General features: G+C 40.6%; 1 long non-coding RNA gene across 1 annotated transcript; it reads left to right on the top strand.

Moving 5' to 3' along the window:
• Nucleotides 1-40,690: 40,690 nt before the first annotated feature.
• On the top strand, nucleotides 40,691-55,462 carry LOC117520799. Its single transcript, XR_004563766.1, has 3 exons — nucleotides 40,691-40,701; nucleotides 46,584-46,586; nucleotides 55,376-55,462. It is a non-coding gene; the product is annotated as an uncharacterized LOC117520799 (long non-coding RNA).
• The last annotated feature ends 16,627 nt before the right edge of the window (nucleotides 55,463-72,089 follow it).

The following is a 72,089-nucleotide window of genomic DNA, read 5'->3' as shown; positions in this document are numbered from 1 at the left end:
AATAACAATGACATTTATACAAAACAGCTTACAAACCAGTACCAGGTGTGCCGATGCAGGATGGTGAACTGTACACCACAGCTAATTTGGGTTTCAGTTTATTGCTCAAGGATGTTTGGGTTTGAGCCACTGACCCTTTGGTTAATGGACAATCCAATCTATCAAACGAGCTGCAGTCCCTTTCAAAGTAAGCTAAATTGCAGTTGTCATACTTGTTGATTGAACTTCGTAAGTGTAGGGTGCTTGAGTATTCCATGTCAGTATGTCCGTGATTTAAAGGTTGTGGAGTCAACACAATGACCCGCCAACACCATATCTACCTAAAGCATCTATGACATGATTTACATCCTGCTAGTCAAATATGACCTGTGTGCAAACCAGACAACGTCACAACAACTGAATCAGTCTACAGAAATGTAGTTTATGAAAGTGACTAATTTACCCTGTGAAGCAATGGTAACAGTTTTGTTTTCACTGGTTTGTGTGTGTGTGTCTTCTATCCCTTGGACAAGATAAGTCAAAACTGGCTGGAAGGATTTCCTTCAAACTTGGGAATATTACTTGGACACATATCTAGAGGTGATATATTTTGGAGTAGTTTGGTCAAAGGTTGAAGGTAAAAGACAACATGGCACAAAGACTTTTTTTTTGTTGTTGTTGTATATCTCAACAACCAAGAATTGTCAATGGGTGTTCTAGACACACATTGATCAGCAACATATTTGTAATTGATTGGTATAAATGACTTCATAATGAAGTCATATATAGTTCTATGTATAGTTTTATACCAACCTGGTCTCACGACAAGTTGTGATTCAGCAGCACGAAATATACATTAATCTATTGGTTCGTGATATTGTGATGGCAGCACGAATTCATTCTAATTCATTCTAATTCATTCTGTGATGGTTGCACGAAATTAAAAGTGAAGCGGAGGAGGGGGTGGTTATGGTTAGGGTTGGGGGAAGGAGTAGGATTAGGTTATGGTTAAGGTTAGGGTTAGTGGTAGGAGTAGGGTTAGTAATAGTGAGTTTAAAAAAACCCTGTCACAAAAATTTGACTCATTATGTGACGGGAGCATGAAAAAAGTGAGACTGGGCTGTTTATACATACATACATACATACATACATACATAATATAGTAGAGCAGGGAGCTGAGTGTGTGCTTGTCCTTGATCATCCTGTGTGTGTGTGTGTGTGTGTGTGTGTGTGTGTGTGTGTGTGTGTGTGTGTGTGTGTGTGTGTGTGTGTGTGTATATCATGCACTTTGTTTCCATCCGTCCTCTATGTCTGGTATGTGTTCACTTACCGCCATATGTTGATCACCTGTGTTGATGTATTTGTCAGTCCCCCTGTCATCCACCTGCTTCCTGTGAGCACGGTTTATTATTTGTTCCACGTCCTTGTTCTGTTATATTCTGGATTTTGGTTTGGAGTTAAGTTTGGTTCTGATTGTCATCATATTTTTCACCGTGATTTGTCATTTTCAGTTTTTCCTATGGTTTGCGTTTTGTCACCTTTGTGGATGTCTTTTAGTTCCGTGTGTTTTTATTTCTCTTCCTCCGCAGTTTTGGTTGGTTATTGTATTTTATTTCTTCTCACCTTCTCTTGTTATTTTTATCATTATTCTAGCACCTGTTGTCTGTTCAGTTATCTATCTCTCTGCATTCTGTTTCGTTCACCTGAGTCTTTTAGTTCCGCCTCCATGTTTGTCACAAACCTGTTGTCAGTTCCACCTTTGTTCTTTCAGCACGTCGTTGTTTAACAGTTAGTTGCTGGTTCATTGTGAATGCTTACCTGTGTCTTACACCTCACCTTGGTTCCCTTGTCTCTCTGCGTGTAAGTACAAGTTCTTTGTGTTTACCTCATCGAAGTCATTTGTTACTTTAGCCCAGTTTGTTGACTATTCTTCTTGCAGACTCCATAGGCTTTTTGCTTCACTGTATTCATGTGATTTTTGGGATTGTTGTTCACCCCTATACTTTTGGAACTTACAATAAAAACACTTTGACTGATTTTAAATCTCCTGTGTCCACACTGCCTGCATATTAGGTTCTTATTTGACTCTGCTCAAAAACATTAACATCAAGTCTGTGATCTACTATGGGGGACTATACTGTGGGTATTTCTTAATGATGGATGTCATTATTAATCTTAAGGATTTCCTCTATGATTGTAAAAGTAGTGTCAGATCTGGGGGCATGCACTGGTGCCACACATTTCTGTATCCACCACACCACAAAACGATCCCAAGTCTTAGATATCAACCATTCACATTTCAAAAAGTAGCCTTATGGGTGTCCCCTTTGCCTTTTCCATTTGCTGGGGTCCTCAGCACTGAGTCACGTACGTTCTGGATCATGCACAGAGAAGTGCGCCACGTGACCAAATCTTTGTAGCTGATGTTGCATTATTATACATGTGATTACCCTCATCGGCGTCTCCCTAATTAGCCAGTCATTTGACACAAAGTCATTCCAACCCAAGGATTTTCTGAGGACACATAGCACTAAAGACAGCCAGTTGTTGCTCTGAATCACTGGTCAGTCTTACAGCAATACAACAGGTCAGGAAACACCAGGACCTTAAAGATTTTTGAATTTAGTTCTCCTGAATGGGTATCAACATCACCACATACCTGTGTCTGTGGATCTCATAACTCCTTAAGTTCTTTCCGGGCAACGCTTGACCTCAAAAGTCAAAGACCCAGAGACATGAACATCATTGCCAACCCAAGTAATGTCTCGATAAGTTCGACACTTTCACCACATACAAATAACACTTATGATGACTGAGTCCAGGAAGTAATTGAAAGACTGGATCTTAGCCTTGATCCAGGACAGTCACAAATCCAGACATTCTTGGTCCACACTCAGCTACCAAAATACTGCCATCAAGGGATCCATTGATTCCAGAAAGATGTAGCATCACCTGCAAAGTCAAGGTCACTAAACCTTTCCTCACTACGCTGCTGTTCTCCACAACCCTACCTAACTCACAGTCCATAAAAATATACAACAGTGTAGGAGCCAGAACATGTCCCTGATGAACACCAGAACATGTCAGACACTGCCCCTGCTCCACACATCACTCACAGTATCTGTGTATTGGCTAGCGATGATGTCCAGCAAGTTTTTGGAGATCCCACAAATTTTCAGTATGTCCAAGAGTAACATAAGCCGTACCAATTATAGTAAATATGTAAGCATATCATTCTGGAAAGTTTACATTTGGAGTGTTGCCTTGGAAGTTTTTTCTCAATTGCCAGTTTTTCTCAGATGTCACATGTAATGGTGTTGCAACTGTGTCATATTATCATGTCAGTGTGAACCAAAATCTCAGTGGAGTGTTCCAGCACTGTGTTGAATCCATAGCAAAAAGAATGAAGGACGTTAAGGCAGTTCTGAAGACAAAAGGGGGTCCCTACCAAGGTGCACCTAATGAACTGGCCTATGAAAGTACGTGTTCAGTATTACATTAGCTGAAGGTGGCAAGAAAGTGAGTTAATGCCACATTTACTCATTTTAAACGCACTGAAAAAGCTATGATTCTTCACACTCTTCTTATTTTTTACCACATATTACATTAGCACTCTTGGCACATAGTAAACATAATATACTGGCTCATTTTCCTGGCAACTTGTGAATTAAATTAAAAATTATGTGTTGGCATTGCATTAATATTTTTATCAAGTCTGCACTGCATTATTTTTATAATCTGAAAAATTGTCCTCTGTTACTTTACTGTTATGATGTGAAATTGAGAAAAGATGCACTTAGTGTGAAGTTTGATAGATTTCGAGCTTTCAGTGACAATGTCGACAGCTTTGTGATAAGATGATATGCAGATATGATGAATAAGCATTGTACTGTAGATGTTAGTGCATGTACAGCCCCTTCACTTACGGGGCATTTAAATGAGAAATTCAAATACAGTGTGATCCTAGTTCATTCACATGTTTTAATATATTTCAGCATCAGAAGGGGCAAATAAAGTCTGGCATTTTAAAACATTTGTGTCCAATCAGTTATTGACATATTGAGGCCCCATTTAGCATAGCTCATCATGTATTCCTTTTGATACGGACTCTGGAGCAATGTTCAAAACATGTTTTGGCCCATTCCAGAGTGGTGTTTCAACTTAGCCATCACTAAACTGTAGTAGCACTGAAAACGTTTGGCATCATCCCCAGTCAAATGTTGTATCCATTGATTAATTTGGGTTTTACTGTCCCATTCTGTTCTATATATACTATTGGGGCCGCTGTGTTCCACACAGCGAGCCCAGTGTTCAGTGTCTTGAAAAACTATTCAGCCCCTTGGGGTTTTACACATTTTAATTTGTTTATGCCATTTCAAATACAAAAAGTAATTCAGGGTTCTCTATATTAAAATTTCTAAAATTATCCTCCTTAAACTCATACTCAAAGCAAATCTCTACATCTTCATATACATTAAACAATCCAATCACAAATTTAATGGCGTGTTCCATGGCCTAATATCTATCTGTGGTGAAAATTTTGTCTAAATCTGTTCAGCAGTTTTCACGTAATCCTTAAAAGTCTATAAAGTGAAATCCTGAGCCAGAATCTGGATCTGGATCACCTCCAAAATTCAATTGAGACTTCCATGCCCTAATATGTATCAGTGGTGCAAATGTGGTGAGAATCCATGAAGTAGTTTTGACGTAATCCTTCAAAACCTATATAAAGTGAAATCTTGATCCAGAATCCAGATCTGGATCTCCTCCAAAATTTAATGGAGACTTCCATGGCCTAATATGTACGTCTTTGGCGGACATACTAAAAATATCAAAGCCAAGATGATGGGTTGCATAAGTAAAGGTCCCCGTTTGTATAACACACGCAAATAATCAGTTTTATTGCCTTTTTGCTTCAGACAAGTCAGGGGATGGATACATGAACATTTCCAAGTCAATGAATATGTCTTGGACTAAATTTGCATCAGTCTTTATGAAACAGTATGATACTGTATGGTAAATCTGTCTGAAGGAGGCAGTTCTCAAAAACTAAGTGACTGCACAAGAAGGAGAAGAGTGAGGAAAGCCACCAAGACATCCAGACAACCCAGAAGAAGTTATAGGCTTCTGTGGCTATATGTTTATGTGTTTTATGTGGCTAGGCACTTTGCAACACTGGTTTTTCATTAGCACCCCAGGGAGGCCACAAGTCTGCTGCAGGGCCAACACATATGGACAAATTCATTCTCACTTACAGTCACCAGTTCACCTAACCTACATGTCTGTTGAAATGGGAAGAAGTCAGAGCACCCAGAGGGTTCCCACGCAAACACAGGGAGAACATGGTAAACTCTACATAGAAAGGACCAGGTCAGAAGTGAACCTGTGACCTTCTCACTATGAAGCAACAGAGCTCACCACAAAGCCATCATACAACCCTAAGGCCAACTAAAAGTTGGAATATATTATTACGTCTCATGTAACTAATGGGGATTCCCCTTTGGCTGACCTGGTAGGGTGTGGATCTCATGAATGAGACTTCTAGTGTTCAAATCCCACCAGAATCCACAAAGATATATCACTCGGTTACAAATGGGTGTTGTTGGCAGGATGTGGCAAGTGACTGTGTAGTTACAGGTGGAGGTTCTTAATCCTTCAGTGCACCTGTGACTTCAGAAATAAATAAAAATGTGGTGGGGAAATATGTTGCAAGGTGAAATCTAGATTGAATTATGTTCCAATGAGTTTGGCTAGCAGGGACTTACCTTTGGCTGACCTGGTAGAGCATTGGTCACATAAGTAAAAAGTCTGGTGTTCAAATCCCACCAGAAGTCATCAAAGATCCCAATGTTTTAACTACAAAAAATAGATATAATAATAATTCTTCTTCAGTGTGCCATCAGATTCTGTGTGCTGTTTAGTCCAATTTTGGTGGTGTAGGTATTTCCATAACAGAAAAATGAGAGTGATTGAGGCACTTTTGATTGAGATATAGTGCAAAATTATCACCAAATGGGCTTTTCAAAATTAAATTCAAATGTTCACAAAATCCACAATCTGGATTAGATCCAGATCAAACTTTGTCAGGTGATAGTGCGTGCCAGTCAGCACTTCACTTTCAAATATGAGAGTGACTGGGGCATGTTTGTTTAAGATATAATGTAAAATATACATTAAATAGGGTTTTCAATGTCACATTTAAATGACCACAAAATCTGTAATCTGGATCAGATCCGGATCAAACTTTGTCAGTCGATAAAGGATGCTGTCCTACACAAAGCGCTCAAATATGAAAGAAATGTGATCTTTTTTGACAGAATTATGAATTTTTTAAAAATTAATTCAATGTTAAAGATAGGGATTTTTCAGTTTTCCAAGATTTTTGACCTATGCCCTTGAAAATTTGATTGGTTCTTGCCTATCAGGATATGAATCTTCAGTAAAAATTTCATAATGATATATCAAAAATTATGGGCTCCAGGTTGTTCACAAACAATCAAACAGGGGAGAAAACAAAACCTCCAACTTCATTGGCGGAGGTAACTATGGTACCAACCAAAGTTCAGTATTTTTCCATGAGTTTGTACTTTCATTTTCATTTTATTTTTATTTTCAGTTCTGTTTTATGACAGCATTTTGCAATAATGCACACCGCTGTGTGATCAAGGAGAGTGTATGTGTACTGCAAACCCGCCTATGTAAGGCGTAGCTGAGTATTGCACCATGCAAAAAACAGAAAAATCTGTCCTCAACTTCACAACACAATTTTGCTGGTGTGTGGGGCAATCAGTTTCTGCAGCTTCATGTTGGCAACGGACCAACACAGAGCCTGACCACACCCCCTATTAAAACTAACACCCAATTTTGCACCTGGTTGGTGCACAGATGAGTCCATGTACATTTGGTATTCAAACAACATGAGCATTTCCCTAAAACGTCTGTATAAAAGCTGAATCTTAATACATAAACCAAAGTGCAGTGGAGCTGCAGCTGCTGTGTGTACCTGTCTGTCCCAAGAGACGTTTTCATATTCCTCGGATTAGGCGGCATGTTCCGCACTTTGTCTGCGTGTGTGTTCTGTTTGTCTATCTGTCTGTTTTGCTGACTCACATATGTGCTCGTGCATGTATGTGAACGTGCATAGACGTACGTGCATGCCGGTGTGTGTTGCAGGACACGGGGTCACCGCCAGGTCCTCGTCTCCCCAGACCAGACCACATGATGAGGAGAGGAGCGGCTCAATGCAGCGCAGAGAGTGCCTCTGTGTTGTTGAGCAGTCTCCAATCTGGGACATGGCCTTGGGCTTCGACTAAATGAAAAATGAAACAGCGGCGGCGGGGCCTTAAATGTTTGTAAATTGAAGTCTGACTAAACCGTGCTAAACACAAAAACACACACGAGTAGATCCCTCGCAAAACGGCACCCCCTGACCTGGTTTCCTGGACTGGTTGTGGCAAGAATCCAGACCCAGTCAGGTACACACTGAAGGCAATTTCTGCACCAGTGACCTGCGTCTGGTTTATTTTCTTTACAACTGTTGCTTTGTTTTCCTGATTAATCAGAGTGAAGGGCTTTCAAGCAGGATTCATGACTGCAACTGAATGCATTTTTAACTTCAATAAACAAAATATTTAGCAAGTGTTGTTCTTCTTTGGCCCGGATTCTTGTGTAACACTAATATGTCTAACTAGGGACAGATGCTGTATCAGCCTGGAGACATACACAGGTCTGAGCTGAAGCCGTTTTAAGAATGTCCCTGCTTACACACACGTCTTAATCCAGCCAAGGCCATATGTTGGTTGAGCCTGAGGAACATATCTGACCTTTTCACTTTGCTTCGTCCTGACCTATTAAGTTTTTAACACGTTTCCTTCGTTCATTAGGGCTCTGCTCTCCACACACGGCTTATGGAGTGATTTGGGATAATACAGGCATGAGTTTAATTCAAAGCACAGGGGAGGCAGGAAGGAGGAGGTGTAAAGAGAAAAGGAACAGGAGATGGGAACACAGAGAGGGAGAGAAAATTAGGAATCTGCCATAAACAGACACAGTACGAGGTATACGCTGCGCTGGAGACCAATAGAATTTTAAGATGAAGTTACAAGTTGTTTCAAGAAGGGCTGTCAGGCCAAAATGCTTCCAAAGTCTGTCCACCAAGAAAGCAGGCAACGCCAAAACTCTGCACGGTTGGGAAAATCCATTTTGACTCATCTGCTGAGTCCATTCAAAATCTGCATGTACAGAAGCAGCAGGACCTTTACATTTACAGCGTACATGTGCAAGCCTCAAACTAAGATACACAACAGCTCATCTTCTTTCCTCATCTGTTCCAGTACTTTGCCAAACTAACAATAGCTACTGTATTTTCCGGAGCAAGTCGTGCTTTTTTTTTTAAACTAGTTTGAGAGGTCCTGCGACTTATAGACTGGTGCAACTTATATACAGAAAAAAAATCAAGCTTCATGACCATGAATTTTCATTACACTTGAAATGAGAAACATGTCATTAAACTGCTTTTTCATTTTAAAACGAGAGAGGTGGAAACTTCCTAACAGGGCTTGATTACTTTCAGCACACGTTTAAAAAAAGAGTAAGGTCACACTTAAAGCGTTCTTTAAATATAAGCGATCATCATGGCGTTACTATTTTCTCATCTGTTCCAGTTGTTCGCCAAACTAATTGTAGCTACCATATTTTCCGGAGTATAAGTTGTGTATTTTTTACCAGTTTGAGAGATCCTGCAACTTATAGTCCAGTGCGACCTATATACGGAAAATAAAATCAGGATTCATGACCATGAATTTTCTTTACACTTAAAATAAGAAACACACCATTCAATTCTGTTTTTGTTTTAAAAATGAGAGAGGTGGAAACTTCCTAACAGGGCTTGATTACTTTCAGCACACGTTTAAAACCGAGTCGGGTCACACTTAAAGCGTTCTTTAAATGAGCGATCGTCATGGTGTTACTATTATCGTATCTGTTCCAGTTGTTCGCCAAAATAATCGTAGCTAAAATATTTTCCAGAGTATATGTTGTGTATTTTTTGCTAGTTTGAGAGGTCCTGTGACTTATCGTCTGGTGAAACTTATATACGAAAAAAAAAAATCGGGATTCACAACCATGATTTTTCTTGACACTTAAAATGAGAAACACACCATTATACTGCTTTTTCATTTTAAAAAATGAGAGAGGTGGAAACTTCCTAACAGGGCTTGATTACTTTCAGCATGAGTGACCATCATGGCGTTACTATTATGAGTTTTTCCTCTTGTCGACTCCTGTTAAAATACAGTTTGTAGTCATGCTCACTTCAAGCAAATATATATGAATAAATGTCTTTATCAAATAGCAAAGAGTGTCTAAAGATACAAAGAATGGCGCCGTAAAAACTCACAGGAACAGACATTAGTGTGTGTGGGTGTATGTGTGTATGCGTGCATGTGTGCGCGTGTTGTTTTGGTGCAAATGAAAAGATGTTCATTTCCACAGCAAAGTGAACAAGAAACAGATAAATGCTGCTGTGAGCTGATTTAAAACTGAACTTATTGTAAAGTTGTGTTGGACCACTCTGTCCCTTTGGGAAATGTTCCACGTAGAAAGTAATCCACTAGAGGACAGTGCTGTGCTCAAAAAGTCTGTTTATTAATCTACAATTCAACGAGGGAGATGAAAAGTCCAAAACAGCTGACTGAGCTCTAAAGGGAGACTCAAACAAAACAATCTGTCATCTGATCAGAAATGTGGTCCTTGTGGGTCCGTAGCTGAGAGGATCCAAGAAAGGAGCCCATACAGAGGAAGATGCCATCTGCGAGGTGAGCCTGCCAGTCCGTGTCTTCAGCTGGCGGGAATGGGAGAAGGGGAGGTGATGGGGCAACTGCTTCCCCCCGTCACAGTGTGGGCTTATTAGCCCCACTTCTCACCCAAATATATGGTCAGGGCCGTTTCAAGGCATTTGGGGGCCCCAAGTAAAGCTCCCCTACGCCTCATCACCCTACCCTGTCTGCCCAAAGCCTACACATTTTTAAAAATTTATTTTCATTTATATAGCGCCAAATCAGAACAGAGTTGCCTCAAGGTACTTCACACAAGTAAGGTCTAACCTTACTAACCCCCAGAGCAGCAGTGGTAAGGAAAAACTCCCTCTGAGGAAGAAACCTCAAGCAGACCAGACTCAAAGGGGTGACCCTCTACTTGGGCCATGCTACAGACATAAATTACAGAACAATTCACAAAACGAATACACAGGAAATGCTGTTGGCGCACAGGAAGGACAGGAGGGTCTAAACAAAATTATGGGATGGTGGGGTTTTCCCATAATAACCAACATTTAAAGCGAGTGCAAATTGTGTAGTAAGTACAAAATCCAAAATACTTCAAAAATGCGCACAGTAACTAAATCAAACACTTTAACAATGTTATTAAAAATAAGTTATTAACAAAAGTAATATTTAAATGTGAACAGGTGTGAGTTGTTTGTATGTCTACATATGGGTTCTTGGGTGTTATGCTCATAAGAGTCCAGCAGAGGGTGATATGAGACCAAGGAAGTTGTCTGAACTTGGTTCAGTAGATTAATTTTGTGAAACTCACTTCACGATTGGACATTAATCATTTATGATGATGGGACACTGTTAATATAACGCAACCAGGCAGGTAGCTAACATAAACATTATATTTTGTTGACCCATAGGCTTAATTTGTCCAGTGTACATTATCACTTACCACTGTCCTGTTTTTTTTTCTTCCTCTTCTTTTCTCTTCTTTTGTTTCTGGCTTCCTGACAGATAACTCCAATTCATGATTGCTGAAGTTTTATATTTTGGCGGTGTCCCGAGTCCCATCGAAATGAACTAGTACCAGTCGAGATGAGCTCCACCACGCAACTGCGCTGCACATGCACATCTCTTTCTACCCTAGACTTTACACCTCACCCACCGAATTGAGGTACGTCATGTGGCTGGCTACTTTGGGAGAGGTCCCCTTTGAGGGGGATTCTGATAACAATGTTGCTGCACTTTTCTGCATTGACTGTCACAGAATTTAAAGTAGCCCTGACAGTTTGTCGTTGCATAAAATTCATAACCAGTCGTTGTTAAGGCAGTTAAGGTCTGCTTGCCTTAGTGCAACGAGCTTGGTGTGGCATAAATCTACCCAAGATGCTTTGCTTCAGGAAGGGGACCTCAGAGCCACGAGAATAAGATCATGAGTTTTTTACTGGAAGACCACACTTTTGAATGAAGATGGACTTGTTTTTTCTCTATTTGGCAGAAACTTAATTTGGAATTACAAGGACAGCTCTTTTAACAACAAGAAGAAGGAAATTAATGGTGAGTTGATTTTATAAATGTACTAAAAAAGAGTTTAAATTACATTTAAATTGCATTGTACGTTCACCTCACATATGATCGTCTTTTCAGTAGCTTAAGGAAGGAGTTTGTGCTTGTAACAAAAACATTAATTAGCTCTTTTTTTGCTGTAAATATATAAATGAGTAATCTGGTTTTCAAATGTTTCATTCCGTGGTACGTTCACCCCACATACTATAATCATCCGTTCAGTGGCTGAAAGAAGCAGTTTACTCACATTTTGTGCCTTTATAGTGACATTTTATAGCTCTTTAAACACCCACATCTTATGCTCAAATCCATGCATGGTGGTTGGGGATCAGTCGCATATGTGTTATTCCAACTGTTACAGTAACTTCCAGAGTTATGTCAGTTTTTCTGCATGTTCTGTGTCCACGCAGATCGATCTCTTGTGCAGAAAATACTTAATTTAGTACCACATGGTGCACCTGGTGTACTCCAATATAAAGGGAATGACAGTGACCCTGATATTTCAGACTACAACACGCCCATGACGAATAAACATGGCAAATCCAACCCCTTTGATGTGCCCATTTTATGCACCCTCTTGACAGCAAACAGAACATGAACATGCCCTCAAACATTTGCTCGACATTCTCCATCTGCCATCAACGTTGCCTTAAAGCACCGATTGATTGTCTTAAACAATTTAAATTTCATTTACACAAATGCTTTAAGCATTAAAAAATAAGTCAGCAAAATAAACAGTTAATTTATGTTAACCCCTTAACGCCTGAATTTATATAGCTGTATATAAAAAATGTTTTGTGTGTGTTTTTGCCTTTAAGTAGATGGTAAATAATGTTGAAATTATTAATTTCACTTTTGCACAAAAAATAAATAGTAGTTTTGGTATTTTGGTAATAATTTATGTTATAATGTTATAATAATAATACTGGTATGTTGCAAATATGCGACAACAGGCATACTGGTCAATTTGGTATGTTGCATATTTGAGTCAAATATTGTAGCATATATACGACAATAGGCGTTAAGGGGTTAAATTAATTGACATGACCTAATACTGTAAGTGCAAAGTATTTCACATTCATTCTCAACTCTTTCAACTCTTTGTCCCACTACAGTGGGGACTTCATGTGAACTTGATTATTTAAAAGGTTTTTTTTTGCTTTGTTTTTAGCTACTTGCCCTTGTTTCACAATCCTCCACACGTTTTATTAGGTTAGGAAGAAGAGCAATTTGTTGTTTGGGTTTTGCTCAAGGACAGTTTCACATGCTGGAACAGTGATGGCAGGGATCACTTAACAGACAGCGACGTAAGGGTGGAACAAATGTTACTTGTGGAACAGTTAAAGGGAGAAGAAGAAGAAGACTAAGTCCTACGCAGGCCCTGTGAGTGTATGACTTCCCCTGTACGAGACATCAGTTCCAGCAAAGATCAGTACCCATTTACAGCTGGATGCACTGGGGTAATGCAGACGATGTGTCTTGTGCAGGCACACATGCAAGTAGCTTGATGAGGAATGAAACTTAGGTCTACTTACTGACAGTCCAGACATATATATATATATATATATATATATATATATATATATATATATATATATATATATATATATATATATATATATATATATATATATATATATATATATATATATATATATATGTATATATATGTATATGTCAAGCTGTGATGGAGAATGAGGCCAAACCAAATTTACAACTTTGTATTCAATTCTGTAATAAATTATTTTCTTGTGGTATAATTATTTTCAACTACTGCTTGCCACAGCAACACACAAAATGGATATTATTCCATCCGCCAAGGACGTAATAAAATCATCAGCATTTATTTATTTGTCTGTCTGTCTTTTAGCAGGATTTCATCAAAGCTATTGCACAGATTTTGACGAAATTTGCACCACATATAGATATTAGGCCATGGAAGACTCCATTAAATTTTGGAGATGATCTGCATCCAGACTCTTCATCAAGACTTCACTTTATATAGGCTTTTAAGGATTACATCAAAACTACTTCACGGATTCTCACCAAATTTTCACCACAGATAGATATTAGAGCATAGAAGACTCCACTGAATTTTGGAGGTGATCCAGATCCGGATTCTGGATGAGGATTTCAATTTGTACGCTTCACTTACTCGGATTTTGAGGATTACGTCAAAACTACTTAACGGATTTCCAACACATTTTCACCGCACATTGGTGTTAGGCCTTGGAAGACTCCATGAAATTTTGGAGGTGATCTGTATCCGGATTCTGCATCAAGACTTCACTTTATATAGGCTTTTAAGGTGATCCAGATCCAGATTCTGGATGAGGTTTTCAATTTGTACGCTTCACTTTCTCGGATTTTGAGGATTACGTCAAAACTAATGAACTCATCCACCTGCTCAAAGTGATGTTAATCAGTGAAATCACCTGCTGGAGTCAGTGGCTGCAAAGAAAACCTGCACCCCCGTGGCCCTTTCTGGAATACTTTGGACACCACTGGTTTAATGAGTGTTGATAACCTCCCTCCTTTGTGGAATTTGTCCAAAAGTCTGAACTATCCGAAAAGTGTTTTCACACTGCAAACGCATGAAACCATGGTTCAGTTTGATCCGGACCAAAACCACCCTTTTTGCTTGAACCATATTTAAATTTTTTGGTCCAGACCATGGTACAAGGTGGCTTATATACCTGTTATTCTGCACAACGCTAGTTATTGTTATAGGGGGGTTGACAGCAACAAGGGGTGTGCTAACTAGTCAGGATGTACACGGGGGTGCATGACCTAAGGTATTTGGGAACCACTGCTCTACAATATTTATTTAAAGTGTCTTACAAATGAACCTTAAAGTTTGGACACAAAAATACCCAAAAGATGGTGAGGTGACAAATGTGCCATTTGTCAGTGAGATTAATACCAAAGAAACATTTGCAGAACACAAAGATGGCAAGCAAAATAATCATGCTTATTCAGGAGGACCCAAGAAACAGTAAACACATTCCTGAACAGTGTCACACACAACCAGCAGACTGCAGAAAACACACTGACGCCGATGTGTTTGGTTTTTAACCCCATCTGTCCAACGGAACTGCAGTCTGATCTCCTCGCGCCGCCTTTTGCTCTGCTCTCCTTTAGAAAGACTTTTGGCCTGTACAGTACAGGTAACATTTTCAGTCATGTGTCTTCCTGTCATCCATCCATCCTGCACTCCTCCCTCCTGTTCCCTCATTCTCATGTCCTCTACCTCTTTCATCTCAGGACAGACATGCCCAACTGTAGCCAATTAGCAATTTTCTTCCTTTTCTCTTTTTCTCTCCCCCCTTTGTTTTATACCCTCTCTTCTCTCCTCTCTCTGTTTGTTGTGTAAATTAGATTTGGGGGCTCGAGACAGATTATGTACTGTTTAAGCTCTCTCCTCCTCCTCCTCTTTCTCCCTCTTAACATGAATAAACCTGCTGGCAATTAAACATTTATGGAACTGGCATGCCCCCATTTATCCCATCTCACTCTGTCTCTCTCCCACCCACTCCCTATCCATTCACCTCTAACCTGTTTTTCTCCCACTACGTCACTCCCTCTTCTCACGTTTTCACTCTGGCGCTGCTGCTCCTTACCTTACAACACCTGCTCTAAAGGTCGCCCAACCTGTGTGCTTGTCCTTCTTCTTCTTTCATTTCTTCACATCTCTGTGTCTCTCTCCCTCGCTCTCTCTCTCTCTCTCTCTCTCTTTCTCGCTCTTCTGGACGGAATAGGGGAATGATTAGTGAGAACACATTCAGATTTTCCTTCCATGTGTCGTGCCAGTGAAACGCCTGTGTGCCTGCAGCATTCGGGACAGCTGTGCCAGGGAAGAAGTGGTGTTTTAATGTGTGTGCGCATGTGAATTATTGGGCATGCATGAATAAGAAAGACCGACATTGAAAAGCAACAGAGCGTGATCCGGGAAGCAACGCGTGTGAGAATCTGCCTAACCCCGAGACTGCTGTACTGTTGTTGTTGTTTGTTGTTGTTGGTGCATGCACTTGTCTGCGCACCCTTTTCAGTTTATCAAGGAAGGTGCACATACACGTGTGTATTGGCTGTGTGTTTTTGTCGTGGGAACTGTAATTCTGCTCTCAAAGGCCAGATGTGCTGTGTGGTGCTATGAAACCTGACCCCCCCCCCCCCCCCCCCCCCCACACACACACACACACATATACACTCCCACCTCACCAACTACAGCAGCCCCCTCCATCCTCCAAACCCGCCCAGAAATCTGCGTTAAGACACATGTGGAAACAATTCAGTCAGTGCCCTGAGCAGGGTAGCCCTCACACACACAAACAGACGTGCACACACACTTCATAGATGTATGCACACACAAGACGCTCATTTCACACTCACCCTCTCATACAATATGCGCAGACATACACACGCCCAGCGTACGCTCACATGTTCCTCTGCTCTGTCGTTTGTTGAGGCGCTCGTTCCACGGTGCCCGATACTATATTAACTGTACTGTGATCCTAAACTGCTATCAGCTTGTCCTCACCCAATCAGTAAGCCGTGTGTGTCCTCAGGATAGCTCGGAGTTTATGGAGGAGGTGAGCAGCACTGTGAGACACATTCAGGAAAATATGTGCAGAAGAAGGGAGAGTGTGGATTTTGAGGGATGTTGTAATGCTAGCTAGTAATTCCCCAAAGGAACGCAAGAATGGCTGCAGGGGTTCGCTAATTTTCCCTCACTCCTCCACAAGTAAAAAAAGGTTGATACCTTCAGCTTTACATGGTATTACATTCCTTCCCCATAAAAGCTGCAGCATGACAAGCAAGAGGCCTCTTGTGGACCTTTAGCTGCTATCGTGTTGTCCGTGTGGAGCTAAACAAGCTTAGCTAACACTGTATGAGTAGCACCCCAACTTTACCAAATGAACAAACGAAGCAATATGTTCTCAAATGAGCTCAACAGGCCAGCTAATTAGACAAGCTAACACCCCATATCCACCAAGCTTTCACGTCTGCTTCGAAGTCAGCATCAGATGCACCTGACACACTCGCACTGAATTATAATCTCGACGCACGCGTTTTCTATGCTGTGACACCATCCAGGTCACATGAAAGCCGAAGGTCCGCGCGCCTGTTCGTCAGTAGTATTGTAGTAGCAAACTAAGGAAGCATGTGCTAGCCAACACTGAGGTAAAGCTGTGTACCAAATTTTAAGGTGATGAGTCAAACAAATAGGACTGTGGAAAGCTGTGTTTTGCTAAATATTTTAAATTTGACCTCAACAAGTGTTATGGTTATGATTGAATGGTAACAAAAATTAAGCATGTACTTGCCAACACCAAGGTAAAGTTGTGGAACTAATTTCAAGGATATGAGTCTAAGAGAAACATAGATGGATTGGTTTCGCATCCAATATGGATAAAGTTGGTTTATGTTATCCCCCATTACGCTGAAGGCTCTACTTGAAACATTATCAAAGTAAAAATATACTGGCCAACACTGAGATGAAGCTATGTGTCACATTTCAAGGTGATTCGTGATACTAAAGTGAAATCTTGGAGGTCATCAATGTAATAAGGGAAAAAAGGTTCTTCAATAGTGTTGGATTTTCCTGCTGTTTTGCACCATCATTATCCCACATTTGCGTGGGGTTGAAATGGACAACTTGCCCCGGGACTGAAGAGTTACAGTTTCAGTGGCTCAGTGGACCACATTCAGAGACTATATCCAACAACCCCATCAGTTTCTGTCCTTATTCCCAACGTGGGGTCACCAAAAATGACAAAAGGTGCCTTTGTCTTTGTCTGCTCTGAGGCTGTTAAAATTATAAGTGGACATGTTAAATAAAAAAAGTCATAAAACACACTTACTTGACAATCAAAACTAATTAAAAAGATCCTTTTTTTTTGGATGAACCAAAGCAAAAAAGAGGAAAATGTCTTTGCGAGACTAGGAGGGAGGCTCCAAGGAAATATATGAGTATGTGGAGCACTCGCTCAACTCTTCTATGGTACAATATAGTCATCCATCTTGCCTTTTACAAAATCCATCTTTTTTGGGTTGGGGTAAAATCATGCAAACAACAGCCCAGTCTCACGTTTTTTTTTCGTGCTTCAGTGATGAAATGAGTCAAATTTTCGTGACGGGGTTTTTTTTTTTAAACTCACTATTCCTAACCCTACTCCTGCCCCTGACACTAACCTTAACCATAACCTAATCTTACGCTTCCCCCCCGCCCTAACCATAACCGCCCCCACCCCCCGCTTCAATTTTAATTTTGTGCAGCCATCACGGAATTAATTAGAATCAATTTGTGCTGCCGTGACGAAAATGAGGTGCTTTTCGTCACAATATCACAAAGCAATAGATTAATGTATATTTCGTGCTGCTGAATCACGACTTGCCATGAGACCAGGTTGCAATCAACCCACCAGCAAACAAACAAAATATACTCAACAAAAATATAAACGCAACACTTTTGGTTTTGCTCCCATTTTGTATGAGATGAACTCAAAGATCTAAAACCTTTTCCACATACACAATATCACCATTTCCCTCAAATATTGTTCACAAACCAGTTGAAATCTGTGATAGTGAGCACTTCTCCTTTGCTGAGATAATCCATCCCACCTCACAGGTGTGCCATACCAAGATGCTGATTAGACACCATGATTAGTGCACAGGTGTGCCTTAGACTGCCCACAATAAAAGGCCACTCTGAAAGGTGCAGTTTTGTTTTATTGGGGGGGGATACCAGTCAGTATCTGGTGTGACCACCATTTGCCTCATGCAGTGCAACACATCTCCTTCGCATCATCCGTGAAGAGAACACCTCTTCAGTGTGCCTAACGCCAGCGAATGTGAGCATTTGCCCACTCAAGTCGGTTATGACGACGAACTGGAGTAAGGTCGAGACCCCGATGAGGATGACGAGCATGCAGATGAGCTTCCCTGAGACGGTTTCTGACAGTTTGTGCAGATATTCTTTGGTTATGCAAACCGATTGTTTCAGCAGCTGTCCGAGTGGCTGGTCTCAGACGATCTTGGAGGTGAACATGCTGGATGTGGAGGTCCTGGGCTGGTGTGGTTACACGTGGTCTGCGGTTGTGAGGCTGGTTGGATGTACTGCCAAATTCTCTGAAACGACTTTGGAGACGGCTTATGGTAGAGACATGAACATTCAATACACGAGCAACAGCTCTGGTTGACATTCCTGCTGTCAGCATGCCAACTGCACGCTCCCTCAAATCTTGCGACATCTGTGGCATTGTGCTGTGTGATAAAACTGCACCTTTCAGAGTGGCCTTTTATTGTGGGCAGTCTAAGGCACACCTGTGCACTAATCATGGTGTCTAATCAGCATCTTGATATGGCACACCTGTGAGGTGGGATGGATTATCTCAGCAAAGGAGAAGTGCTCACTATCACAGATTTAGACTGGTTTGTGAACAATATTTGAGAGAAATGGTGATATTGTGTATGTGGAAAAAGTTTTAGATCTTTGAGTTCATCTCATACAAAATGGGAGCAAAACCAAAAGTGTTGCGTTTATATTTTTGTTGAGTGTAAAAACTCTGTCACTTGTCACACGGCTGCACCAAACATACCATGCACATGCCACGCACGTGCTGTCTGTATGACAAGCTGGAAAGCACCAGGTTGTTCAGAAACTCAAAATTTGTCTTAAAAAAATCAAACAATAAGCCTACAAAAACAAACAGAGACAAAGTTGATGAAACATTGGCCAGGAAGCATCTGATGATGTGCAAATTAGATGCTACTTTAAAGGCTACTGAATACTGTGCACACAGTGGTCACATGCTGCACACATGAATACAGTTGCCATAATGGGTGGTGAGAGTCGGCGCGTATAGCAAGTGGTTGCCAATAATATGCCACACACACACTTTCTGTGGGAGTGGGCTTAAGTAAACCTCATTTGCACACAAAAATAGGCCTCTTACAGTGTTACAGATTACAAGATGGTAATGTATTTGTACTATTCAGTATTATGTCATCAGTATTCAGTATTAGTTCAGTATTACTCATCTCCAACCGCTTATCCGCAATCAGGTTGTGGGGGCAACAGCTCCAATAGGAGACCCCAAACTTCCCTTTCCCGGACCACATTAGCCACCTCCGACTGGTGTATACCGAGGCATTCCCAGGGTCTCCTCCCAGATGGACGTGCCTGGAACACCAGCGCCCAGGGGGCATCCTTACCAGATGCCCAAACCACCTCAGCTGGCACCTCTCAACACGAAGGAGCAGCGGCTCTACTCGAAGCTCCTCATGGATGACTGAGCTTCTCACCCTTTCTCTAAGGGAGACACCAGCCACCCTCCTGAGGAAGCCCATTTCGTCCACTTGTACCCCCGATTGAATGAAGATTTACAAGTAGATCGAGAGCTTTGTCTTTTGACTCAGCTCCCTTTTCATTACAACAGTATGGCAGAGCGAATGCAATACTATCCCTGCTGCGCTGATTCTCCAGCCAATCTCACTCTCCATTGTCGCCTCACATGTGAATAAGACACTGAGGTACTTGAACTCCTTGACTTGGGGCAAGACCTCATTCCCTACACAGAGTAGGCAATCCACTGGTTTCCTGCTGAGAACTGTGGCCTCAGATTTAGAGGTACTGAGTCTCATCCCAGCCGATTCACACTCAGCTGCGAATTGACCCAGTGAGTGCTAGAGGTCACAGGCTGATGAAGCCAAAAGGACCACATCATCTGCATAAAGTGATGTGAAAAATCATGATCTGCAAAAGTGAACAAAAATCTGGTTTTTTGCTATTTCTGTATTATTTGAACTACTTGTGTTTTGTGAAGAATTTCTGAGCTAACAGATTAGTACTTTAATTATGTTTTAAAAATGCATAATAGACTCACCCCTCCATCACTGGTAATCTTGATTAAACAGTTGCTTTTTGAAGCTATTCATATTTTATGAGTATCAATTTTAATTCATTAAATTGGATGCAATTGAATCACAAGAAATAGTTGAAAGTATCAAGCTGAATCAACCACAAGGTTTTCATCTTCTGTTGCATTGTATAGCTGAGCAGCATTAATCCTGTTAATTCCATTTTGAAAGACTTTTTGTTTTCATTTAAGTCTTGTGATTATAGAAAAACAAGCAACATCATGCTCGAAGTCACGTATGACCTGTCATGCCCGTGAATGCTTGATTTGAACATTATCAAACCAAACCACTGACTGTTTTGGGCATTATCATTACCTTTAAAATTAGTCAGTCAGGACCTTTGTCGGTTCAGTGGGTCATTATTATCCATTCATATCACTCATCCACTGCAGGGGAACACCAGTAGGCTGACTTATCAGCAGCTCAGGGAGCCGGCGGTTTCAAACAGAGGGTCCTGGAACAGGAACACCTGAATGGAATGCAGCCATGTGATTAATTGCACATGTGCCATAAAATGTTAAAAAGTGTGTTGTGAAAGAGGTTAATTGACACCATTGACATTTAGAAATCTTCGAATTGATGCACTCATTACTGTTCTAGTGGATATTTCTGTTTTATGATTTTTTCCACTAATTAACTTGTTACCTCTTCGAAGGAGGTAATGCCTTCATTCACATTTGTTTGTTTGAGCTCATTCAAATTTTAATCAGATGTGGATTCTGAATCATTTTTAATTTTAGTCATATTTTACATTGATTTCCATGTTATTTGTACTTTGGTCAAATAGTGCTTCACCTGCAATTCAGGTCATTTAAGGTCAAATATAAAATGACCCTATCTTGATGATCTCCATTATAGTGCACAAGGTAAAGTGCACAACACAGATGATGATGTATGTCCACTTCAGCTTTTGTATTGATATGGTGCAAAATCTGAGTACAATATAGGGTGCACGGTACGTATTTAATCACTTAATTACTCATGGGTGTGTTTTGAGAAAGACCAGGTCTGGAAGCATGCCTCAAGGGAGTGCATCACAGTATCCAGTACACCATGAAACCAACCTGGGTTCTGGGTAACAACCACCCAGAAAGACAGCCAGGACATCCACAACTCTTGAATGTGGCAGTCTGTCTGCTGCAGCCAGATAAAACATGGGCATCATCTAGGCCTTTTCCATTTGTTGGGGGTGTCAATATTGAGGCACCTGCATACTGGAGCATGCCTTGAAAAGCCTTTGGCTCAGGTGAGACTAGGAATGAAGATTGCAAGTAGATCGAGAATTTTGTCTTTTGGCTCAGCTCCCTTTTCGTCACAACAGTACAGCAGCATGAATGCAACACCGTCCCTGCTGTGCTGATTCTCCGGCCAATCTCTCACTCCATTGTCCTCTCACTCAAGAACAAGACCCCGATGTACTTGAACTCCTTCACTTGGGACAAGACCTCGTTCCCTACTCAGAGCAGGCAATCCATTGGTTTCCTGCTGAGAACCATGGCCTCAGATTTAGAGAGTTAGAGGTGCTGATCCTCCACACTCGGCTGCGAACAAATCCAGTGAGTCCTGGAGGTCACAGGCTGATGAAGCCAACAGGACCACATCATCAGCAAAAAAGCAGTGATGAGACCCTGAGCCCACCAAACTGAAGACCCTCCTTCCCCTGACTCGATATCCATCCATCCATTTTCTTCCGCTTTATCAGGAGTCGGGTCGCGGGGGCATCCGGAAAAGATGCCCGAGCGACCTCAACTGACTCCTTTCGACGTGGAGGAGCAGCGGCTCCACTCCGAGCCGCTGACTCGATATCCTGTCCATGAATATCACAAACAAGACTGGCGACAAGGCACAGCCATGGCAAAGGCCAACCCCCACCAGAAACGAGTCCGACTTACTGCCAAGAACCCGAACACAGCTCTCGCTTTGTGCACAGAGATTGCATAGCCCTGAGAAGGGACCCCCTCACTCTATATTCCCACAGCACCTCCCACAGTATCTCTCAAGGTACCCGATCATACTCCTTCTCCACGTTCACAAAACACATGTAGATTGGATGGGCATACTTCCGGGCACCCTCCAGGATGCTTGTGAAAAGGAGTGGCATCAGGGCCACTCTGTGAAACTTTACTCATTTAAACTATAATTGCACTGCAAATGTAGTTTAAATAATATAATACATAATTTTCCACAGGGTCTCCTACTATTTGAACGTGCCTGGAAAACCTCTCTAGGGAGGTTACCTTGATGCCTTGATTGGACATTACTGCTCAAGGAGATTTGTTTCTGCCTGCATTTCACACACAGTTACATCACTTCCTGATGTCCCAAACTACAGGGCGGCTCAAAGGTCACACAAGGTGCATGTATATAGTTTATACCCAAAGATGAAAAAGAAGCCTGCAGGTTACACAACATTCTTTTATTAGACTCTTTTTCTCTGGAATATCCTGCTGTTCATTCTGTTGAGTGTTTTACATTCTGATTCAAGGCACATTATTCTCTTTAATCTATAATCAGGATTTCGCAAAGGTGGTGGAAGCACATTTCACAGGACGATGGGGCTGAGAGAAGGGGAGGGGGACTTGGGAAGGCTGAATGAAGTGAACCAATGCACCACTATATGCTGGTGTCACTAGTTCTCTCTCACTAGTATTTTGTACTTGATATGTTTCATTTAATCTTGTGTTAATGCAGATACTATCAACTGCATCAGCATTTAGTCAGCATTACTCATTAATTGTAACAAGGACACAAAATGTGATTGTTTTCTGATTGATCTTATTTACGTACTTTATATAAAATTAAAATGTGTACTGTTATACCATTTGATCTGCTGGCTTTACATATACAAAAAAATTCCAGAGAGAGTGAAGTATTGTTTTTAGTGGCTCTATATGTGTGTAGATATATGTCTGTTTGTGTTTCCACACTTGACGATGCCTGCAATGGAGTGTAACTCATGAACTGATCAACAGATCTTCATGACCGGGTCACTACCCCAATTGATAGTTTGATCATCATCATCATCATAATAATAAAAGCATATATTTAAAAAAAATGTATATATATAATTTGTTATAAAGACTTTTAATATTATTTTATTTTCACAAATTATTTGATAAAATGGTTTTGTTAACTATTATACTCCACTAGTTACGTGAATGAGGTGAAGACTGCTATGTCAGATTTCTTTGTGTAATTTGTGTCAGTGTATTCACACTGGAGGCCATATTAATAAAACATGGGGCTCTGTTGTCAATCAGCCCATTGAAATGATTTTAACTGCTTTTACAACTACAAATTTATGTACTTTTTCTATTGATCTTACTGTATGTTCCTTTACATTTGTAGCATTGCATGTCTGTCTGGGATGTTCTCCTGATCCTGTATAGAATTTCAGTGAGAATTAAGTATCTTGTGTACAGTTTAAAGCTCCCTTTGACATTCTCTAATCTGAATATGATGTGAATTCTGATTTGAATTCTTGTAGATACAGTGATTGCTGCAGGATCATGATTCAGAGTTGATTTCAGGTCTGTACCCTACAGTGCTAAAAAACAAACAAACAAACACAAACAAACAAACAAAAATGATGTCTCACATGTTAATTCAAATGTCAAGTGAAACGTGCCAGTAAAGCTAAGTTGTTGCAGGAACAAGGATCATCGCAGTGTGTTCCTATTTGCAAATATGCCATGTGGTCAAGTGTGAGAAGGCTTGTTTGGCATGTCATGAGGGAGCAGAGGTGATGCTTTTTTTGTGATACAGCACTGTATACAGTAGAAACAAGACCATTTCTGTTAATTCATGATTCTCTACCTTCTGGAGCTGCATGTTAAAAATGGAATTTAGACAAGAAAAGGGAGACAAAAAATACACTCACTGAGCATTTTTAACATGAACAAAGGATGCATATTTTACTCCTTGTATTTCTTTTTCTTTAGCTCAGTTCTGTTTTTCAGACACACTCTGTGGTGACCCGTGTTGTAAGTTGGCGTGAGCCTGTAGGTGATCTGGGTGTGATTACTGCTTGGCTCCCCGACAGCTCTGATGATGACATTCAGTGCTTTGAGCTTCTCTGGCCTGGGCCCGCTCCAAACACAACGCGGCCGTACACTTTCTCTACCTCACAACCATGGATATATGTGGCCTAGATACAGTTTATCCAGAAAGTATTCACAGGGCTTCACTTTTTCCACATTTTATGTTTCAGCATTATTAAAAAAAATGGATGAACTTCTACACACAATACCCCATAATGACAATGTGAAAAAAGTTTTTTTTAAAGATTTTGACAACTTTATTTTAATTAAAAAAATAAGAAATCACATGTATATAAGCATTCACAACCTTTGCCATGAGGCCCACTTGCACTCAGGTGCATCCTGTTTCCACTGATCATCCTTGAGATGTTTCTACAGCTTAATTAGAGTCAACCTGGGGTAAATTCATTTGATTGGACATGATTTGGAAAGGCACACACCTGTCTACATATAAGGTCCCACAGTTGACAGTGCATGTCAAAGCACAAACAAAAGTCAACATGAAGTCAAAGGAATTGTCTGCAGACCTCCGAGAGAGGATTGTTTCAAGAAATGTCTGCTGCTTTGAAGGTTCCAATGAGCACAGTGGCCTCCATCATCTGTAAATGGAAGAGGTTCGGATCCACCAGGACTGTTCCTAGAGCTGGCCGCCTGTCTAAACTATGGAGGTGTGTTATTTCAAAAAAATTGTAAATCTATAAATGTTTGCATGGAATATGGAAATATACATGGAATAAACCATAGCAAGATCAATTTTGGGTCATTTGGTTCAAAAAACCCATATGGACGGAACGTTTGAAAATTTCAAGTAACGCTTGTGTCGTATATGTGCTGTTGACGTAGAAAACCACTCTGTTGCTTATAATTAGTTCATTGTGGCCATGTCATTCTTTACATGTGATGATTATACTCAACTGATGTTCCTGAAATAAAAACTACATAGATTTTGTTTGTTACAATTGATTGTAACATATGTACTGAAATTAGGTTTTTTGTCAACTACTCTTAAAAAACACCAGATAGGCTTATTGTTACTATAGAAGTTGAATATAAACTTGGGGTCACGCAATATTTGGAGCCAAATTTCAAGTCTCTAGGTGCAGCGGTTCTCAAGATATGACATTTTCATCAATATTTTTGGCAATTTTTGAACCCAATATCTTCACTGGCTCCATCCATATGGGTTTTTGGAACCAAATGACCCAAACTTTATCCTGCTATGGTTTATTCCATGTATATTTCCATATTCCATGCAAACATTTATAGATTTCCAAATTTTTGGAGATAACACCCCTCCCTACTAAGGGCCTTAGTCAGGGAGGTGACCAAGAATCTGATGATCACTCTGTCAAAGCTCCAGCATTCCTCTGTAGAGACAGGAGAACCTTCCAGAAGGACGACCATCTCTACAGCAATCTACCGATCGGGCCTGTATGGTGGAGTAGCCAGATGGAAACCATCTCACTGATGAGACAAATATTGAACTCTTTGGCCTGAATGCCAGGCGTCATGTTTGGAGGAAACCAGGCACCATCCCTATAGTGCAGCATGGTGGTGGCAGCATCATGCTGCAGGGATGCTTTTCAGTGGTAGGAACTGGGAGACTGGTCAGGATTGAGGGAAAGATGAATGCAGCAATGTACAGAACATCCTGGATGAAAACCTTCTCCATAGCACTCTTAACCTCAGACTGGGGCAACATTTCATCACTAAAAATGATGTGCAAAAAATTCAAATCAACAACAACAAAAAAACCCCCCAGCTTTTTCTTTCTGCTTTTACCTCATTACTCCATAACATTCAGTCACAGATTGTCCAAACTATACCTTTTTTGGAATCTTTATGATCAGGCAAATATGTGGTGTAGTTTTCTATATGACTGATTACTGATTAATATCACTTTGAGCAGATGGAATCAGTTAATCAGTGAAATCACCTGGTGGAATCAGTGGCTGCAAAGAAAACCTAAACCCTGTTGGCCCTTTCTGGAACAAGTTGCCCACCCCTGATTTAGACCCCTGTGTAATTCTTCTATTGACCCCTACCTGGCTGCCTCTTAAAAATTCAAGTGGCCAATCAGTTTTTTTTAAAGGGTCAATGTCTATGGATTATTTGTGCCGAATCTGATGTTTGTATCACCATTTGCAGAATTCCACTCTAAATATTCTCTTATATATAAAAAGTAAGATGCTGCTCCTCAGTGTTTCTCAATTGTCCTCAAAAGTACTGGAACACTTGGTATTTCACACATTTTAATTTGTTTATTATATTTCAAATACATTTTTTTCCTAAAATTATCTTCCTTAACTCAAACTGAAAGTAAATCTCTACAACTGGATATAAATTAATTAAAAATCTAAAATCCAGCTACCTGATGAAGTTGTGTAGAGGAGGATTTTCTTAAAAAGACCTGAAAGTTCAGCTACAATTTGACAGAAAGAACATTTGAGATGAAAGATTTGATGTTTTGGTGAAAGAAACTTTTGTATTTCTTCATAACTGATGTAAATAAAGTTCAAGACATATTCAGTGACTTGGAAATGTTCATGTTTCCATCCCCTGACTTGTCTAAAGAAAACTGGCAATAAAACTGATTATTATTTACATGTTTTATCAAGATTTAGAGATTTGCTTTCAGTTTGAGTTTGAGAAAGATAATTTTAGAAATTTTTATTCTTTTTTTGTATTTCTTGCATTTAAAATGGAATAAACAAATTAAAATGTGTAAAATTCCAAGTGTTCCAATACTTTTGGAGGGCACAGTATCCTAACCTTATGATGAGTACAAAATGAGTGTGGTATTATTACTGTTTTGTTTAAGAATGTTTAATTTTCACTGTTGCTGCACTTTGGTTCAAATCATAGTCATATCGTATATCATATTGATATGACAATTCAGTAAGGTATATCTTCTATTATACATTTCAAATCTAAGGTGGAAATCTACTAGTGTTTACTAAGGTACACCTAAATATCTTTAAAGGAAAAAAGAGAGAGAGAGAGTAGAGCCACTTGGGTGCCTGGTCTTGAGAACCAGGGATGGTAGGTTGAAAAGCTTTTTTATCCCATGGGAACTCTCCCTACCCACCTAAGTGGGTCAAGAATATGGACAGCATGTATATAAGTGACATTTACATGACAATTTATGTAACAATATTGAGATACGATAATTTGGCCATATTGTACAGCCCTACTGTCAACTAGCTGAAAACTCTGAATATTAATTTACATCTACATTAAAAAAAAATGCTTAAAGTGGCAGGAGGTTAAAAGGACTGTAATTGGGGGGTCAGCTGAAAAGCAAAAAAGAAAAATACTTAAAAAGGTGGGGAGTATGGGGGGCAGAGCCCCTCCGAAGCTGAAAGGCAAAATAAGGAAAATGCTTAAAAAGGCGGGGGGTCTGTGGGGGTGGCGCTCCCCCCAGAAGCTGAAAGGTTTTAGTCATGCTCATGCTCCCAAGAACCATTCTACTGAAAAAAGTCTGAAGGACCTAAAGGACATGGTTAGATGGTGAGGAGCTTTTCCAGGCATGTGAGAGACAAATAAAGAAAAATGCTTAAAAAGGCAGGGGTCTGGGGGTCAGAGCCCCCCCAGAAGCTGAACGGTTTTGCCATGCTAATGCTCCCCTAAATCATTTACTCAAAATAAAGTCTGAAGGACCTAAATGACATGGTGAGATGCTGACGAGCTTCGCTCATTCATGTCCGCGACATAGGCATATTAGGAAACCGAGGCTACATCAGGCACAGGGTTATAAAAATTCATCAATTGAAGATCAGAAAAATTCTGGATGGTCCAATGTGTCTCATTTTCTGCTGCAATATTCAAATTGCGGAGTCAACATGAAAGTGTCCTTCCTTGTGTTTTTGCATATGTCACACTTAGTTACATCAGAGGTTCACGCAAACTTTTATACAAATCAAAGATTTCCTGAGTTTTATATATATATATATATATATATAGTCACTCCAGTTAGCAATAAACCAAACTGATCTGGTTATTATGTTTAGTTTGAGTTTATTACACTATGCTGAATATAAGATTCATTTAATTAAAACCCTTATATCAGGAAAAAGTTTTCAAAAAACAGTTTTAACAAAAGATGGCAAACGTTACAGACAAATATCAGGAAAACTGACACAAGCAGTAAACCACAGTGGTGAGTGCTATCTCCAAAAAACATGAAACTGGTGAATCTTCAGAGCTGTGGTAAACCAACAAATACTGTAAAAAATAAATAAATAAATAAATAAAAATTGATGACTCCTGTGAGAAGCCACAAATAAACTCCAGATAAAGATGAGAGAAAGTTCAGCCCTCACTCACCTGAGTTGAACTCAGAGTTCTTGATGACACTGTTAGAATATCATAAAAATGACTGTAACAAATGAAGACTTGGAAGGTCCTAAGAAAGAAGGTCATACAGGTTGGAGGTACATTTGCCAAAAAGCAGCTTGACGAACAACAAGCTTTTTTGAGGTAATGGTCTGTGCACAGATGACTCAGATGAGTAGAACTCTTAATTAAAACAAATTCAAATTACACCTTTTAAGAACAGTTCTTACAAAATGTATTCAGACACAGAGAACAGGTAAAAACCTGAAGACTAAAACACAATGAATACAAACATGATTAAGTAAAAACAAGCCTGAACAGGTGGGTCTTGAACAATTTTGCAAAGGTATCCACAGTGTTCACTGATCTTAAATCCAATGGGAGAGCATTCCACACATCCTCGAAAACAGTAAGCACAGCATTACCTAGTTTTCAGGCTAGAGTGGGGATCCACCATCAGACTCTAGCAGGACTGGACTGGAACAAAAATTCAGCCCTGGAGTTTTTGGTCCAGACTGGCCCACCACTACATTCCACGTGCAGATACTGTGCCAACTCGTCCCCCACTGAAGTACATACAACCCCTGGCAAAAATTATGGAATCACCGGCCTCGGAGGATGTTCATTCAGTTGTTTAATTTTGTAGAAAAAAAAGCAGATCACAGACATGACACAAAACTAAAGTCAATTCAAATGGCAACTTTCTGGCTTTAAGAAACACTATAAGAAATCAGGAAAAAAATTGTGGCAGTCAGTAACGGTTACTTTTTTAGACCAAGCAGAGGGAAAAAAAATATGGACTCACTCAATTCTGAGGAAAAAAATATGGAATCATGAAAAACAAAAGAACACTCCAACACATCACTAGTATTTTGTTGCACCACCTCTGGCTTTTATAACAGCTTGCAGTCTCTGAGGCATGGACTTAATGAGTGACAAACAGTACTCTTCATCAATCTGGCTCCAACTTTCTCTGATTGCTGTTGCCAGATCAGCTTTGCAGGTTGGACCCTTGTCATGGACCAATTTCTTCAACTTCTACCAAAGATTTTCAATTGGATTAAGATCCGGACTATTTGCAGGCCATGACATTGACCCTATGTGTCTTTTTGCAAGGAATGTTTTCACAGTTTTTGCTCTATGGCAAAATACATTATCATCTTGAAAAATGATTTCATCATCCCCAAACATCCTTTCAATTGATGGGATAAGAAAAGTGTCCAAAATATCAACGTAAACATGTGCATGTATTGATGATGTAATGACAGCCATCTCCCCAGTGCCTTTACTTGACATGCAGCCCCATATCATCAATGACTGTGAAAATTTACATGTTCTCTTCAGGCAGTCATCTTTATAAATCTCATTGGAACGGCACCAAACAAAAGTTCCAGCATCATCACCTTGCCCAATGCAGATTCGAGATTCATCACTGAATATGACTTTCATCCAATCATCCACAGTCCACGATTGCTTTTCCTTAGCCCATTGTAACCTTGTTTTTTTTCTGTTTAGGTGTTAATGATGGCTTTCGTTTAGCTTTTCTGTATGTAAATCCCATTTCCTTTAGGTGGTTTCTTACAGTTCGGTCACAGACGTTGACTCCAGTTTCCTCATATTCGTTCCTCATTTGTTTTGTTGTGCATTTTCGATTTTTGAGACATATTGCTTTAAGTTTTCTGTCTTGACACTTTGATGTCTTCCTTGGTCTACCAGTATGTTTGCCTTTAACAACCTTCCCATGTTGTTTGTATTTGGTCCAGAGTTTAAACACAGCTGACTGTGAACAACCAACATCTTTTGCAACATTGCATGATGATTTACCCTCTTTTAAGAGTTTGATAATCCTTTCCTTTGTTTCAATTGACATCTCGTGTTGGAGCCATGATTCATGTCAGTCCACTTGGTGCAACAGCTCTCCAAGGTGTGATCACTCCTTTTTAGATGTAGACTAACGAGCAGATCTGATTTGATGCAGGTGTTAGTTTTGGGGATGAAAATTTACAGGGTGATTCCATAATTTATTCCTCAGAATTGAGTGAGTCCATATTTTTTTCCCTCTGCTTGGTCTAAAAAAGTAACCGTTACTGACTGCCACAATTTTTTTTCTTGATTTCTTATAGTGTTTCTTAAAGCCAGGAAGTTGCCATTTGAAATGACTTTAGTTTTGTGTCATGTCTGTGACCTGCTTTTTTTCTACAAAATTAAACAACTGAATGAACATCCTCCGAGGCCGGTGATTCCATAATTATTGCCAGGAGTTGTATAAACACACAAGCCCTCAATAACACCACAATACTGAACAATATCCCTTTATATTCTGGAGTATTTCTTCTGTTTTTCTTGTTGCTTAATGCTGACAAATTATACTGTATTTGTCATCTCTGCTGCCTGATTCTGTTTTTTTTTTTCTCTCTGAGGTGTAGCTCCATCCAGAGATGGGTGTGGTGTCTTCTTCTGCAGGCCTCCCATCCTGTGCACCAGCATGGACTCCCAAAATTTCCTGCATATTTGTATTGTCAATTGTATCGGTAGCATAGCCCAAGCAGAGGGTCACCCCTTTGAGTCTGGTCTGCTTAAGGTTTCTTCCTCAAATCATCAGAGGGAGTTTTTCCTAACCACTGTCGCCTGTGTGCTTGTTGTGGTTGGTAAGGTTAGACCTTACTTGTGTGAAGCACCTTGAGGCAACTCTGTTGTGATTTGGCGCTTCATAAATGAAAATAAACTGATCTGAAATTGAATTGATTTGGAGCCTTGAATAAAATAAATGATGCCTACACAGTATGTTGCTCACTTGCTCTTAAGAAGGATGGTGGAGAAAAGATTTAAGATTCAAGAGTGTTTATTTATCACTTACTCACTCACTCATAGGCAGTGAAACTGTGATGGCATTGGCAGGCTGGCACTTGGAGGGTTGAAATAATCTATGGGTGGGCTTTGGGTCTCTGGTGAGATCATGTCCACAGGAGATGATATACTGGGCCTGCTGCTGCCTATCACAAACCTGGACATGAAAAGCAGAGGAACAGTGTGGAATACGTTTGAGCAAGATTACACGCAAAAAAAAAAAAAAAGTCTGGATGCAATCAGAACTTTGGCTAGTTGCCTTAAGTATGGAAAACACAGCCCAGTCTCACAGTTTTTTTGTTATCCCCTTCACAAAAAACATGCCATTTTTGTAACAGTTTTTTATTTTGCTATTTACAAAACTCCCCCTTCTCCTAACTCTAACCATAAGCATCGCATAAGTGTGTACCCTAATCATAACCCTCCCAGATCCCTCCCTCCATCACCCCCGCATTTCATGCCCCATCACGAAAAGCGCCCCATTTATATGCCCCCATCACGAACCCATAGATTAATGTACTTTTCATAATCCCATCATGAACTGCCGAAAACTGGGTTGATAGTATAATGATGTGAACAATGGGCAAACCCTTTGTACAGGTCAACATAATGTATAGCCAATGAAGAATGACAAAAGAGGAAATACTTGTAATTTGCGTACTGCATCATAAGTAATAATAGTTAATCAGTGTTTTATTAGTTTTAACTGTATAATGTGAAACTGTTCAAAAGACAGTAAACCATAAACACTGTCTGAAAAAATATGTGAAGAATACATATGTTATATTGTTAGATCAAGGTCCTTCATGAACATATTGGCCTCTGGGCGCAAAGAAAGGTGCATGTTGACACTTTAAACACTTTAACTCTGGTGACCTAATCTGGGGGCTGTCATTATAGGCAGAAAAGATCAAAAATTGTGAAAATAGCAGATCTGCATGCTCAAACCACATCACATTGCAACATGTGAGTTATAAGATTGTAGATAATCTGCAATTATGTGAGGCATCCTTTGATGAAAGCATAAAATAGTGGTTAAGTGGTTTTTAATAAAATGAACTAATTAGTTAATCAGGATATGAATATGGTATTGTTTTCCAATACTTTAGATAACTACATTTAGTTGAAACACACCACACTATGCAGTTTGCTATGAGGTGAGTATATTACGTTTGATTTCAACATTTATGGAGATGTAAATCTCTTAGACCTGTAACTGGGAAAGGGGGAGCCATTTTCATTTGTACGAAAAGTTAAACGATGACTGTTTGTCCACACCATTGTGGCACACACCTGCTATCATCGCCACCAACAGCAATCTCCTCCTATGTGACCTCCATGGCAGCAGTAGCTGCTGCCTCACTTTACCTGTCATCCGACTTGTCATACAACACCACCAGCTAAGAGGGACCCGCTGCAGGCGCCCCTGCCACACCAGCCCCTGCAGCACACACACACACACACACACACACACATCTTCATCTTGATGTCGTGGGGGGCTGGAGCCTGTCCCAGCAGTCATAGAGCGCAAGGCGGGGTACACCCTGGACAGGATGCCAGTCACATATAGATAAACAACAGTGTACGCACACCTACGGCCAATTTAAAGTTTCCAATCCACCTAACCTGTGGGTCTTTGGATGTGGGAGGAAGCCAGAGCACCCGGAGAGAACATGCAAACTTTACACAGAAAGGCCACAGGTGGGAATCGAACCCATGACCTTCTCACTGTGAGGCAACAGTGCTAACCACTAAGCTACTGGCCCCTGTAGCAAGCATTTGAATTTTTTCTGCTCTTAACAGCATCCAAGAACAAAGCTTTTTCCCCCTCAGTTTTTTGCACCGCCTTTATGTTTCATTTCCATTTTGTGACTTTGTTTTTCATGTTGTGTTGTGTTGTTTTTTTCTCTCACACTCACCATGATTGCTTATCATTAAAGGTGACTGGACGGGGAGTCTAGAACATGCATGGTGAGACTACAGCCTCTAGAGCCTATCATGGCCACAAGGTATTTTTTGGCATTCAAGCCACTGGGCCTATGCTGTGTCTGAAGGTTACATTTGAGTTCTGTGGGACGTGCATGTTTCTCCATGGACCGGTGTCCCGAAAAATAAATAAATAAATAAAAATAAAAATAAATAAAAATTATAAACCGGGCAGCCATCGGCCCATTTATTGATCGGCCGACTGGGAAAAATCCTGGCCAAGTGGTTGGGATGCTTGGCTTCAGTGCGGAAGGTTCCTGGTTCAAACCCTAGGTTTCTCCATGTAATGTGGAGTTGCATTAGGAAAGGCATCTGGTGTAAAACTTGTGCCAATTCAGCATGCAGATCCACCTTGGATTTGCTGTGGTGACTCTGAGTGCAAACAAGGGAGCAGCTGAAAGGACTTACTTTACATGTATTTATTGTTTAATTTAGATTGCAATGTAAGTACATGGGTGTGACCCCAGTGCAGAGAATGAAACAGATGTTTAAGCCCAGAGTAGTTTATTTGAACAAAACAGGAATCCAGGAACTAAAAGACGTGTCCATGATGTGACAGGATGAATGATAACTTAGAATACAAGTGAAAGCAGGATAATGTGAAATAAATACAAACATGTTACAGTCTTTCAAAAGGATGTGACAGAGTGTTAACCAAAAACACGCAGACTTCAGCGACAAGAACTTTTCACAGTGAATGATGAGTCCTAAATGAAGATCAGGAACTTGGAACACTAGAGAGCAAACAGATAAAATCACTACAACAGTAGCTAGAAAAATCACAAGAGAATTCTGGAAACATGAGAAAACACCTAACTATCAAACAAATATTGTGACAGAAGATTGACAGCTGGGATCAACTGTTTGAGGTGAACTAGTGCAAACAGAGGACACAAAAGCCAGAGACCAGAGAGAGACACGAGAGAGAGAGAGAGAGAGAGAGAGAGAGAGAGAGAGAGAGAGAGAGAGAGAGAGAGAGAGAGAGAGAGAGAGAGAGAGAGAGAGAGAGAGAGAGAGAATGAGCATTGAAGACTGAAACAGAAATTTTGACATGACAAAGGCAACTGAACACATTAATGACAATAGAGACTACTACCTAAGAGGAGACATTTACCAGATAAAATGAGGGAATAATATTTAAGACAGAATAAAATGGATATGAAACCAAAATACAACCCATGACAATGACAGCAAATGAAACTTAACCAGATAACCCGGTGAATAATACTGAAGATTGAATAATGTGGAAATGAAACCAAAAACCAAAACATGACCCATGACAAGATTATGTTTCAGACATTTATTTTTACCTTGAGATTAAAGAGTATAATTCTGTTTTTTTTTTTTTTTTTTTTTTTTTTTAAATAAGAAGCATAAATGTTTTTTATATTATTATTATTGCTGTCTTGATCTGCATGGATCTGGCAACCGTGGTAAATATGGAGTCATGACTTTGCAAAAAGCCAGTGACTCAGAATTGCTGGATCCTGGTTTCAGAGTCCAGATGTACACTGCTGGACATGGTGTTGTAATACCGGCTGTTTTGTCAAGGTGACTGACTTCTGTAGGGTCTACAGAAGTGCCCAGTTTGGGCAGTTTCATGACCACAGATTTGTTGTGGCTTCCCTGAGGGTTCAGTTTAAGTCTCACAGGTTACTGCCTGCTCAGTGCTCACTGCCCAAGGTTAAATCTGACCAGGCTTCAAGATCAGAGTGTTTCTTAGGAATTTGCATGCAATTTGGCTGGAGGACTTGGTATGGACACAACTGACGATCTGAATAGGTTGTGGGAATTCTTCCGCAATCAGACCCTGAAAGTTGCTGAGGATTGTATTGGAGCTGCCAGTGTCCATAGCAGGAGGTGTTTCATTTCTGAGGAAACTAAATATCATCCAGAGAACGTGTAGTGCATGGCTTGATGGAAATCTTAGGATGTACAGCTGAGAAAGTGGGCTGGGATGGTACTGAAAATGGCCAAGGAGGCACTTGTTAGAAGAATATGTGATCAGGTGATGCACCATCTGTGGTCTAGTGACCCTCGACCTACTTACAGAGGAATCAAAGCACTTTCTTCCTCTCGACTTACCCATCACCCCACTGCAGTTGTGGCAGAGGATGGTTCAATCCTGACAGATGCCTCTGCTGTATTGTCACATTGGGCTACCTACTTTTAGTAGTTGTATAAGGCTGATCCTCCTGCTGCGATGGCAGATATTTCTAGAGCCAGCATTCTTAGAGCTGATTCGCTATTGAATTGTGAACCATCAAATCTTGCCGAGATTGCAAAGGCCGTGAAACAACCGAGGGTGGGGAAAGCTCCAGGGATTTGTGGCATTGGAGCTGACCTCCTTTAGGTATATGCAGATGCTGTTCTCTGGTCATTGCAACCATTTTTTTTCAATCTGGGAGACATGCATCATCCCTTCAGATTGGCAGAAAGGTCTTGCTGTTCCAATCTGGAAAGGAAGGGTGATTGTATAGATGGTAACAACTATAGTGGTATCACACTGCTGTCTGAGCCAGGGAAGGTACTTGCAAGGATAATCCTTAATAGGATTCAGTTGCAGTCTGGCTTCACACCCAAACAAGTCAACTGCTGATCAAATTTTAGCCCTATGGATATTCACAGAACACACGTATGAGTAGAGGAAGTGCTCCTTTGCAGACTATGTTGATTTTTGGATAGTGTTTGAGTCAGTTGATCTGACTGCTCTCTGGGAGATTCTGAGAATTTGTGGGATCCCCAATTAGCTAATGGACATCGACAGTCTACACACATAGATAACAGTCTACACACATAGATACTGAGTGCTGTGTAGAGTGGAGGCAGACACTCTTGAGTTTTTCCCAGTGAAAACTGGTGTTCGTCAAAGGTGTGTTCTGGCTCATACACTGTTCAATGCTTTTACTGAATAGGTGTTGGGTAGGATTTTGTTGGAAAGGAAAGGTTAACTCACCTTGACTTAACAGACGATGCTGTGATCTTTGCAGAATCAATGGATGCTCTGATTGCAGCACTTGAGGAGCTGAATAGGGGATCAGTGTGTCTGGATTTGAGATTGTCCTGGATCAAAACTAAGATTGAGGCATTTATGACTTCCTGGACTCAATCATCAGAATTTTGTCTGTATATGGTGAAAGAGCTGAACTTGTGGAGACATTCACTTACCTTGGCAGTGACATACATGTCTCTGGGTCCTTAGCTTCGGAGATGAAGAGGTGCCTGGGAAAAGCTTGTGGAGTAATGAGGTCACTGGACACAAGTGTTTGGGGATGCTGATATCCTTTCAGGCAAATGAAGGTCCAAGTCTTTAGGGTACTGGTGCTGCCCGTCTTGCTGTATGGCTGTGAGACTTGGACACTAAACAGTGACCTAAGGTCATGATTGGATGTCTTTTCTACTAGGTGTCTCTGAAGGATCCTTGGGGATTCCTAAAATTACTATATCAATTGAGCGGTTGTTAAGAGAGACTAGGATATTATCACTTGCATTGCAAGGGAGTGTCAGCTATGATATTTTGGCCGTGTGGCTCATTTCTCTGTGCATGATCCAGGACACAGGTGCCTGAGTGTTGAAGACCCAGTAGCTGGAGAAGGCCAAGAAGATGCCCACGTTTTACCTAGCTGTAGCAGATAGGCAATTATTTTAAAGATGTGAGAATGGACCGATGCCTGCCTGGGTGGTTGCCATCCAGGACCCAAGGTGGTTCCATGGTGTTGCTCCCAGACTTGACTTTATTACCTCCGCCAAGGAGGTTATGTTTTCAGTCGCGTCCGTTTGATTGTTTGTTGGTTGGTTGGTTTGTTAGCAGGATTACTCAAAAAATCCTACCAGGCTGCTCAAGGAAGCCCTACCATTATTTAATGCTTCGATCTTAAATATGATCAATCTATCTTTGTTAGTTGGCTATGTACCACAGGCTTTTAAGGTGGCAGTAATTAAACCATTACTTAAAAAGCCATCACTTGACCCAGCTATCTTAGCTAATTATAGGCCAATCTCCAACCTTCCTTTTCTCTCAAAAATTCTTGAAAGGGTAGTTGTAAAACAGCTAACTGATCATCTGCAGAGGAATGGTCTATTTGAAGAGTTTCAGTCATGTTTTAGAATTTATCATAGTACAGAAACAGCATTAGTGAAGGTTACAAATGATCTTCTTATGGCCTCGGACAGTGGACTCATCTCTGTGCTTGTTCTGTTAGACCTCAGTGCTGCTTTTGATACTGTTGACCATAAAATTTTATTACAGAGATTAGAGCATGCCATAGGTATTAAAGGCACTGCGCTGCGGTGGTTTGAATCATATTTGTCTAATAGATTACAATTTGTTCATGTAAATGGGGAATCTTCTTCACAGACTAAAGTTAATTATGGAGTTCCACAAGGTTCTGTGCTAGGACCAATTTTATTCACTTTATACATGCTTCCCTTAGGCAGTATTATTAGACGGTATTGCTTAAATTTTCATTGTTACGCAGATGATACCCAGCTTTATCTATCCATGAAGCCAGAGGACACACACCAATTAGCTAAACTGCAGGATTGTCTTACAGACATAAAGACATGGATGACCTCTAATTTCCTGCTTTTAAACTCAGATAAAACTGAAGTTATTGTACTTGGCCCCACAAATCTTAGAAACATGGTGTCTAACCAGATCCTTACTCTGGATGGCATTACCCTGACCTCTAGTAATACTGTGAGAAATCTTGGAGTCATTTTTGATCAGGATATGTCATTCAAAGCGCATATTAAACAAATATGTAGGACTGCTTTTTTGCATTTACGCAATATCTCTAAAATCAGAAAGGTCTTGTCTCAGAGTGATGGTGAAAAACTAATTCATGCATTTATTTCCTCTAGGCTGGACTATTGTAATTCATTATTATCAGGTTGTCCTAAAAGTTCCCTAAAAAGCCTTCAGTTAATTCAAAATGCTGCAGCTAGAGTACTGACGGGGACTAGAAGGAGAGAGCATATCTCACCCATATTGGCCTCTCTTCATTGGCTTCCTGTTAATTCTAGAATAGAATTTAAAATTCTTCTTCTTACTTATAAGGTTTTGAATAATCAGGTCCCATCTTATCTTAGGGACCTCGTAGTACCATATCACCCCAATAGAGTGCTTCGCTCTCAGACTGCAGGCTTACTTGTAGTTCCTAGGGTTTGTAAGAGTAGAATGGGAGGCAGAGCCTTCAGCTTTCAGGCTCCTCTCCTGTGGAACCAGCTCCCAATTCAGATCAGGGAGACAGACACCCTCTCTACTTTTAAGATTAGGCTTAAAACTTTCCTTTTTGCTAAAGCTTATAGTTAGGGCTGGATCAGGTGACCCTGAACCATCCCTTAGTTATGCTGCTATAGACGTAGACTGCTGGGGGGTTCCCATGATGCATTGTTTCTTTCTCTTTTTGCTCTGTATGCACCACTCTGCATTTAATCATTAGTGATCGATCTCAGCTCCCCTCCACAGCATGTCTTTTTCCTGGTTCTCTCCCTCAGCCCCAACCAGTCCCAGCAGAAGACTGCCCCTCCCTGAGCCTGGTTCTGCTGGAGGTTTCTTCCTGTTAAAAGGGAGTTTTTCCTTCCCACTGTAGCCAAGTGCTTGCTCACAGGGGGTCGTTTTGACCGTTGGGGTTTTACATAATTATTGTATGGCCTTGCCTTACAATATAAAGCGCCTTGGGGCAACTGTTTGTTGTGATTTGGCGCTATATAAAAAAATTGATTGATTGATTGATTGATTTCAAAGAAATTTTTACCAGAGGTGTATCTTGGCTAACTTAGAAGTTGTGAAATTTTAAAAATTCAACATTTTTGCATCTAACTTCATGAAGACGGGTCACAAAGGCTGAACAAAAATTAAGTTATGGCACAACAATAATTTAGCATTTGTTTCTCCTCACTGAATAAACTTCCATTCATCCATCCATTTTCTTCTGCTTCATCCGAGGTTGGGTTGCGGGGGCAGCAGCTCAAGCAAAGCCGCCCAGGCCTCCCGATCCACACACACCTCCCCAGCTCCTCTGGGGGAACACCGATGCGTTCCCAAGCCAGCTGCGAGACGTAGTCCCTCCAGCGTGCCCTGGGTCTTCCCCGGGGCCTCCTCCCGATGGGATGTGCCCAGCGAGGCGTCCAGGGGGCATCCAAAAAAGATGCCCAAGCCACCTCAGCTGGCTCCTTTCAATGTGGACGAGCAGCAGCTCGACTCCAAGCTCCTCCCGAGTGACCGAGCTCCTCACCCTATCTCTAAGGGAGCGCCCAGCCACCCTGTGAAGGAAACTCATCTCGGCCGCTTGTACTCGCAATCTTGTTCTTTCGGTCATGAGCCAAATCTCATGACCATAGGTGAGGGTCGGAACATAGATCAATCGGTAAATTGAGAGCTTTGCCCCCTTGCTCAGCTCTCTATTCACCATGACAGTCCGATACAGCGATCGCATGACTGCAGATGCTGCACCGATCCGTCTGTCGATCTGACACTCCATTCGTCCTTCTCTCGTGAACAAGACCCTGAGACACTTAAACTCCTCCACTTGAGGCAAGGACACTCCACCAACCTGAAGAGGGCAAAGCACCTTTTTCCGGTCGAGAACCATGGCCTTGGATTTGGAGGTGCTGACTTTCATCCCGAACGCTTCACACTCGGCTGCAAACTGCTCCAGTGCACGCTGAAGGTCTTGATTTGACGAAGCCAACAGAACCACATTGTCCGCAAACAGCAGAGACGAGATTCTGTGGTTCCCAAACCAGACCCCCTCTACACCCTGACTGTGTCATATACGACGGCTGAGACTGAGCTTTACTGAATTATAAATAACTTTTTAATGATATGAGATAGAAACTTACTTTTTTTTTGCTGAAAAGTCAACTCCGTGGACTTTCGAGCCACCGTCCACCATCTTTGTACTCCTCATAGAAGCTGTGTGATGACGTGAGCAATGTGAGTGTCCAATCGGAATTGGTTCACCATCACATGGTTTTCCAAAATCCAATCGTAGGGCAGATTCACCTCACGTGACACACCAAAACCAAAGATTGTTTTTAGGAGTGATGTGTTACTAATTTATTATAGTTTGCTATGTGTTTTGAATAAATGTGTGTGGAAAATTATTTGCCGCTTTACTTTTTCCTTTCTTATTTCTGATTGTAAACCTTTATTACACTTATAAAACACAACTATAGCATATATATTTTGAAAGTACAGGTTGTCCTGAAAAAAGAGACATAAAACTTGATTGTGGGATGCAGGGAGAGCTGTTAACAGCAATAATAAAACATTTATACCAGGCGAGTGAACTGTCCAAAAAATGCCCTCGGACCCTAGAGCGTTAAGCACTAAATCTGAAACATAAGTGAATGCATGAAACGACGTGGAATAAGTCCCTTTGCCAAAAGGTATTCCATGTGATGTCAGTGACCCTATGGCCTTGGCGGAGGTTTGCGCTCTCCGAGTGCTTCCAGTTATTATTATTATTTGTCATAAAAAATAAAAGCCCAAAGGGCGGGTAGCCTTTCTATCCACTGTAATTGAGGTACTGTTCCTAAAACAGACAGTTCCTGCTTGAAAACATTGAAATGTGGATTAAAGTAATTCTGCAAAGTACAGTGGGCCAAACGTCATTCATAAAAAAAATGAAAGACTGATATCATGTTATCATAAGTTTGTCTGCAGTTATTACTCTCAGAGGTTACAAAGTTAGGGGGCAATTACGTTGTCATATTGCTGACATGTGCTGGATACTTTTCTGCTTCAAATACAATTATCTTTAGAAATTATCTTTGATATTCAGACAGGTCTTTGCTTCATATTTAATTATTTTATGAACATCTAGGCAGTGGCACCTCCAGAGATTTTGCCTTGGTGGGGCTAAGTACGGCCTATGAATATTTAGCGGTTGGGTGAGTGAATATGTTCTAAATGTGTAAACATGAATTAAAGTTCATTTTAAATGCCCGCTACCCAAATGTAATTATTATACACACATGGATCACTGGTTAGATTCCAAGTCTCAAACCTATACAGGAAGACTGGAAGCACTAGAACACTGAAAAAGTGGACATTCATTTTCATGCAAAGACTCGCATCATCTCTGTCCATCAACCCCCTGCCTCCATAAGCTCATTTCAACCTCATATGCTGAGCTCCTTGGCAAATTAATGTCAGTGCCAAGATACATGAATTTCTCACCAGCATTTTCACAACATACAGATGGCAATCACAAACCCAGACCCTTTTCATGCAATGCAATCAGGACATCCAATGATTAAATAATAATAATAAAAAATACAGCTGTATGTAAAAATTTGGGCACCCCTGATGATTTCCAAGATTTTCCTTTATAAATTATTGGTTGTTTGGATCAGCAATTTCAGTTAAATATATCATAAAGCAGACAAACACAGTGATATTTGAGAAGTGAAATGACGTTTATAAGATTTACAGAAAGTGTGCAATAATTCTTCAAACAAAATTAGGCAGATGCACAAATTTGGGCACCCCAACAGAAAAAATACATCAATATTTAGTAGATCCTCCTTTTGAAGAAATAACAGCCTCGAAACACTTCCTATGGCTACCAGTGAGAGTCTGGATTCTGGTTGATGGTATTTTGGATCATTCTTCTTTACAAAACATCACAGGTTTGTTGGTTTCCGAGCATGGACTGCCTGCTTAAAACTCACACCACAGATGGCCATTCCAGAACGTTGTACTTGTTCCTCTGCATGAATGCCTTAGTAGATTTTGAGCAGTGTTTAGGGTTGTTGTCTTGTTGAAAGATCCAGCTCTGGTGCAACTTCAAGTTTGTCACTGATTCATGAACATCATTCTCAAGAAATTGCTGATACTGACTGGAATCCATGTGACCCTCAACTTTAACAAGATTCCCAGCACCTGCACTGGCCACACAGCCCCACAGCATGATGGAACCACCTTCAAATTTTACTGTAGGTAGCAAGCATTTTTCTTGGAATGCTGTGTTCTTTTTCAGCCATGCATACCGCCCCTTGTTATGCCCAAATAACTCAATTAGTTAATTAGCTATAATTAGTTAATAATTAGTTTCATCAGTCCACAGCACCTTATTCTAAAATGAAGCTGGTTTGTCCAAATGTGCTTTACCATACCTCAAGCAACTCTGTTTGTGGCATGTATGCAGAAAAGGCTTCCTCTGCATTGCAGGATTATACAGCATCTCTTTGTGCAAAGTGCGCTATATAGCTGAACGATGCACAGAGACATTATCTACAGCAAGATCATGTTGTAGGCCTTGGGAGCAGGTCTGTGGGTTGAGTATGACTGTTCTCACCATCCTTCACTTCAGTTTATCTGAGATTTTTCTTGGCCTGCCACTTCGGGCCATAACTAGTACTGTGCCTCCGGGCTTCCTTTTCCTCACTATGTTCCTTCCTCACAGTAGAAACTGACAGCTGAAATCTCTGAGATAGCTTTTTGTATCCTTCCCCTAAACCATGATGTTGAACAATCTTTGTTTTCAGGTCATTTCAGAGTTGTTTCGAAGCTCCCATGTTGCCACTCATTAGAAGAGATGCAAAGAGGGGAAACATTTGAAAATGGCCACCTTAAATACCCTTTCTCATGATTGGATTCACCTGTGTAAGGAGGTCGAGGGTCATTGAGCTTACCAAACCAATTTTGTGTTCCAATAATTAGTGCTAAATGTATTGAAATCAATAAAATGACAAATTTATGCACCTGCCTAATTTTGTTTAAATGATTACTGCACACTTTCTGTAAATACCAGAAACGTCATTTCACTTCTCAAATATCAGTGTGTTCGTCTGCTATATGATATATTTAACTGAAATTTCTGGTCCAGACAACCAATGATTTATAAAGGAAAATCATGAAAATTATCAGGGGTGCCCAAACACCATCATCTGCAAAATCAATGCCTTTGCTCAGTGACAAAGGCACCCACGTTGCTGAACTCCAAGACCTTACCCAACAAGCCGTCAATCCATGCATTGTAATAGCACTGAGAAGGAGCCAGAACACATCCCCAGTGAACATCACAATTCAATGGGAAGAAATCAAAGACTTTTCCTCCATTCTGCACAGCACTCACAGTGCTTGTGTTTTGGCCACCAACTTTTTGTGAGACCTGAAAATTCTCAGAATGTACCACGGAGCAGCCTGATCACCTGAATCAAACACCTTGGAATTCTAAATGTTATTGTTGTCTTTTCTGCTGCTCTCGTTTTTTTTTTTTGTTTTTTTTTTTCTGGGTCACCACAGCGGATACAGACACATCCGCATTGGTATTTGGCACAAGTGTTACACTGGATGCACTTCCTGATGCAACTCCAGTTTTACCTGGAGAAACACACAGTCGCTGGTGTTCCAAAGAGGTCACCCAATTGGAAAAAAAATTCTAAAGATGTGTCAAATAAGATCTGCCAATATTCATGTTTGCATTTAATGATAGTTGCTGTTAATCTTGCTGGTGTGAACCAAAAGTATTTTAGTCGCTGAGCAGCAAGCAGCTGGCAATGAATCTGTTTGAGAACGACCATTGCAAGCACCTTGTTCAACATGAAGAGCAATTTAATACTCCTGTAGTTTACAATTCAAGTGACCACCCTTTCCTTTCCAGAGAGGGACAACAAAACCTTTATTCTAATCTACTGGCTTGACATGTCTCCCAAATAGAAACAAAGTTTGTTAGCAACCTAGGAGAAGAGCTTCTCCACTTACGCAAAAAAGTTTGGCCCGAGTGGTACAGATCACTGCAGCTTTACCTGCTTGCATATTTCACCACTTTTAAAGTCTCACTGACATTAAGATCAGCCACCAGAACCTCAAGGTCCCGTCACACTTAATACGAATGAGCATGAGCCAAGTCGAATTCAGGCGGAATGTCAAATAAACCACAGTTCGTGGCTCATCTGGGAGTGAATAAGAATTGTGGAGACTAGCCATCCGAATACCCAGACTGTGTTCCGGCCCGCCCTGACTGATTCATGCACATGCCGTGCGGACAAGCCTCTGAACGCAGCACAAATGTAGGTGGAACACATTAGGATTACCTGGACAGCCGTCAGAATGCAGTGAGAATATGATGAATGCACTTACATTGCCATATGAGTGAGGTCCGATTGCGGGTGGAGGAAATATCCAGCAGCACTTGAGGTGTACTCGTGGTGTGTTCAGGCACAGTCAGGACATTTGGCCAGCATCTGAAATGGTGGATCATTTCAAACTTCCACTCAAATGCAAACAGAATGCTTCACATGCCATTTTCATGCCATCCAAATATTTATATTGCAGTCAGATTGTGGTCAGACTGCACTCCGACGGCCGTTCGATATTTTTCCACCTCAACTGCACCTCAGCTGTTTTGCACATGTGCAAAACAGTCAACGTGGCCACAGGAATCTGCCCGACTGTTTAGACTGCTTTTGGAATGCTGTCCAACATTCTTAAATGCACCTTGATATTTCCGGAATGTGGGCTGAACTTTCATTCGACTGGCATTTGGCCTCATTCGACTTCTGGTGTGATGGGCATTGGATATGTTCCACATTCTGCCAAAAGGATCAGGCTTACACCTCTCAACAAAGTTGGCCCAGTGGAATAATACAGTAGAATCATCTGACATGATGTGTCATTATTTGCCATGAATTTAGTGGGACATGTTGTAGGCTTAGAGGAACACAACACTTCAGTTCCTTTGTAAGGAGGCTGAGGGTCACTAGACCACAGATGGCGAATTACCTCATCACAGATTCCTCTGACAAATTCATCCCCCAGTGCCACCAGAGCACACTTTCTCAGCAATGTGTACAGCCAAAAATGCCACCAAATTGTACATGTGAACACTGAATTAGTGGCACCAATGCAATCCCTGACAGTTTTCAGGATCATTTTGTAAGAGAACTCCAGCATTCCATTTTTGATCAACTCTTGTGCTCATGTTTGCAAGTCCATCTCCCAGACTCATACAATCCTGTCCAACCTTGAAGTCTAGTCTGATTATGCCCGGGACACCATGCAGACTGCAAACTGCAGGACTTCAACTGAATCATTATGGAAGTTACAAGAAGTCTGTAGGTACAGTTCACAAACCGGGCACTGAGATGGAGATGGCAATTCTGCAAGAGTCTCAAACATCCATCCATGAGAACATGACTGATCTCCTTAATTATATGACCATAAAGTACCATATCCAGTATGTCCATGTCTCATATTTTTATGATTTTTTTAAAGCGAAGCAGCAGTGATCCTTATCCTCCATGGTTTCCATATCTGTGGCATTTGATAGTCCTTGCAACCAGCCTTGTCAGTTTCTGTAGTTGTATTTAAATCACCATGATCAGAGAAGCATCATCTCTGTGGCGGTCATCAATCAAGGAGTGAAGTTATGACTAAAAATTCTCCAGAGATATCGCTCATTACAGTCAGAGTGTATACTGACACAACTGATAAGACACTGAAAGACGGCCGAAGTCTGAAACTTGTAATATTTTCTTTCACATGACTGATACTATATCTGACACCATTGGTAGGAGCAGGTCTGCCACAACAACAGGCACTCCCTCATAACACCAATGACTGGTGACCAAACCAAAAGGACATGTTTCCACCCATCAAGATCTTGCCACTGCAATGTGGAGCTTTTCAACCTCCCTTAACATCAGTGGAACGTAGTAGGTCTTGCTGACAGAAAGGATATTCCAGGTGCCCAGCCACATAAAAACCCTTCATTTTAGCCCTGGGGACCACAACGCAGTGGACGACCCCTAAACACCACAAGCAACACCTCCTTCCACAGGCAGGACCCTTACTTCTCCCAGTGGTTTCTTCTTTCACAGAGATGAGGATCCCCTTTCACAAGGTGCAACGTCGTCCAACGAAAGGCAACAGCAGTTACTCCTATGGAGTGCCGGATCAAGAGATCTTCTTTTTGAATGTTGAGCTTTACAAGACCTTTTATTTTGGCTGGAGTGCCAGTCCTGCCACCGATCCCTCAAAAGGACTTATCTACAGGCTGGAGAATCACCTACAGTTCTAGATTTAATGTCCCACCCAGGGTGCATGTTTTGCTGTGGCTATTGAGACTCTCTGGGGGTGCTACAACTCCATCATATCCCACCACAGAGCCACATTTGAGACAAGTAAGTGTGACAAATATGCAGGAAAGCATAAATAAACTTCTCAACTGCACTGTAAATGTAACCTGCTCTCGAGTCTGCTTCTCAAATCACTTCTATCTGTCTGTATTCCATTTGCTCCAAGTGTCTCTTTGCCTCATTTAAATGCCAAGCTGAGAGAGCAGCTGTGTGTTGGATCGTTGCTATCAAGAGAAAAATCAACATATGTACACACACACACACACACACACACTCACACACACAATTCTCTCATTTGTGGGGCTTGGTGCCCAGATTGTGTTAATCCTCTCTGTCCTCCACACATTTCTTTACACCCATCAACGTCAATGCCGCTTTGATGAACACACACACACACACACACACACACACACACACACACACACACACACACACACACACACACACACACTACTCTCGATCATTATCATTGTTTCAGCTGGAGAAGAGTCAACACTTTTGTTTGTAATTACAGGGGTTTGAAGTGAACAGCAAGAATTTTCAAGAAGAGAGAAAAGTGGATGGATGGAAAAAGAAAAAAGAAAGAGCAGGTCAGGAAAAAAAACACACCAGTGTGTCTGTGACATATTAGTCACATTTTACCGTAATTGTTCTTCGACCTCATCCCACACTTGTAAAAAAGAAGAAAAAAAATAAATGCTTTGGGAATGCGCTCTGCAGTGGACGGCTTCCAAGGTTTTGCCTGGTGTTCTGTACAAAGGGCAAAATGAGCTTTATGGCTGGCTGGTATGACTTTGGGAAGAGGCATGTTCTGCTTCCTAAGCCGAAGGCTTCTGTTAGGATTGACCTCATCAAAGGAGAACAGATTGCGCCATTTGTAAAGGTAATAAGGAGTCTTCAGCTGTGTAGCCCATTAGTTTCCTTAAAATCAAACTGCATCCTTCAGTGTAATATCCAAGATAAAGTGGACACAAACCCAACTTGGTTACTTTCCATCTGGGCGGGCGGTGATAACCCAACCTAAAGCCCTTTGAGACACAAAAAAAGTGAGTGATTGAGTGGGCCGATTGATTGACATTTCATAAGGCTGACTGATTTCACATTAAAATGAAGCCATAAGCCTTTTTGTATTCGGGCGGAGAGATGTTAAAAAAATAAAAAATACGGTTGAATGATGACAGACGCGTGGCACGCGGCAACATCCGCACAACTTGCGGTGATCCCTCAGGGTACATAAAACACAGGCCTCGTTAAAACTTGCGCCCCTGCTGTCATGAGTGCGCCAAGGTCACAGTTCGGGGAAAAAGGGTCGTCACGGGGAATCAGAAGAAGGCGGGGAGACTCACTGTACTAAACAACGCCCGCCCCTCCCTCCACTCATTCCATGTATGTGTTCTCCCAGTATTTTATCGCAACGGTTTTTCTGCATCTGCTGAGCTCATCTATCTGCAAGTTCTGTTTCCTCCACCCGCTCGATTGCCACCTTCCTCACACATACTTCATGCAACATCTTGGAATCATCCACCCCCCGAAAAATAAAGGAAAATTACTACTTAGAGCTTAATCACACGTACAACCACTTTCAAACTCGTAACGCTCGGGGAGGTGTGTGACCCGTGTACGTCCTCTCCTGACTCCCAGTGTGTTGCCCAACAGGGAGTGTTTGTGTGGTATCCAAGGGCAACCGCTGGAGAGGGTGGGGGAGGCTGATGCAGAGAGGCAGGCCTGCAGCCACACCTTCTCCTCCGGTTTGTTTGCATGTCTGATTGCTATGCGTGCGTGTGCGTCTGCAGAGCGTGCAGGTGAGCTCATGCATGTCTGTGCGGCTTTATTTGTGGATTTGTGCATTCATGTGTGCTCTTCAGCCGCGTGTGGAAAGTCTTGTTGTCTGCAAGCTTAACTGTTACTGACAAGCGCACACTGACTACTGGAGTCAAAAAGTTAAACGCACTCTGTGCTCTTTTCTCTCTTTCTCTCTCTCTCTCTCCCCCCATCCAACCTCCACCCCCACCCCCCCTAGAGGCTCTCCCTGTCTCACCCTTGCTCTCCTCCCATTTTTATTTTCTATATTTTTCTCTCTGTCACACGCTGCTGCTTTCCCTCTCTCCCTGACAATTTCTTTCTCTTCCTCCCTCCTTCCCTCCCTCTGCCTCCCTCCATCTCTGATGATTTTAGCAGAGGTGTGACTCATTGGGCATCAAGCCACTATGTCAGGTAGCGAGAAAAGGGCAGGAGGAATGAGGCGGGAAGAGAGAAAAATAGAGAGAGAAAGGCGTGTGGAACGGGGGGGGGCTGTTTTCTATAAGGGTGGAGTGGGTAGGGGGGGCTGGGGGGCTCGGTGATATGCAAAACTGAGTGGAATGTGAAAGAGTGAGAGGGAAACAGGGAGGGGGGGAGGTAGGAGTGTACAGTCAGCACAAGGAAAACATAAAAAAGGAGGGAAATGAATAATTTCTGCAAACTGTTTTCGTCACAATTTTTTTTTCTACTCCTTGCGTGTTTTGCTGCTGGTGTTTTGGCCGTTGCAGCAGCGAGCTGACCGATGTGTTTATGTGCAAATCAGTTCACAGGCAAGACTCCATTCATGACTTTTCACGCTTTAAAGAAGCTAATTACTAAGGGGTCGTTAATAAACGCCTGCTTCTCAATAATGTGATAAAAAAATACCTGGAGGAAATGTGGTTGGAGAAGAGAGGAGCAAATTGAGGCACAGAAAGAAGAGACAAAACAGGACAAAAAAAGCATGAATATCAGAATATGATACGGCAAAAGTTACACAGGAAGGTTTGTGTTCGTGTGGGTTGTCAATCATGTGTCTTTGTGGCCTGTGAGGCCCCAGAGTTTCTGCGCTCTCACCCACATACAAATAGAGTTTTCGCTGAAATCACAGATGTTCCAGCTTCTTCCTCTCTTTGAGGAAACATCCTACGGAATTATTTTGTTTTCAGGTCATTACAAACACACATTTGACCTTTGACCTCTGTCCTCAGCAGTCACTCCATGTTCTGTTGGAAAAATGTCTGTGTCCTCTCTGACTCTTTTTGCTCTCCCTGTTTTTGCTTCTTTCTGTTTTTCTTTCTTTCCTCAAATTTCACATCAGCAATCCTATTGATGGCAAGCGGTTGATAAATATGAGGAAATTTAAATCTCAAAAAAAAAAAAAAAGGAGCAGTGGAACAGCACAAGAGGCAGGAACTATTATCTTCACCAACTGATAGATTGTGGAGAGAATTCTGATTGTACAGCTTTGTGATGTCATAGAGTCAGAAGAGATAAGAAGAAAAAGTCTTAACTATAAAGAACGGAAAACATAAAACCCTTGTGAGGGATTGCCTCCAAAATTGACTTAATTTTTCAAAAGCTTTACAAACGGGCTGATCACATGCACTCTGACCTCCTGTAGTAGCAGACAGACATAAATAAGAACGTCCTCCATGCAGCTTTTGTGTGAGCGGTTTGTGTGTTCCTCATCCTCCAACAGTCACACTGTGCATTTTGTGAATGACTGTGATAATAATTTCCTGTATGAGTCCTGAAATGGAATTGCAAACTGTCTAGGGTGTCATCCACCTCTCATCCAACGTGTTTGGATCTGCTCCAGCTTTGACAGTCATTTGCAGCAGGGATGGGATAGGCCAGCAGTCAGCAGATTTCTGTTCCAATCCATTAACACCAGCAAATTATTTTTCTCTGTGATGAGCACCACTTTACGGAGATGGGAAGAAGGTAACCAGTTGACTGTTCATGATGGCACATGTGTTTTATAAATGTAATAAAGGTTTACAATCAGAAATAAGAAAGGAAAAAGTAAAGCAGGAATTATTTTCCACACACATTTATTCAAAACACAGCAAACTATAATAAACTAGTAACACATCACTCCTAAAAACAATCTTTGGTGTGTCACGTGAGGTGAATCTGCCCTATGATTGGATTTTGGAAAACCATGTGAGGGTGAACCAATTCTGATTGGACACTCACATTGCTCACATCATCACACAGCTTCTATGAGGTGTACAAAGATGATGGATGGTGGCTCGAAAGTCCGTGGAGTTAACTTTTCAGCAAAAAAGTACGTTTCTGTCTCATATCATTAAAAAGTTATTTATAATTTAGTAAAGCTTGGTCTCAGCCGTCGTATACGACAATGTCGGCCCCAGAGGGATAACCCTTAGATCTTCAGCAAATGTATTTATAAAGAGAAACTGCATGAAGTACACAAGTTTTTTATGTTCTAATAACAAGTTTATTCAATGAGGAGAAAAAAATGCTAAATTATTGTTGTGTCATAACTTAATTTTTGTTCAGCCTTTGTGACCCGTCTTCATGAAGTTAGATGCAAAAATGTTGAAACTGGCCCTATCCTGCAATGATAAAGAATCATTTAAAAAATTACTGGATCTGGATTGTGTTCTGGATCATTACCAGAATTTAATGAGTTCTAAGTTAGGCCAAGATACACCCCTGGTAAAAATTTCATTGAAATCCGTTGAGGATTTTTTGAGTAATCCAACCAACCAACCAACCAACCAACGTGACTGAAAACATAACCTCCTTGGCGGAGGTAACAATTAACAATTTGATCCTGCTTCCTTTGATCTGATCCTGACTTCATTTCATGTCTGATTTTGATTATGGCGATCCTGCAATCACACTCACTCATCTTCAACCACTTACTCCAATTAAGGGTCACAGGGGCTGGAGCCTATCCCAGCAGTCATAGCGTGTACGGTGGAATATACCCTGGACAGGGCGCCAGTCTGTCATAGGGCCACATATAGACAGACAAACTCATTCACACCTACGAACATTTTTAAGTTTCCAATTCTCCTAACCTGCATGTCTTTGGATGTGGGAGGAACCTGGAGCACCCAGAGGGAACCCACGCAAACATGGGAAGAACATGTAAACAGAAAGGCCACAGGTAGAAATTGAGCCCATGACCTTCTTGCTGTGAGGCAACAGTGCAAACCACTAAGTCACTGTGCTCCCCGGGCACCAGGCAGCACAATCCTGCAAGATTGCAAAATAGTTCAGCAATCATGATAAACCAATAAGAAACAACCTCCTGATCGTAATTAAACCTTACATACCGGCCCGGGCTTTACGTTCTCAGGGTGCAGGACTACTTTGTGTCCCTAGGGTGAATAAGAATAAGAAGTCTGCGGGTCACAGAGCTTTCTCTTATTGTGCCCCTGTTCTGTGGAATGGTCTCCCTGCATCAATAAAACAATCAGATTCTGTGGAGACTTTCAAGTCCAGACTTAAGACGCACTTCTTTTCCCTTTCATATGGCTAGCATACTGTTACAGTTTTTTTTTTTTTTTTTTTTTTTTTTTACGCTTTTAACTCTTTTAATTCATGTTATTAGTAATTGGAGTGGGCCGCGGCCTCAACTTTACTTAAATTCTGGGTCCTGATCCTGGTGTCTTCTTTCTGATTCTCATTTCTTTCGTTTTGCTTACTGGGTAAAACATGCAGACAAAAGGCAACAAGAACATCTTTGATGAGGCTCAAAGGTCAACAATCCATGAGTGGGAAAAAAGACGAAAAGTTAGAATCAAATATCAGGATAAAGGTTCAGCAATGAGGATCCAAGAGACCAGTATGAAAGGTCAACAATAAGGATCAAAACTTGGTTATCAAGAACAAATGTCAGGATCAAAGATCAGTGCTCAAAGCTGAATGATCAAGATCAAAGGTCAACAATTGGGAGCTAAGAATCTTAAAAGAAGACATTAATGGAATTACCCTCTTACAGTGAAAAGAAATATTTAAGGAAAATGTCAATAGTGATTCAAAGCAGACTGCTGGACTTTCGCGCAGGTATATGCCCATCAAGTGCCCTTCTTCTTATCAGTGTGATTGGTATTAATATCGTTTTGCACTTTTTTGATGTGCCAGGCCAAAGTCACCACGAACACCTTTTAAATCCTACCTGCGCTCATGGTGTCAGGTGGAGCACAACTCCTTGCACTTTCTCTCAAGATTGCCCCCTTGAGACAACTTTCCCTCAGTGAACCCTAAACAATCCCGTGTCACTCTTTCATTTTGCCTCAGTTTTACTTTGCACAGAACTCATAAAAGTGTGGGCACGGAGACGGAGTCATTGTTACGTAACTTAGGATGCACTTGAAGAAGGAGGGAAAAAAGGATGCACCTTTCAAGGCACTGCCATTCGCCATTGCATGCATTTTGGTGTGGTGCTATTGCACGCTGGCGAGTGCGTGTGCACTCTGTGACGAAAGTGGAGTCTGGCTTGATTCATTGCACTTCAGCAGTGGTGACAGAGGCATGGGGAGGGGAAACATCAAAGTCATCTTGATAGATTGCTATCAGCCACTCCCACCTGTTCCCTCTGGAATTTCCTCTGTTCCTGGCATGTGTACGCGAGCGTGCACCTCTGTTATGTCTGTGGGACTGTTTGTGTTTCTGCATGTGTGCCTGAGTTTGCATCTGTTACCAGGTGGATGTGGATCTGGGAGCGAATGTGCGCGCAGTCTGTTTCAACATGTCTGCAACTTGCGGGAATATTATAATGTGGAGCTGGAATATGCGCTCATGTCTGTGTCTGTCTAGTGTCGCTCCACCTCACTTTCTATCTGTTGCGCTCCTTTCTTCTCTCTCTCTCTCGTTTTCTTTTCTGTCATTCTTTGACAGCTCTAATAAGTTTGCGAGATCAGGTTACGCCCCTCTATACATGCCAACCTTTCCCTGCTTGTGCTGTTCTTCACTCTCATTCCATTCTCTTCCTTCTTTCAAAGAAATGCTACGGCACGTCTCGCCAACAGACACTTTGTCATGAATGTGAGGATACATGCACACACACGCACACACACACACGCACACACTGTATAGGGGCAAAATGTCAGCAACCTGAGAGGCCTGCAGAGACGGTGCACCGTCTCTGCAGGCCTCTCAGGTTGCTGACATTTTCCATTTTTGTGCATATAAAGTAATAATAATAATAATATTAGTGGGTGTGACAGAGCAAAGGTCCGCTCACTGCCACTGCCAGCCTCCCATAAATATCCTCCTTCTTTTGGGGAATCTGAGAAGCAGCACAGGCCTTTCAGTTTACACAGCTGAGGAGCATGTGGACCATTGATTCTGCCTGTCGCTCCCTCTTTTTCCTCCCTCTCTTCATCCCTATGCCTGCTCTTTTTTCCTATCATTTCACCAATTTTGTCTGCTACTGTCCATCCTTCATAAACGGTGAGTTATTTCTTATTCTTTTCTCCTACCTTCCCTCTGTTTTATTATATGACGTCCCACTCTTGTGCTCACCAGGAGTATCTTCTCATCTCTTTAACTGTTCCCCTAGTCTATGATAGAAACACAGCAGGTTTTAAGTGTGCAGTCATTTCATGATACAGTTCAGCATTGCCATTGTTAATTCTCTTGGTTTCTTTGGAAAATATACAAATCTTCACCAGAGTCCATTTAAAAGAGAAGTTGGTCATACATACGAGGTATCTTATAAAACTAACCGGCAGTTTTATAAAAAAAAACTATATGGATTTGATTGACATGCGATTACACCAATCATGCTTGAACCCTCGTGCGCATGCGTTTTTTCACGCGTGTCGGTGATGTCATTTCCCTGTGGGCAGGCCTTGAGTGAGATGTGGTCCCGCCCTCTCGGCTGAATTCCTTTGTTTCACACGCTGCTTGAGACGGCGCGCGTTGCTTTATCAAACTTTTTTCTGGACCTGTGAGGAATATCCGAGTGGACACTATTCGAGAAATTCAGCTGGTTTTCGGTGAAAAGTTTAACGGCTGATGAGAGATTATGGGGTGTTTCTGTCGCTGTAAGGACTTCCCACGGAGCAGGACGTCCTGCAGCTCTTCCAGGCGCTGTTGTCGGCCTGTTTCAAGCTGAAATCATCCTAATTTAAGGCTCTGTTGACCCAGGACGTCGTGAGAGAACAGAGAAGATTCAGAAGAGGCCGGCATGAGGAGTTTATGCAGACATTCCACTGTTTAAGGACATTTTGTAATGAAAGACGTGCGCGCAAATTCACCGAGTCGTTTCCGTGACGACTCGGCAAATCTGTGTGCGCCGCAACAGGAAAAACACCTCCGTGTTGAAAACCATTTGTAAAATTCAGGCGGCTTTTGATGGCTTTCAACAAGTGAGTAACTGAGAAATTGTTTAACAGCTTGGGCATGTTCCAACTTGTCTGTTAAGGTTTCCAATGGAGGCGTTTTTCCTGTCGCGACCCCCCGCGGTCGGGTCCGGCCCGACATGCGACTCTGCCCGCACGTTCTTTCATTACAAAATGTCCGTTAACAATGGAATGTCCGAATAAACTCCTCATGCCGACTTCCTCTGAAAGTTCTCTGTTCTCTGACGACTTACTGGGTCAGCAGAGCCTGAAATGTGGAAGTTTTCAACTTGAAACAGCGCGACGCTGCCACCTCAAAGCACAGATCGCCGTCAGGCGCCGTGGGCCGTCCTTATGGCGACACTACCAGACCAAAATCTCTCATCAGCCGTTAAAATTTTTACCGAAAACCAGCTGAATTTATCGAATGGTGTCCACTCAGTTGTGCCTTACAGTTCTGAAAAAATTTTGATCAAACAAAGCAGCAGTCTCTGAGCCATTCCTAAACAATGAAAAAAATCGACGAGAGGGTGGGCGACTCCTCACTCAAAGACTGCCCACAGGCGAATGACGTAACCGACAGGCGTGAAAAAACTCTCGCATGCCCATGAGGGTTCAAGCATGTCTCATGTAATCACACGTGATTCAAATCCATATGGTTTTTGAAAAAAATAATAAGGTCGAATACTTTTCTAATAGACCTCATAGGCCTTGAGGCCCGCTGTGCTAGTACAGGTGAGCCCCGTTAACTTGCGCACGCGTAAGTCGCAGTTCGGCTTTACTTGTCGCCAAGTTGTGGACCCCGAAAATTTAGACTACCTATAGTAAGTATGTCCCTTCAGCTGCTCCCTTGTTTGCACTCAAGGTCACCACAGGAGAGCCAAGGTGGACCCGCATGTTGATTCTTGCACAATTTTTACACCGGATGCCCTTCCTGATGCAACTCTACATTACATGGAGAAATGTGACAGGGGTAGGGTTTGAATCGGGAACCTTTCGCACTAAAACCAAGCGCAATAGACTATCTATACAAGTCCATTTTCATTTGAGAGATCATCAGTGCGGACAATTCTGGATGATAACTTGTTCTTCCTCCTCCGGCTGCTGCAGGTCAATGATGAGGGCGGAGGATGCTGTGTGGAAGATTCCTGACGATTCATAGTTTTTGGATGTGACTTTTTAGAACCTTACTGCCACTTCAGATTGGGCCAGAATTGATGCACGCACCCGCCACACACGCACCTGCCACACAGATCTAAAGAGTCGCATCCAAAAACTTTGAATCATCAGGAATCGTCTGCACTGACAAACCCCTCATCGCTGAGCTGCAGCAGCCGGAGGAAGAAGGAAAAGATTCTGAAACCGCTCCAGATGAAGAAATCATCACCATTCAGGAAGGAATCACGCTTCAAATGCTCAGAACTATTATAATATGGCAAGGTAAGCTGATTTTAATTTTTTTTGTCAACTTAATTTACTCATATAACTTGCGGACCCCAACTGCCGCAAGTTAATGGGACTCACCCGTACTAATCCTCAGGGACCATAAAGGGAAGTGGATGACAGGCTATGGCTCCCCCTGCAAGGTACACTAAACCATCGCAGGTTACTTCTCCTGCCAAGAAGGTACCCATTTACAGATGGATGGACTGAGACAATGTAGAGTCTTGACAGGAACACAGACAGGTAGCTTCAGCGGGAATTGAATTGTCGTTTGGGTGCCAGTTCAACTCATTCGCAACTGATCTACCTAACCTGTTCATCCACTCCATTCAAGTTACTTATGTATAAGGCTCATAAAAAGCCAATCTGGCAACCCAACAAAGTAAAACCTGAGAAGTTACTCCACCTCAAACATTTTTAAGGAAGAGATTGCTTGAAAATATTGACATTTAGGGAAGAAAAATGACTCAGACATCCATTGATCCATTTTCGAGACCTGCTTATTCCAGTTAAGGGTCAAGTGTTGGGGCTATCACACCGGTCATAGGTGAGAGGTGGATTACACCCTGCACAGGCCGCCAGTCTATCACATGCTTGAGAGCCAGACACACTCTCATTCAGTCAACTTAGAATCATCAATTCACATAACTTGCATGCCTTTGGAAGTGGAAGGAAGCTGCAACACCTGGAGGGAACACGCAAATAACACAGAAAGGACCAGGTCGGAAGCAATCCTGGGAACTTCTCACTGTGAGGCAACAGTGCTAACCACTAAGTCACCGTGCTGCCCCATGACTTAGCTTGAAACATTATTTTGGCTATGTTAAAAAATTGGTTAATTAGTGTTAAATGATCTTAACTCCTTCAAACCACAGCAGCAAGGAGGTGAACCCATAGTCCTCGAAGAAGTGTTTACAATGTTTTACACGGTAATCACTGTTCCTCAACATAAGTCTCCAGATATCAATGTGGCCTGTCAGTTTTTAATTAATTAATTAATGACATTTTTGATAAGATCACTTGTTGCAGATGTTTTAAATTTTAAAGTCTGTAATGCAACAGAAGACTAACGGAGGATTTGGTTGATGGGTCAATGGCCCTATCAGCATTTTTTACCAGTGGGAACAGGTATGTTTTACTGTGCAGAAAATTGCTCAAAAACATGGACAGATCATGAAAAATTAAAACAATAATAAGGTACTGTCCAAATTTAACTTGCGCATTTTGTATTTTGACATAAAGGGATAATTCAGGATTATTTCACTGACCTTCTGGTTTGTGAACAACCTGTTCAACCAACTGAGCCACAATCAGGTGTGCATGTTTTAAAATTGATTTCTTCTCTCTCTGTTTTTCAGGATACTCTGGATTAAGGGTGCATTAAAAGCCAACCTGGGAGACATATACAACCCCTGGCAATAATTATGGAATCACCGGCCTCAGAGGATCTTCATTCAGTTGTTTAATTTTGTAGAAAAAAAACAGATCACAGACATGACACAAAACTAAAGTCATTTCAAATGGCAACTTTCTGGCTTTAAGAAACACTATAAGAAATCAGGAAAAAAAATTGTGGCAGTCAGTAACGGTTACTTTTTTAGACCAAGCAGAGGGAAAAAAATATGGACTCACTCAATTCTGAGGAATAACTTATGGAATCACCCTGTAAATTTTCATCCCCAAAACTAACACCTGCATCAAATCAGATCTGCTCGTTAGTCTGCATATAAAAAGGAGTGATCACACCTTGGAGAGCTGTTGCACCAAGTGGACTGACATGAATCATGGCTCCATCACGAGAGATGTCAGTTGAAACAAAGGAGAGGATTATCAAACTCTTAAAAGAGGGTAAATCATCACACAATGTTGCAAAAGATGTTGGTTGTTCACAGTCAGCTGTGTCTAAACTCTGGACCAAATACAAACAACATGGGAAGGTTGTTAAAGGCAAACATACTGGTAGACCAAGGAAGACATCAAAGCGTCAAGACAGAAAACTTAAAGCAATATGTCTCAAAAATCGAAAATGCACAACAAAACAAATGAGGAACGAATGGGAGGAAACTGGAGTCAACGTCTGTGACCGAACTGTAAGAAACCGCCTAAAGGAAATGGGATTTACATACAGAAATGCTAAACGAAAGCCATCATTAACACCTAAACAGAAAAAAACAAGGTTACAATGGGCTAAGGAAAAGCAATCGTGGACTGTGGATGACTGGATGAAAGTCATATTCAGTGATGAATCTCGAATCTGCATTGGGCAAGGTGATGATGCTGGAACTTTTGTTTGGTGCTGTTCTAATGAGATTTATAAAGATGACTGCCTGAAGAGAACATGTAAATTTCCACAGTCATTGATGATATGGGGCTGCATGTCAGGTAAAGGCACTGGGGAGATGGCTGTCATTACATCATCAATAAATGCACAAGTTTACGTTGATATTTTGGACACTTTTCTTATCCCATCAATTGAAAGGATGTTTGGGGATGATGAAATCATTTTTCAAGATGATAATGAATCTTGCCATAGAGCAAAAACTGTGAAAACATTCCTTGCAAAAAGACACATAGGGTCAATGTCATGGCCTGCAAATAGTCCGGATCTTAATCCAATTGAAAATCTTTGGTGGAAGTTGAAGAAAATGGTCCATGACAAGGCTCCAACCTGCAAAGCTGATCTGGCATCAGCAATCAGAGAAAGTTGGAGCCAGATTGATGAAGAGTACTGTTTGTCACTCATTAAGTCCATGCCTCAGAGACTGCAAGCTGTTATAAAAGCCAGAGGTGGTGCAACAAAATACTAGTGATGTGTTGGAGCATTCTTTTGTTTTTCGTGATTCCATAATTTTTTCCTCAGAATTGAGCGATTCCATATTTTTTTCCCTCTGCTTGGTCTAAAAAAGTAGCCCGTTACTGACTGCCACAATTGTTTTTCATGATTTCTTATAGTGTTTCTTAAAGCCAGAAAGTTGCCATTTGAAATGACTTTAGTTTTGTGTCATGTCTGTGATCTGCTTTTTTTCTACAAAATTAAACAACTGAATGAACATCCTCCGAGGCCAGTGATTCCATAATTTTTGCCAGGGGTTGTACTGTAAAACATGAAATGCTAATTCAACTCAAACAGGAAACAGATTATTTTAAACTATTTAATTTTAGTTAATGCAAATGATTCAACAAACATTTTTTGATTAATAAGAAAATTATTTAACATTAAATTAATTGCACTGAGCTTACTGATATGAAGTCAAAAATTTGTTCTCTGACATGCAGTACAAAATTACTCAGGGATTAATTTTAGGGCAACTTGCTCTTCCAGATGAACTAGTTACCAACACTCGTGTTTTAAATTACAAACTTTATCCACTGCAAAAACTGATATCTAAGAAAGTAAAAAAGACTTGTTTAATGAAAATTTGACTTATTTTTTTTGTCTAAATAGAAAAATAATCTTGTCGAGCATTTTCTACATAAGAAAAAATGTCCTATTTTGGGAAAATGTTTGCTAGTTTTGAGAATTCTAACCAAGCAAATTTTTCTTACCCCATTGTCAGATTTTTTTCCTTAATACAAAAAAAAAAAAAAAAAAATTGGCTAGATTTAGGATTATTTGGCTCATTTTGAGAGGGGCAGTTTTTGCAGTGTCTGCATTTATGCATGAGACAGAATTTCGACAATACCTTTTCCATCCATTAGATGTTAAAATCAGCTATGTGTGATACAGGACACTAATGCCAGGGGATGACTAAGGTGATGAAGGATGCTTTAGTGATGGTAGTGAGAGTGAAACACATGACTGGTTGAGGAGACTGAATCCATGACCTTCCACCGATCATAAGACTGCATATCTCATCTTTTGGCCACACCTCCTTTTTAATTCAAAATACCCGACAACAACTGACTTCTTAGTCTATGGAAAATAATTAAATTTCATTTACTCCCATTTTTGGATTAATTCTGGAATTAAAAAGAAAAAGATGTGGCAGATAATACATGTTTATGTATTAGTTAGACTACAATTTTGGTGCAGTGGCTCAAGTGACACTTGTTTTCCATAAACTGGTAGGTCTATCCCTGATTACTTCGACATGTCAAACTGTCCTTCAGAAGAACACTACACTTCAAGTCCTAACTGTATTAAAAGGTGAAGGGGCAGTTAGCATAAGAAGGAAAGTTTTGGCTGTAAGGACCTCAGTAGAAAGCAGAACAAGCCCACTGACCTATCATAGGACAGAGGAAAACAAGAGTAAAGCCCCTCTCATACAGGTGAGGTGCATGTGTTTCACCACCCAACTTGCCGCTATTCACCATAAAAATGCCACTACTCACCGTAAAAACAAATGCCTTGTGCTGCGTTCAGAACCCTCAGAAGTTCATAGATTCTGACCTCTAGCTCTGGGAAAGCTACCTTGAACACTACATCTGGATGGAATTTTTGCTCAGAAACTCCTGAGGAAATCAATTGGTACCCAAGTTATCGTCATGGCCCCCTTTGTGACTGGCGATACAACATTATGAATGTTGAAAATGCATCTTTAAATGAATTTTTAACAAGACATTACTGCTATGCACATTCTACATACAGTTATGGTAAATGGTAAATGGACTGCATTTATATAGTGCTTTTACATCTGCATCAGACGCTCAAAGCGCTTTACAGTTATGCCTCACATTCACCCCGATATCAGGGTGCCGCCATACAAGGTGCTCGCTACACACCGGGAGCAATAGGTGATTAAAGGCCTTGCCCAAGGGCCCTTAGTGATTTTCCAGTCAGGCGGGGATTTGAACCCATGATCTTCTGGACTCAAGCCCAACAGACAGCCCAACTAGACCATCACCTCCAGCATAGGTGATGGTCTAGTGTCTTTTGATGGTCTCAATCTGTCTTTGATTAATTGTATCAAATAAGTATTTCATACAATTAATCAAAGACAGATTAAGTTACCGCCACCACACATCAGCAAAAATGTCTGACAATTTCGTTTAGCCCAAAAGATAACATTAGCCTAGCTCTACTGTGGTATAGGCTAAGTAGTTGATTAGTAAAATTCTAAAAAAAACATATTTCAAAGGCTCTCCAAGGTAATCTCATGAATGCACTTCTTCCGGAAGTAGAGTTTCTTTTTATGTCGGGTCTTTCCGAATGTCCGAGGATTCTGAACGCAGCATTAGTTATGTTCCAAACCTTTGCCACTCAGCTTCATTCATCCCGTGGTCAATCTCATCATTGATCACCTATTTGATGTGTCAAATCTGGCAGTATGTGCTACAGCACAAGAAGTCCAATACACCACAGAACCTCCCCAGGTCCTGAATGGCCACCATCAGACAACCCATCAATCTCCACCACTTGAAAATAACTATCAACCACAGCCAGAGCAGACAGATTAAAAAAGGTTTAAATTTTATTTTATTTTTTTTCCCCATTTCCATTATTAATTTACTTCATATTATTCTATTTTCATATTCACAGTATTAATTGTCATATGTCATATGAATGAATGAATTTATTCGGCACGCACCGATCCAAAAACAAGAAACTTTCAAAGAAAGGAAAAAAAAGAATCCAACAATGCACCACGCGACCGAAAGGGTGTAGGCAGAAGCAAAGCTTGTAAACACTCACTCCTTTAACCAAAAAATAAAAATTAAACATATGTATATAAAGTTATACATATAAATTAATCCCTGAACTAAAATTTCAAAAACTCAAACATGCAAACAGCAGTGCACCAAAAACAAAACAAACAAAATCAATAAACCTAATTCATCATGCTATAACAAGTAATCAAATAATTTTTTGTAGAGCCTTTTAAAGCCAACCAAATTACTGAGTGATTTGATGTTACCTGGGCACTTATTCCAAATGTTAACACCCTTAACAGAAACACACTGACTTTTTACGGTAGTTCAAATCTTTGATTTCTGAAATAATAATGTTCCTCGTAAATTATAACTGGAGTCCCTCATTTTAAACAGGTCCTGGACATGTTGTGGTAAAAGTTTTTTTTTTTTTTTTTTTTTACTTTAAACATAATTTGTTGTATGATATTATCAATCACATCCCAAATTTTTAAAATATGCAACCAGACAAACAGTGGATTTGTTGGCTCACGATATCATCAGATTTTAGCAGGTTATTATGGAAAGAAATGTGCTTCCTTTATCCCTCTTTTTGCATCACTGCTACTTTGTTGGCTCTAACACACAGGAAGTCACATCAAATAAATAATCACAATAATCTAATCGGCAATTGATAGATGCACACTGACTGCAAAGGAAGAAGAGAGAGAATAAAACCACCCAAATAAATTTACTCATATGCGTCTTAACACCTTTGTGTGTGCATGCGGGAAAAGTGGACAGTGAATGAATAGTAACATATTTTGACTTTTCTTGATCTTTACTTCCCCCTAGTGGTGCATGACGGTTAACAGAAAACGATGACGTCATCCAAAGGTTAAAAAACGGGAAGGCGACGAAATATTACTTATTTCGGATCTGACCTAATTTTTTCTATACACTATCATAACTTTAATGGTCAAAATACATGTGATACGAGTAATTTTCTAATGCTACAAAACAGAAGTACTTAGACTTTATGGACCACAGCAGAAAAGCAGAAATATTATTATTATTAAAGCAAACAAACACACACTGGCTACATACGGAATACACAACTGCAGCAATCAGTCAAACAAACAAATGAATAATAATAATGAATAATATCTATCTGTGGTGAAAATGTGGTGAGAATCCGTGAAGTACTTTTGAAGAAAGCCTTCAAAGCCTGTATAAAGGGAAATCTTGATCCACAATCCAGATTCAGATCTGGATCACCTCCAAAATTCAGTGGAGTCTTCCATACCCAAATATCTATCTGTGGTGCAAATTTGGTGAGAATCCGTGGAGTAGTTTTGAAGAAAGCCTTCAAAGCCTATATAAAGGGAAATCTTGATCCACAATCGGGATTCAGATCCGGATCATTTCCAAAATTCAGTGGAGTCTTCCATACCGTAATATCTATATGTGGTGCAAATTTGGTGAGAATCCGTGAAGTAGTTTTGAAGAAAGCCTTCAAAGCCTATACAAAGTGATATCTTGATCCAGAATCTGGATTCTGATCCAGATCACCTCCAAAATTTATTGGCGTCTTCCATACCCTAATCTCTATCTCTTGTGCAAATTTGGTGAGAATCTGTGAAGTAGTTTTGACGTAATCCTTCAAAGGCTATATAAAGTAAATCTTGATCCGCAGAATTCGGATTCGGATCCAGATCACCTCCAAACTTCAGTGGAGTCTTCCATGCCCTATTATGTATCTGTTGTGCAAATTTGGTGACAATCCGTGAAGTAGTTTTGACGTAATTCTCCGAAGCCTATAAAAAGTGAAAGTTGATCCATAATCCGGATCCAGATCACTTCCAAAATTTAATGGGTTCTTCCATGGCCTAATATGTATCTGTGTCGAAAATTTTGTCAAAATTCATCAAGTAGTTTTGACGTAATCTTGCTAAAAGTAACCCTTCAAAGCCTATATAAAGTTAAAATTGATCTAGAATCCGGATCCGGATCACCTCCGAAATTTAATGGGTTCTTCCATGGCCTAATATGTAGGCTATCTGTGGTGCAAATTTTATCAACATCCCTGCAGTAGTTTTGACGTAATCCTGCTAACAGACAGACAGACAAATAAATGTCGATTTTATTACGTCCTTGGCAAACATAATAAATAAATCCTACAGCATTGTTTGTCGCTTTGCTTCTTTAATAGTTATAAGGATGTCATGTTTGATTTTTGTAATTTTTTTTCTTTTTAACCACTTTTTTTTTGGGGGGGGGGGGGGTATATTTATATATTTTTGTCATCCAGGAAGGAGATAACTAGAAGATTTCAGCCACTGGACTTCTTGTTGGGTTTTGTGACATTTTGCCAGTTATCCAGCTGACACTTATCAGTTTTTTGTACCCCGTCACCTAATTTTCATGACATTTTTTTATCTTGCTATTTAGAATCTTCCCCTTCTCCTAACTCTAACCCTAACCCATAGCGTTAGTGTGTACCCTCCCCTAAACCGAATCATAAACCCCCAGACTCCCCCATCACCCCACATTTTGCGCCCCTGCCATGAAATTCATTTGTCCCCCCATCACGAAAAGTGCACGATTTTCGTATCCTCGGCATGAACCCAATAGATTAATGTACGTGCCAGTCTCACGGCAGTTCGTGAGACTGGATTGGTTTTAAAACACAAGATGGTGTGGGGTTCATGTTCCCATTATTTAACCTTATGGGGAGAGAATCTCCTCTGTAAAACAAACAAAGTCAGTCTGAAATCATTATAAGAGCTTTTCTTGTGATTTGTTACTTGTCACCAGAGGACCTTTGGGTGTGTTCTCCCTTTTGGATGGGAGTAATGAACAAGCACATTATTTTTTGGCAGAAAGATAATGTCTTGGACCACTTCCCTGCACCCCTCTTCAAACTGCTTTTCCTATCTGTCCAAAATGTGCACCTTGTAGTTCTCAAAACTCCATTCTTTGAAGCCCCTTTCACACCGGGCCAACGTAGAGTTGCGTAATGTGGCGTACCGACTACACCGCACTTATGCAGCCCTACTGTTGTGAAAGTGACGTGACACGAACCCACAACAGGGGGCGTTAATGAACGGACAATGGATAAGCCAAAAAGTAACAATTTAATGTTGTGAATCGCACAACAACGTACAGACAATAACAATATGGTGGACTGTCAATCATACACCAGGTGACGTGTGGGCAGGCTCGACGATAGAAGACGCCTGGAGAGAGAAGAGCTGGATCCCCACACAGCTTCCACCACCAATGGAGCTGAAGAACACCGGAGCTGCCAAGCCCTGCGCCCCAGGTGGCCGCTGTGTTCAGCAGTCAGACCCGGTACTGCTGGCAGAGAACAGAGACAGTCCAGATGAGTGTGAGTTCGCACACTCAGTAATCCCACAGTCTGTATTAAGTAAAGGAGGGAAAACCTCCACCTCCAATCACACACACTCGTGCAGCTCCTGGTCAAGCACTTATCTGAGTTGGGGTGTGAGGCGAAGCCGTCGCTGTCACACCAAACGCCAATCCTCCAGATAAGGAAACACTCCAGGAAAACGGCTGCAAATAGAAGTTCCAGTTATTACACACACAGTGTTAGTCAGCAGAGAAATTACCTGAATGGTAGTTGATTTCTCGGCGAGGAGGTGGAGTTGCAGTCCGGTCTTTGTAGTGGTGGTGATGGGTGACAGCTTGTGTTGATTGATGACAGCTGTCACCTCCAGCAAAGCCGACGCCCTCTCGTGCTTGAAGCCCGCACTTCAAGCAGGGCGCCATCTTGTGGTGGTGGGCCAGCAGTACCTCCTCTTCAGCGGCCCACACAACACCTACGCCAAGATTATGCAGCCTTACGTGGCAATACGTTGAGGGACGCAAAGGACTCCGCGAATTGACGCAAATTTAAACATTTTTAATTTTTTTCCCCCGTAGGGAACTGGACACAAGTCTATGCAACACTGCACTACTGTACACCATGCATTCACAATTGTACGCTACCCTACACCAGACCGGCAAAAAATCCTTTTAGGTTTCTTATCAGTACATAGCTGCATTGCTAGATTTTATTAATCCGGCTGGACTCTGCTGAATTTTCCTGGCAGTGAAGCTTCAAAATCACAGAAGAAGAAAAGGCGGCGCCAAGCTTCCCCCTGCGCACAACATATGCAACACAATGCAACTCTTTGCAGGCCCAGTGGGAAAGATTAAAATAAACTGCCGAGACCTAAATCGATGTGTTGCTCCTTTGGTGATGGATTTGAGGAAAACAGGTGTGTTTTGTTTCCTAAAGATTCTCAGATGCTCTGGCCACACATAATAAGATCCTTTCTCTTGTCTTAAACCGATCTGTCTATTTTTGCTTTGCTGGATTGAAATTTCAATTTACTAAATTTCCAATTTTAGGTTTGTGATTCTTCAGAGCCTTCTTTAGATGCTCCCCTTCCTTTGTCTATTCTGCACTGAAAAAAAGAGAATGTTTGAACTAACTTAAAAAAGTGCTTGATTCAATGTCATATTGATTGCACCAACACCTCATGGTACTCTGGGTTAACAAAGAAATATAAGGTAGGTTTACACCGTACTCAAAACAAAGTAATTTAGTTCCTTATGTGCACCATTCACAATTCATACTGATGCTCAGGAATTTGCTTTGGTTGGTATATTGCCTGTTGAATTGCAGGTTAACCAAGTTAAATTAAACCTGGTTCATAATATTGTTAATGATGAAGCTTCAAATTATTATTAATTAATTAATAATTAATTATTAAATTAATTATTATAATTGAAATGAACACGTAATCAGCGTTCAATCAGACCAAAATCCAATAACACATCGCTCTCGATATACCCTCTGGAAAGTGCCATGGGAAACCTTCTGTTGTACCAGCATCCCGTTATGGAACACACTATCTACTCATACAGAATCTCAGGTACAAGTCATAATTTAAGTCATACGCAAGACAATCTCCTTTTATTATGTATTAACTTATATTATTCAAACAGTTTTAACTGCATTTTAACATTTTTGTGTCGTTTTAAACATTGTTTTACTTTTGTTCTTGTTAGGTTGTCACTGTTTATTCCATTTTGGTCTTGTTTTTTTTTGACCATGTATCCCTTTTGTTAAGGACCACAATGGAAATAACTGCTTGCACTTTATTGCATTTATCTTTGTATTATTATTATTATTATTATTATTATTATGCTATTGTATATTTTTATACAATGCTATTTCATAATGAATTAGATCAAATCAAATCAAGGTCTAACTCTACCCAACCCCTGAGGAAGCACAATGACAATAGTGGTTTTGGAAAAACACCATGTAAGCTTTTATATTATCTAAGAAAAATGTAACTATTTCCTGTCGGCTATGACAAACGAAATAAGAAATTAAACCAAACAAACAAACAAACAAACAAACAAAAAACATCCCAGTGGTGTTAAAGATAAAAAATATTACTTCATTGAAATGTTTGACTTCACCTGCTTGCAAATTTTATTTGCAGTGTCTCTGCCAAAAGACCATGATGGCAAAGTCTTCATTTGTGTGACATGAATGTGCTTTTTATGTAAACAAGAAAACATTCATTGTTTTTTTTAATTGAATAAAATCTGTATAACTTGCTATATTCAATTGTATGATTAGGGAACGTGCACACGTTTTACAGTGAAATAATAATAAAAAAGAAATCATGCTTGATATTTTTCACTGATGACCGAAATGTTTTTTTTTTTTGTTTTTTTTTTTTGCAAAACACTGATTGATTTGGAACTTGCCTTCTTTTTATTTTCAAATTAAATCTATCAAAAATAATGTTTGAATTTGATTCCAATGCTGTTTTTAAGTGTTGTGCATGCTCCTCCCACTACAGCTACGTCATTTGTCAAACTCTCATTTTACTTTTCTTTTTATTATTGGTGTTATTTTTAATGTTGTGATTTTATGTTTGCCGCATGTTGTTTGAGACTCGTGATATCATCACGATCTACACTTCCAGCGTCAGCGCACATCGTGCCAGTTTATAAAGGACAGGTGTGCTGGTTGTAACCGGCGTCGGTTTAGCTCAACAGTTACTTCCTTCTCGGCAGTTTCCAGACTGTGGACCGCGGGCAGCAGTGTAAACTGTGGGCGCTGTCTGACGCTTTTACTTTTTCGTCGTTTTGATTAACTTCACTGTTTGTTGGATTTGGATTTGGATTTGGAAAGTGTATTTCCTCCTTTCCTTTCACTCACACTAACCGACATTCAGTTGACAAGTTCAGTACCATTTTCTCTCCAGTAGGAGTCGCTGTAAGTAGTTCATCGTCTCTGTTTTCATCATGTAATCACATGGTTTGATCGGCTCTCTCATCATAACCAGGGATGGAAAAACAAAAACAAAAACAAACAAACAAAAATACCCGACTTAAAAACGTATAAAAAGGCTGCAAAATACAAAGCCACAACATGTATCAAAATAAAATACTATATTTTTGTATTTTCAAAATATCCAAAAAAGCTTTTTTTTTTTTTTTTTTTCTCCTGTCTCTTTACTGGTACACTGACTACGTTTACATGCAGCCAATAAGTCTTTCATAACCGGAATATTAGCAATAACCTAGTTGCGCACAGCCATGTAAACACCCGCAAAAACCCGAATAAGACCCCTGGGTTACTCCTTTTCTAACCCGAATATCAGGTCATATAAACGTGCATCGGAATATCCCATAGAAAGGAACATTATTTTGTGTTCTGCGCATGTCCTATCCACAAGGAATCTTGGTCTTTTGAGTACGGCAACTACTTGTATGCGGCACACGCAACCCAGCGGACACCACAGAAGCAGAGGTAAACAAGCATAGGGAAATCCAGACGCGGCGGCATAGCACCACACTTTTGGAGCGAGGAGGAAACCGAGTACTTCATTAGTATCGTGAAAGACATGAATATAATGTCTTTTATTGACGGTAGAAAGTACCATGATAGTGACATTTACAAGAAGGTGGCCGAAAAGTTACGCGAAGCAGGATTTGCACGAACGCCAGACCAAATCAAGCACCGGTGGAAGACGTGCATCGCTGTTTAGATGGGGATATTCCAAATCATACCAGTGGCCATGTATACAGGAGTAACTCTGTCTGCTTAAGCATGTAAACAGGTTATTCCTAATTCCTAATGATTCAGAAACCGGAATATTGACCTTATCCCGAATGGATAGGAATGACTGAAAGGATTATATACAAACATTCAAATAATAATAAAAATCGACATACGAGTATATGTCTCAAAAAATGGTTAGAGGTGCGTTAACTCTTGCTGCACGAGTTGAAAACAAATAATTGCAACACAAACAGCATAAGCATAAACAACCATAATTTCCACCATCTATGCTGAGGACACCTTTAACAAACACTATGACCCACCTGTCTCCTTTTCTACCCCAGCAGAGTAGGTGGTCCAATCACCTTTGATTTTTTTTTTTGATTTTTTTTTTTTAAGCCAGCTTTGAACTTTTTTTTTTTTTCAAAATTTGATTTGGCATTTCAAAATACAAAAATAAATACATATGTAAATGCTGACAATTGACAGAAAACAGAACACAATCATTACTATAACATCGAATATATCAAATTTTATCAGTTAAAAGAAAAAGGAAAAAACAAAACAAAACAGAAATGTAAACGGGTGTATAAGGCACAATCAACTCACCCAAGGTCTATTAGTGATACGTCTCCAAGGTATTGCAGTGTATATTCACTTTTCTTATGTGTTATATTTAACCTTTTTCTACCTTTACTCTGTATCATCAGTGTTGACATTAAATAGTGTTTTATAAACCATCTCCACTGTCCTGCCTCGTTTTTACTTTCTGCTCTTGTTTTAACCATAGAATGTGCAGGTTTTAACACTTATGTGATGATTGCCACCACTTTGTGAGAATGTTTGACAATCAGCCCTGAAGTTATAGGTGTCCTTATAGGGGTCAATTGAAGAATTACATAGGAGTCAAAATTAAAAGATGCTCCAAACATATTGAAAACTATACAATATTATTTGTCTGATCATAACTATTCCAAAAAGGTACAGTTTGGACTATGTATGACTGAATGTTATGGATTTATATGGCAAAAACAGCAAGAATCGTGACAAAGGTCAATTTGAGTTTGTACAGGGGACAAAAGTTAAAGTTGCTTCAATTTTCAAAGTTTATTTCTCACTCGCTTTTACATAATATATGACAAAGAGAATATATTTACACACAAAACAGTTTTGCAGCAAGCTACCAGCCTGTGATGTCACCATGCTAACCTCCAACAAATGTCTTTTAAATAAGTTCAGAGGTGTTATTAGGTTCCAAAAACACTGTTTTCAGTTTTAGAAGTGTTAATTTCTAGCTAGCTTTTACATAATATAAGAGAAACATGTATACGAAAGAAATGTGCTTCCTTTATCCCTCTTTTTGCATCACTGCCTCTTTGTTGGCTCTATCACACAGGAAGTCACATCAAATAAATAATCACAATAATCTAATCGGCAATTGATAGATGCACACTGACTGCAAAGGAAGAAGAGAGAGAATAAAACCACCCAAATATATTTACTCATATGCGTCTTAACACCTTTGTGTGTGCATGCGGGAAAAGTGGACAGTGAATGAATAGTAACATATTTTGTCTTTTCTTGATCTTTACTTCCCGCTAGTGGTGCATGACGGTTAACAGAACGATGACGTCATCCAAAGGCTAAAAAAACGGGAAGGCAACGAAAAATTACTTATTTCGGATCTGACCTAATTTTTTCTATACACTATCATAACTTTAATGGTCAAAATACATGTGATAATTTTCTAATGCTACAAAACAGAAGTACTTAGACTTTATGGACCACAGCAGAAAAGCAGAAATATTATTATTATTAAAGCAAACAAACACACACTGGCTACATACGGAATACACAACTGCAACAATCAGTCAAACAAACAAATGAATAATAATAATGAATAATATCTATCTGTGGTGAAAATGTGGTGAGAATCCGCGAAGTACTTTTGAAGAAAGCCTTCAAAGCCTATATAAAGGGAAATCTTGATCCACAATCGGGATTCAGATCCGGATCACCTCCAAAATTCAGTGGAGTCGTCCATACCCTAATATCTATATGTGGTGCAAATTTGGTGAGAATCCGTGAAGTACTTTTGAAGAAAGCCTTCAAAGCCTATATAAAGGGAAATCTTGATCCACAATCGGGATTCAGATCCGGATCACCTCCAAAATTCAGTGGAGTTGTCCATACCCTAATATCTATATGTGGTGCAAATTTGGTGAGAATCCGTGAAGTACTTTTGAAGAAAGCCTTCAAAGCCTATATAAAGGGAAATCTTGATCCACAATCGGTATTCAGATCCGGATCACCTCCAAAATTCAGTGGAGTCGTCCATACCCTAATATCTACATGTGGTGCAAATTTGGTGAGAATCCGTGAAGTAGTTTTGAAGAAAGCCTTCAAAGCCTATACAAAGTGATATCTTGATCCAGAATCTAGATTCAGATCCGGATCACCTCCAAAATTTATTGGCGTCTTCCATAGCCTAATCTCTATCTCTTGTGCAAATTTGGTGAGAATCTGTGAAGTAGTTTTGAAGAAAGCCTTCAAAGGCTATATACAGTCAATCTTGATCCGCAGAATTCGGATTCGGATCCAGATCACCTCCAAACTTCAGTGGAGTCTTCCATGCCCTATTATGTATCTGTTGTGCAAATTTGGTGACAATCCGTGAAGTAGTTTTGACGTAATTCTCCGAAGCCTATAAAAAGTGAAACTTGATCCATAATCCGGATCCAGATCACTTCCAAAATTTAATGGGTTCTTCCATGGCCTAATATGTATCTGTGTCGGAAAATTTTGTGAAAATTCATCAAGTAGTTTTGACGTAATCTTGATAATAGTAACCCTTCAAAGCCTATATAAAGTTAAAATTGATCTAGAATCTGGATCCGGATCACCTCCGAAATTTAATGGGTTCTTCCATGGCCTAATATGTAGGCTATCTGTGGTGCAAATTTTGTCAACATCCGTGCAGTAGTTTTGACGTAATCCTGTTAACAGACAGACAGACAGACAAATAAATGTCGATTTTATTACGTCCTTGGCAAACAATAAATAAATCCTACAGCATTGTTTGTCGCTTTGCTTCTTAATAGTTTTAAGGATGTCATGTTTGATTTTTGTAATTTTTTTCTTTTTAACCACTCTTTTTTGGGGGGGGGGGGGGGGGGGGATATTTTATATATTTTTGTCATCCAGGAAGGAGATAACTAGAAGATTTCAGCCACTGGACTTCTTGTTGGGTTTTGTGACATTTTGCCAGTTATCCAGCTGACACTTATCAGTTTTTTGTACCCCGTCGCCTAATTTTCATGACATTTTTTTTTATCTT

The sequence above is a fragment of the Thalassophryne amazonica genome, chromosome 11 (genome assembly GCF_902500255.1).
Source record: "Thalassophryne amazonica chromosome 11, fThaAma1.1, whole genome shotgun sequence".
NCBI classification, from domain to species: domain Eukaryota; kingdom Metazoa; phylum Chordata; class Actinopteri; order Batrachoidiformes; family Batrachoididae; genus Thalassophryne; species Thalassophryne amazonica.
The sequence above is the reverse complement of the archived record's forward strand: the minus strand, read 5'-3'. Positions and strand labels throughout refer to the sequence as shown.